Source organism: Mesoplodon mirus (genome assembly GCF_964341445.2).
Source record: "Mesoplodon mirus genome assembly, chromosome: 8".
In the NCBI taxonomy this organism is placed as follows: Eukaryota; Metazoa; Chordata; class Mammalia; order Artiodactyla; family Ziphiidae; genus Mesoplodon; species Mesoplodon mirus.
The window spans coordinates 99,866,682-99,938,770 of NC_138984.1; the positions used below are offsets into that span (position 1 = coordinate 99,866,682).

A 72,089-nucleotide genomic window follows, 5' to 3' on the forward strand; every position below is an offset into this window, starting at 1 on the left:
CACTAAAGGTCATGTTAAAGGAAGTCCTTTGAGGAAAGGAATATAATGCTAGTTAGAAATTTGTATCTACACAAAGGATTGAAGACTACTACAAACTACCTTGATAAATATAAACGATTTCTATTATTTACATTTTTTTTAAAGGAGAACTGATCGCTAACTTCTGGAGATGGATAGTGGTCATAGTTGCACAACACTGAATGAACTTAATGCCACTAAACTGTGCACTTAAAAGTGGTTAAAATTGTAAATTTTATGTATATTTTACCACAATAAAAAATAAAGATAACTGTTTAGAACAAAGGAAATGTATTGTGGAGTTTATAACATGTAAAAGTAAAATGTATAACAACAATGGTACAAAAGCCAAGAGGGTAGAAGTGGATGCGTACTGTTGTGAGGTTCTTGTGTTACACATAAAGTGGTATAACATTACTTGAAAGTCGCCTGTGGTACGGAAGCAACCACTAAAATAACAAAGAATTATGGTTAATAAACCAATATAGGAGATAAAATGAAGTCATGAAAAATACTCAATTCTAAAGAAGTCAGAAAAAGAGGAAGAAGGAAATAAGGAGCAGATGGGATAAGTAGAGAATAAATAGGAAATGGTCTAAACGCCCTCAAGTAAAAATCAGAGATTGTCAGATTTTTAAAAGAAGGACAAAATTATGCTGCCTACAAGATTTAATATTAGGATGCAAATAGGTTTAGAGAATGGAACAATATATACTATGCTAACATGAAGCAAACGAAAGCTGGAGTAGCTATATTAATATTGGGCCAAGTAGATTTCAGAGCAAAGAATATTACCAGGGTCATTTTATAAAGAGGAGCTAATAATTCTAAACATTTATGTTCCTAATTACAGCTTTAAAATACTTGAAGCAAAAACTGATACACCTGAAAGAAGAAATAGAAAAATACACATTTCAGAGATTTTAATACCTTTTTTTCAATAATTGAGAGAATAAATAGACCAAAAATCAGTAAAGATACAGAAGACTTAAACAACACTATTGACCAACTTCACCTGACTAACATTTATAAAACACCACCCAGTAACTGCAGAATACACATTCCTTTCAAGTTCGTACAGATCATTTACTAAGATTTAATTCTGGACCATACAACCAGTCCCAATAAATTTAAAAGGATTCAAGTCACACAAGCAATGTTCCTTGACCACAGTGGAAGTAAATTAAAAATTGGTAAAAGATCTGTGGGAAACCCCCAAATATTTGAAAACTAAGTAACACAATTCTAAATTTAAAAAAGAAAAATTACTATTTTTGAATTGAGTGAAAATGAAAACTACATTTTAAAAAAATATATAAATTACTTATTTCTGGCTGTGTTGGATCTTCGTTGCTGCACATGGGCCTTCTCTAGTTGCTGTGAGCAGGGGCTACTCTTCGTTGTGGTGTGTGTGCTTCTCATTGCAGTGGCTTCTCTTGCTGCGGAGCACAGGCTCTAGGCACACAGGCTTCAGTAGTTGTAGCACACGGGCTCCATAGTTGTGGCTTGTGGGCTCTAGAGTGCAAACTCAGTAGTTGTGGCACATGGGCTTAGTTGCTCTATGGCATGTGGGATCTTCCCGGACCAGGGATCAAACCCGTGACCCCTGCATTGGCAGGTGGATTCTTAACCTCTGTGCCACCAGGGAAGTCTGAAAACTATTAATTTTGTTTATAATTTTCTGTATGTTTTGACATCTTAAAAACTGTTCTGGTTGGGGAGAGATACCCCTTGCTGAGACTAGCCTATTCTTTTTTTTGTTTTTTGTTTTTTTTTAATTGAAGGATAGCTAATTTACAATGCTCTGTTTCTGGTATACAACAAAGTGATTCAGTTACATATACATTTTTCCATATTCTTTTCCATTATGGTTTATTACAGAATGTTGAATATAGTTCCCTGTGCTATATAATAGGACCTGTGTTTATCTATTCTGTATATAATAGTTTGCATCTGCTAACCCCAAACTCCCAATCCATCCCTCCCCTTTCCCCGTTGGTAACCACAAGTCTGTTTTCTATGTCTGTGAGTGTTTCTGTTTCATAGGCAAGTTCATTTGTGTCATAGTTTAGATTCCACATATAACTGATGTCATATGGTATTTGTCTTTCTCTTTCTGACGTACTTCACTTAGTATGATAATCTCTAGGTCCATCCATGTGGCATTATTTCATTCTTTTTTGTGGCTGAGTAGTATTCCACTGTGTGTGTGTGTGTGTGTGTGTGTGTGTGTGTGTGTGTGTGTGTACCACATCTTCCTTATCCATTCATCTGTTGATGGACATTTAGGTTGCTTCCATGTCTTGGCTATTGTAAATAGACTAGCCAATTCTTGAGACAGCAAAGGGCACAGCCAGGAGCATGTCTTTGATTTACAGACTAAACAGTCCAGAGCCATATCTCCTCTATCTGGCCCATACACCCCAGGAGGCAATATACTCTGTCTTAATCATCCCAGGGCCAGGTACCAGGCAACTAGGGACCACCATTACAGTGTAGAGCCAGCTGAAATTATTCAAACTAGGGAGTTCTAAACTGTTCATTCTGCCCTGCCTTGCCTGTCCCACGGAAACTCCAATAAAGATTCTAGCTTCGGCTTTCCCCTTGCTCCTGCTTTCTGCGTGCTGACCACTCTGAGGCTTTCCCATGTGGCCCTACATGGAACGGTATGCTGTGCATCCAATTTTAGGACCTGGGAGCATAATAAATTTGTTTTCCTGAGCCTCTCGTGTGTCGCCTCTTGTGGCTAAACCTGTCAATCACATAAAAGAACACAGAACAAAAACCAATATACCGGAGGGGGACCTTCAAGATGGCGGAGGAGTAAGACGCGGAGATCACCTTCCTCCCCACAAATACATCAGAAATGCATCTACACGTGGAACAACCCCTACAGAACACCTACCGAAAGCTGGCAGAAGACCTCAGACTTCCCAAAAGGCAAGAAACTCCCCACATGCCTGGGTAGGGCAAAAGAAAAAAAGAAAAAAGAGACAAAAGAATAGGGACGGGACCTGCACCTCTGGGAGGGAGCTGTGAAGGAGGAAAGGTTTCCACACACTAGGAAGCCCCTTCGCGGGTGGAGACTGCAGGTGGCGGAGGGGGGAAGCTTTGGAGCCACGGAGGAGAGTGCAGCAACAGGGGTGCTGAGGGCAAAGCGGAGAGGCTCCCAGCACAGAGGATTGGTGCCGACCAGCACTCACCAGCCCGAGGTTTGTCTGCTCACCCGCCGGGGTGAGTGGGTGCTGGGAGCTGAGGCTCTGGCTTCAGGGTTCAGAACCCAGGGAGAGGACTGGGGTTGGCTGTGTGAACACAACCTGAAGGGGCTAGTGCACCACAGCTAGCCGGGAGGGAGTCTGGGGAAAAGTCTGGACCTGCCGAAGAGACGAGACCATCGTTTCATGGTGCGCGAGGAGAGGGGATTCAGAGCACCATCTAAATGAGCTCCAGAGATGGGCACGAGCCACGGCTATCAGCTTGGACCCAAGACGGGCATGAAACGCTAAGGCTGCTGCTGCAGCCACCAAGAAGCCTGTGAACAAGCACAGGTCACATCCACACCTCCCCTCCTGGGAGCCCGTGCAGACTGCCACTGCCAGGGTCCCACGATCCAGGGACAACTTCCCTGGGAGAACACATGGCGCTCCTCAGACTGTTGCAACGTCATGCTGGCTTCTGCCATTGCAAGCTTGCCCCGCATTCTAATTATGACTACCGTACCCCTCCCTTCCCCCAGCCTGAGTGAGTGAGAGCCCCCTAATCAGCCACTGCTTTCACTCCTATCTGGGTGGGAACAGATGCCTGGGGGTGACCTACACACAGAGGTGGGTCCAAATCCAAAGCTGAACCCTGGGAGCTGTGCGAACAAAGAAGAGAAGGAAATTTCTCCATGCAGCCACAGGAGCAGCGGATTAAATCCCCACAATCAACTTGATGTACCCTGCATCTGTGGAATACCTGAATAGACAACAAATCATCCCAAAATTGGGGCGGTGGACTTTAGGAGCAACTGTAGACTTGGGGTTTGCTGTCTGTAACTGATTTGTTTCTGATATATATGTTTACCTTAGTTTAGTTTTTAGCACTTGTTATCCTTGGTGGATTTGTTTATTTGGTTACTCTCTTCATTTTTTAAAAAAATTATTATTTTATGTTAATAATTTTTTTTATTATTTCTTTTCTTTCTTTTTTTCCTCCCTTTTCTTCTGAGCCATGTGGCTGACAGGGTCTTGGTGTTCCCGCCAGGTGTCAGGCCTGAGCCTCTTAGGTGGGAAAGCCGAGTTCAGGACATTGGACCACCAGAGACCTCCCAGCCCCACATAATAACAATTGGTGAGAGTTCTCCCAGAGATCTCTGTCTCAATGCTAAGACCCAGCTCCACCCAATGGCCAGCAAGCTCCAGTGCTGGATGCCCCATGCCAAAAAACTAGTGAGACTGGAAGACAGCCCCACCCATTAGCAGAGGCTGCCTAAAATCATACTAAGTTCACAGACACCCCAAAACACACGACAGGACATGACCCTGCCCACCAGAAAGACAACATCCTGCCCCACCCACCAGAACAGAGGCACCAGTCCCCTCCACTAGGAAGCCTACACAAGCCACTGAACCAACATCACCCACTGGGGGCAGACACCCAAAACAATGGGAACTACGAACCTGCAGCCTGCAAAAAGGAGACCCCCAAAACAGTAAGTTAAAGAAAATGAGAAGACAGAAAAATATGCTGCAGACGAAGGAGCAAGGTAAAAACCTACCAGACCAAACAAATGAAGAGGAAATAGGCAGTATGCCTGAAAAAGAATTCAGAGTAATGATAGTAAAGATGATCCAAAATCTTGGAAATAATGGAGAAAATAAACATTTAACAAGGACCTAGAAGAACTAAAGAGCAAACAAACAATGAACAACAAAATAAATTAAAAATTCTCTAGAAGGAATCAATAGTAGAATAACTGAGGCAGAAGAACGGAGAAGTGACCTGGAAGATAAAATAGTGGAAATAACTATCACAGAGCAGAATAAAGAAAAAAGAATGAAAAGAATTTAGGCCAGTCTCACAGACCTCTGGGACAACATTAAATGCAACAACATTCTAATTATAGGGGTCCCAGAAGAAGAAGAGATAAAGAAAGGGACTGAGAAAATATTTGAAGAGATTATAGTTATAGTTATAGTTATAGTTCCCTAACCTGGGAAAGGAAATAGTCAAGTCCAGGAAGTGCAGAGAGTCCCACTCAGGATAAATCCAAGGAGAAGCACACCAAGACACATATTAATCAAACTATCAAAAATTAAATACAAAGAAAAAATATTAAAAGCAGCAAGGGAAAAACAAAAGATAACATAGAAGGGAATCCCCATAAGGTTTACATCTGATCTTTCAGCAGAAACTCTGCAAGCCAGAAGGGAGTGGCAGGACATATTTAAAGTGATGAAAGGGAAAAACCTACAACTAAGATTACTCTACCCAGCAAGGATCTCATTCAGATTTGAAGGAGAAATTAAAACCTTTACAGACAAGCAAAAGTTAAGAGAATTCAGCACCACCAAACCAGCTTTACAAAAAATGCTAAAGGAACTTATCTAGGCAGGAAACACAAGAGAAGGAAAAGACCTACATAAACAACCCCAAAACATTTAAGAAAATGGTAATAGTAACATACATATCAATAATTACCTTAAATGTAAATGGATTAAATGCTCCCACCAAAAAGATATAGACTGGCTGAATGGATACAAAAACAAGACCCATGTATATGCTGTCTACAAGAGACCCACTTGAGACCTAGGGACACATACAGATTGAAAGTGAGTGTATGGAAAAAGATATTCCATTCAAATGGAAATCAAAAGAAAGCTGGAGTAGCAATTCTCATATCAGACAAAACAGACTTTAAAATAAAGACTATTACAAGGGACAAAGGAGGACACTACATAATGACTAAAGGATCAATCCAAGAAGAAGATATAACAATTGTAAATATTTATGCACCCAACATAAAGCAACTCAATACATAAGGCAAATGGTAACAGCCATAAAAGGGGAAATCAACAGTAACACAATCATAGTAGGGGACTTTAACACCCCACTTTCACCAATGGACAGATCATCCAAAATGAAAATAAATAAGGAAACACAAACTTTAAATGACAAACAAGACGAACTTAATATTTATAGGACATTCCATCCAAAAACAACAGAATACACTTTCTTCTCAAGTGCTCATGGAACATTCTTCAGAATAGATCATATCTTGGGTCAAAAATCAAGCCTTGGTAAATTAAAAAAACTTGAAATCATATCAGTTATCTTTTCCGACCACAATGCTATGAGACTAGATATCAATTACAGGAAAAAAAAACTGTAAAAAATACAAACACATGGAAACTAAACAATATGCTACTAAATAACCAAGAGATCCCTGAAGAAATCAAGGAGGAAAGCAAAAAATACCTAGAAACAAATGACAATGAAAACACGATGACCCAAAAGCTATGGGATGCAGCAAAAGCAGTTCTAAGAGGGAAGTTTATATCAATACTATCCTACCTCAAGAAACAAAAAAAATCTCAAACAACCTAACCTTACACCTAAAGCAATTAGAGAAAAAAGAACAAGAAAGCCCCCCAAAGTTAGCAGAAGGAAATAAATCATAAAGATCAGATCAGAAATAAATGAAAAACAAATGAAGGAAACAATAGCAAAGATCAGTAAAAGTAAAATCTGGTTCTTTAAGAAGATAAACAAAATTGATAAACCATTAGCCAGACTCATCAAGGAAAAAAGGGAGAAGACTCAACAGAATTAGAAATGAAAAAGAAGTAAAAACTTACACTGCAGAAATACGAAGGATCATGAGAGACTACAACAAGCAACTATATGCCAGTAAGATGGACGACCTGGAAGACATGGACAAATGCTTAGAAAAGCACAACCTTCCGAGACTGAACCAGTAAGAAATAGAAAATATAAACAGACCAATCACAAGCATTGAAATTGAAACTGTGATTAAAAGTCTTCCAACAAACAAAAGCCCAGGACCAGATGGCTTCACAGGCTAATTCTATCAAACATTTAGAGAAGAGTTAACACCTATCCTTCTCAAACTCTTCCAAAATATAGCAGAGGGAGTAACACTCCAAGATGCATTCAACAAGACTACCATCACCCTGATACCAAAACCAGACAAAGATGTCACAAAAAAAGAAAACTACAGGCCAATATAACTGATGAACATAGATGCAAAAATCCTCAACAAAATACTAGCAAACAGAATCCAACAGAACAATAAAAGGATCATACACCATGATCAAGTGGGATTTATCCCAGGAATGCAAGGATTCTTCAATATACTCAAATCAATCAATGTGATACACCGTATTAAACTGAAGGATTAAAACTTTTTAATAATCTCAATAGATGCAGAGAAATATTTCAACAAAATTCAACACCCATTTATGATAAAAACTCTCCAGAAAGTAAGCATAGAGGGAACCTCCCTCAACATAATAAAGGCCATATATGACAAACCCACAGCCAATATCGTTCTCAATGGTGAAAAACTGAAACCATTTCCTCTAAGATCAGGAGGAAGACAAGGTTGCCCAATCTCACCTCTATTATTCAACATAGTTTTGGAAGTTTTAGCCACAACCATCAGAGAAGAAAAAGAAATGAAAAGAATCCAAATTGGAAAAGAAGAAGTAAAACTGTCACTGTTTGCAGATGACATGATACTATACATAGAGAATCCTAAAGATACTACCAGAAAACTACGAGAGCTAATCAATGAATTTGGTAAAGTAGCAGGATACAAAATTAATACACAGAAATCTTTCATTCCTATACACTAAAGATGAAAAATCTGAAAGAAATTAAGGAAACACTCCCATTTACCATTGCAACAAAAAGAATAAAGTACCTAGGAATAAACCTACCTAAGGAGACAAAAGACCTGTATGCAGAAAACTGTAAGACAATGATGAAAGAAATTAAAGATGATACAAACAGATGGAGGGATATACCATGTTCTTGGATTGGAAGAATCAACATTGTGAAAATGACTATACTACCCAAAGCAATCTAAAGATTCAATACAATCCCTATCAAACTACCAATGGCACTTTTTCACAGCACTAGAACAAAAAATTGCACAATTTGTATGGAAACACAAAGGACCCCGAATAGCCAAAGCAATCTTGAGAAAGAAAAACGGAGCTGGAGGAATCAGGCTCCCTGACTTCAGACTATACTACAAAGCTACAGTAATCTAGACAGTATGGTACTGGCACAAAAACTGAAATATAGATAAATGGAACAGGATAGAAAGCCCAGAGATAAACCCAGGCACATATGGTCACCTTATCTTTGATAAAGGAGGCAAGAGTATACAATGGAGAGAAGACAGCCTCTTCAATAAATGGTGCTGGGAAAACTGGACAGCTACATGTAAAAGAATGAAATTAGAACACTTCCTAATACCATATACAAAAATAAACTCAAAATGGATTCGAAAGCTCAGTGTAAGGCCAGAGACTATCAAACTCTTAGAGGAAAACATAGGAAGAACACTCTATGACATAAATCACAGCAAGATCCTTTTTGACCCACCTCCTAGAGAAATGGAAATAAAAACAAAAATAAACAAATAGGATCTAATTAAACTTAAAAGATTTTGCACAACAAAGGAAGCCATAAGCAAATGAAAAGACAACCCTCAGAATGGGAGAAAATATTCTCAAACGAAGCAATTCACAAAGGTTTAACCTCCAAAATATATAAGCAGCTCATGCAGCTTAATATTCAAAAAAACAAACAACCCAATCCAAAAATGGGCAGAAGACCTAAATAGACATTTCTTCAAAGAAGATATACAGATTGGCAACAAACACATGAAAGGATGCTCAACATCACTAATCATTAGAGAAATGCAAATCACAACTACAATGAGGTACTACCTCACACTGGTCACAATGGTCATCATCAAAAAATCTACAAACAATAGATGCTGGAGAGAGTGTGGAGAAAGGGAACTCTCTTGCACTATTGGTGGGAATGTAAATTGATACAGTCACTGTGGAGAACAGTATGGAAGTTCCTTAAAAAACTAAAAATAGAGCTACCATATGACCCAGCAATCCCACTACTGGGCATATACCCTGAGAATACCATAATTCAAGAAGAGTCATGTATCCCAATGTTCATTGCAGCACTGTTTACAATATACAGGGCATGGAAGTAACCTAAGTGTCCATCAACAGATGAATGGATAAAGAAGATGTGACACATATGTACGATGGAATATTACTCAGCCATAAAAAGAAACGAAATTGTTATTTGAAGTGAGGTGGATGGACCTAGAGTCTGTCATCCAGAGTGAAGTAAGTCAGAAGAAGAACAAATACCATATGCTAACACATATATATGGAATCTTAAAAAAAATAAAAAACTGTTCTGATGAACCTAGGGGCAGGACAGGAATAAAGACGCAGATGTAGAGAATGGACTTGAGGAGACGGGGGGGAGGGTAAGCTGGGACAAAATGAAGGAGTGTCATTAACATGTATACTCTACCAAATGTAAAATAGATAGTTAGTGGGAAGCAGCTGCATAGCACAGGGAGATCAGCTCGGTGCTTTGTGACCACCTAGAGGGGTGGGTTAGGGAGGGTGGGAGGGAGATGCAAGAGGGAGGGGATATGGGAATATATGTATACATATAGCTGATTCATTTTGTTATACAGCAGAAACTAACACAACACTGTACTGTAAAGCAACTATACTCCAATAAAGATGTTAAAAAAGGAAAAACCAACATACCAAATTTGGGGAATGCAAGCAGTGGTACTTAGAGAGAAATATATAGCATTAAATTATATTAGTAAATAAGAAAGGTCTGGGACTTCCCTGGTGGTTCAGTGGTAAAAAGTCCACCTTCCAATGTAGGGCATGTGGGTTTGATCCCTGGTCAGGGAACTAAGATCCCACATGCCGTGGGGCAACTAAGCCTACGTGACACAACTAGAGCGCCGGTGTGCCACAAACTACAGAGCCCACACACTATGAAGCCCACGCACCACAACTACAGAGCCCATGCGTCCTGGAGCCTGCACGCCACAAGTAGAGTGAGAAATCCCGCACACCACAACTAGAGAGAAGTCCATGCACCGCAACTAGAGAGAAGCCTGTGTGCCACAACTAGAAAGAAGCACACATGCCACAGTGAAGAGCCTGGGTGCCGTAACACAAGATGCCACATGCTGCAATGAAGATTCTGTGTGCCGCAAGTAAGACCCGATTCAGCCAAAAAAAAAAAAGTAATAAATATTTTTTAAAAGAAGGAAGATCTGAAATCATTGACCTCAGCTTCCAGTTTAAGAAACTACAAAAAGAAGAGCAAATAAAATACAAAGCAAGCAAAAGGAGATAAAATCAAAACAGAAAGTCAATGGATAGAAACAAAACAATATAGAAAACCAACAAAAACTGAAAACTGGTTCTTTGAAAAGTAAAATTGATAAACTTTTAGCCAGACTGATCAGAAAATGACACAAAATACCAATATCGGGAATGAAAGAGATGACATTGCTACAAATCCCACAGATATTAAAAGGATAGCAAGTGAATATTATGAAAAACTGTACGTATTCCTTCCCCCTAAAAATACTTCTATGAAGAGAGCATTACTCTGATAATGAAAGCAGACAAAGACAGTTCAGGAAAAGAAAACTATTTATCCCTCATAAATATAGATGTAAAATTTTCTTAAAATTTTAACAAATTGAATCTGAAAATCTGTAATAAGAATAATACATGATGGTTAAGTGGATTTTACCTGAAGATTGCAGGTTGTTTTAACATTTGAAAATCAATCAATATCATTCCTCATGTTGAAAAACCATCTGATCATCTCAATAAATAAAAAGAAAACATTTGACAAAATCCAATCTCCTTTCATGATAAAACCCAGGAAACCAAGAATAGATGAAAACTTTCTCAAACTGATACAGGACAGCTACAAAAAACCTACAGTTAACAGCATACTTAATGTTGAAAGACAATGCTTTCCCACTAAGGTCAGGGACAAAGCAAGTATGTCCACTCTCACTACTTTTATTTGACACTGTACTGGAGACTAGCCAGTATAATAAGGTAAGAAGAAAAAAGTCATACAGGCTAGAAAGGAAGGGATAAACCTATCTTTATTTGCAGGTGACTTGATTATCTGTGTAAAAATCTCATGGAATCTACAGAAAAATTTTCTGTAGTACAAATGAGTGAGTTTAGCATGGTTGCAGTATATTTCAACATATAAAAACTCAATTACATTTTTATGAACTAGCAATCAGTTGGAAATTGAAGCAAAAGTACTGTTTATAATAGCATAAGAAATTAGAAATGCTTAGGGTTAGTTTGCTGAAAGATATCAATTCTGCCTATATTAATTTGTAAATTAAGTCTGTTTTAAATCAAATTCTTTACCAGGTTTTTCAAGGGAATTTACAAACTAATTGTAAAATAACTATAAAAAATAACACAAAACAGCTCATACAGCTCAATATGAAAAAAAAGACTGAATCAAAAAATGGGCAGAAGACCTAAATAGACATTTCTCCAAAGAAGATATACAGATTGCCAACAAACGTATGAAAGGATGCTCGATATTGCTGATTATTAGAGAAATGCAACTCAAAACTACAATGAGGTATGACCATACACCCATCAGAATGGCTGTCATCAAAATGTCTACAAATAATAAATGCTGGAGAGGGTGTGGAGAAAAGGGAACCCTCCTACCCTTTTGGTGGGAATGTAGATTGATACAGCCACTATGGAAAACAGTATGGAGGTTCCTCAAAAAACTAAAAATAGAGTTGCCATATGACCCAGCAATTCCACTCCTAGGCATATACCTGAACAAACTATAATTTGAAAAGATATATGCACCCCTATGTTCATAGCAGCACTCTTTACAGTAGCCAGGACATGGAAACAACCTAAATGTCCATCGACAGATTAATAGATAAAGAAGATGTGGTATATATACACACTGGAATACTGGAATCAGCCATAAAAAAGAATGAAATAATGCCATTGGCAGCAACATGGATGCAACTAGAGATTATCATACCAAGTGAAGTAAGTAAGAGAAGGATAAATACATACATTACTTATATGTGGGATCTTTAAAAAATGATACAAATGAACTTATTTACAAAACAGAAACGGATTCACAGACATTGAAAACAAATTTATGGTTACCAAAGGGGAAAGACGGGGAAGGAATAAATTAGTATCTTGGAATTAACAGATACACACTACTATGTATAAAATAGATAAACAGGGACTTCCCTGATTGTCCAGTGGTTAAGACTATGCCTTCCAATGCAGGGGTTGTGGGTTTGATCCCTGGTTGGGGAGCTAAGATCCCACATGTCTTGTGGCCACAAAACCAAAACATAAAACAGAAGCAATATTGTAACAAATTCAATAAAGGCTTTAAAAATGGTCCACATCAAAAAAATCTAAAAAAAAGGAAAAATAGATAAACAACAAGGTTCCCTACTGTATAGCACAGGGAACTATATTCAATATCTTATAATAACCTATAATGGAAAAGAAGCTGAAAAAAAATATATGTATATGTTTGTGTGTGTGTATGCATATATATATATATATATATATATATAACTGAGTCACTTTGCTGTACACCAGAAACTAACAACACTGTAAATCAAATATACTTCAATTAAAAAATAAACAAAAACATTAATGTGATAATTTACAAGAAGAGTGCTGTAGGCACAGGAACAGGAAAATACACCAGTTAGAATGAAATAGAGAGCCTGGAAAAGGCATTATTGAGAACTAGATCTGTGCTAGAAGTAGCATTATATGAGTATATATATACACCTTCATACAGCTATATCCATTTTAATATTCATCTAATATCTCCCTTCCTTCCTCCATTCCTCCCTCCCTCCCTTCTCTCCTATCTATGTATCTATGTATCTATGTATCTATGTATCTATCTACCTATCTAATCTATCTGTCATCTATCTCCCCATGAGTTCACATTGACATCTGTAATTTCAGTTCAAGGCACAGGGTTTATTTGATCTTTCCTTTCATACTTACAGCTCCCTTCTCTGACAGAAAGCTGGCTCCCATTTACACAATATATTTTTTATTTACTCAGTCCTAGAATGTACATAAAGTAGTTTTAGAGGTGTTAATTTTTGCCTCTGTGAAAAATAAGCCTACTAATTAGAGTTCAGTGCTTGTTTAGGGATGTTTTGGGGTTTTAGCCTGAGGACATGTAGTCCTAATACTGTGTTCAAATGTTACCTGGGTTCTTTTCCCGATCTCCCTTCAGTGTGTTTATGTTATTCATTTGATATGCAGTTTGGTTCATTTGGGGGGAGGGACTGGGTTAAATTTTAGTTTTATTAAATTTTCCCCTTACTTGATTATTTTACTTATTTTCCTTTTTTGAGTATGTGAAACACTAACATGGTTCCAAAAGCCTGGATTGTACGATAAATTATATTCAGATAAGTGTCTTTCTCCCACCCATATTTCCTCTGTCTTTTCCATCCATTTCCTGACATGCTCCATAGGTATCCAGTCTTAGCTTATAGTTTATCTTGTCTGTGTTTCTTTATGCTCAAGTGAGTAGACACATGTATATTCTTATTTTTTCCTTCTTTATTTTTATTTCTTCTTTCTTACACAATAGGTAGTATACTGTAGATAACCATTTTTAAAAAGTTTATTTATTTATTTATTGGCTTAGTTGTGGCATGCAGGATCTTTCGTTGTAGTGCGTGGGCTTCTCTGTAGTTGTGGCACATGGGCTCCAGAGCACATGGGCTCTGTAGTTGTGGTGTGTGGACTCCACAGCGCATGGGCTCTGTAGTTGCAGCATGTAGGCTATCTAGTTGTAATGTGCAGGCTTAGTTGCCCCATGGCATGTGGAATCTTAGTTCCCTGACCAGGGATCGAACCAGTGTCCCCTGCATTGCAAGACAGATTCTTAACCACTGGACCACCAGGGAAGTCCCTCTAGATAACTTTTTGCACTTTGCTTTTTTTGTCTTTGTTAAACTTAACAGTAAATTCTGGAAATCATATCAATTCATAGAGATTTTCCTCTTTCAAAAAAATTTTAAAATTTTATTTTTTATTGAGGTAACATTGGTTTATAATGCTAAGTTTCAGGTATGCAACATATTTCTACTTCTCTGCTCACCACCAGAAATTTAGTTTCCATCTGTCACCACACAGTTGATCCCCTTTACCCATTTCACCTTCCTCCACACCCCTTTTCCTCAGCTAACCAGCACCAGAAAGAAAAATACCAAATCATTTCACTCATATGTGGAATATAAAAAACAAACAAGCAGAAACAAAAGAATGAACCAAATCCTCTGTCCTGTTTTTTTTTTTTTTAAACAACTTCCATTGTGGGAATGTACCATTGTTTATGTAGCTGCTGTTATTATGGACTGAATGTTTGTGTCCTCTCAAAATTCCTGTGTTGAAGTCCTAACCCCCATTAGGGTTAGGGGGTTGGGGTTAGGGGATGTGCCTTGGGAGATGATTAGATTTGGATGAGGGTAGAACCCCTTTCATGGGATTAGTGCTCTTATAAGAAGAGGAAGAGACACAAGAGCTCTCTCTCCATGAGTTTGTACAGGGGAAAAGATAGGTGAGCCAGAGAGAAGGCAGCTGTCTGAAAGCCAGGAAGGGACCTTCACTAGACATCAAATCTGCTGGCACCATGATCATGGACCTCCCAACCTTCAAAACTGTGAGAAATAAATTTCTGTTGTTTAAGCCACCCAGTTTATGGTATTTTGTTATGGTAGCCAGAGCAGACTAAAACAAAGTGTGGCATTTGGATTGTTGAAAATATTCTGCAACTGCAAACAATGCTTTGATAATAAACATCACGCAATGTATTTTCTTATTGTCCGGTATATCTTCAGGGTAAATTCCTAGAAATGGGATTGCTAATTCAAAAAGTAAGTGCATGGGTAGTTTTGTTAGATACTGCCAAATTACCCTTTACAAAGGTTGTACTAGTTTACATTTCCTCCAACAATTTATGAGATGCTTGTTTATCCACTTCCTCACCATCAGAGTGGGTTGTCATTTTAAAACTTGATAATGTGATAGGTGAGAAATGGTATTTTAGTGTAGTTTTAATTTGCTTTTCTCTTATGAGTGAGGTTGAAAAATTTCTTATTTTCATATATAATTTTTTGAATTACCTTTTATCTTTTGCCAGTTTTTCTTTGTTTTTATGTTTGTTTTTTCCCTCTTTCCCTCTCAATTTTTTTTTTTTTTTCGGTATGTGGGCCTCTCACTGTTGTTGCCTCTCCCGTTGTGGAGCACAGGCTCTGGATGTGCAGGCTCAGCGGCCATGGCTCATGGGCCCAGCCGCTCTACGGCATGTGGGATCTTCCCGGACTGGGGCACAAACCCGTGTCCCCTGCATCAGCAGGCAGACTCTCAACCACTGCGCCACCAGGGAAGCCCTCCCCCTCAATTTTTAAGTTACTTATATACTGGCATATTGGTCTTTTATCTGTAATGTATGTTGCAAATATTTTCTTCCAGTCTGTCGATTGTCTTATGACTTTGTTTATGGTGATATTTGCCATGAAAAATCATTATTTTTTATTTTAATCAAATTTATCAGGGGACTTCCCTGGTGGTGCAGTGGTTAAGACTCTGCGTTCCCAAAGCAGGGAGCCCAGGTTTGATCCCTGGTCAGGGAACTAGATCCCACATGAATGCCACAACTAAGAGTTCCCATGCCACGACTAAAGAGCCAGCAAGCCACAACTAAGGAGCCTGCCTGCCGCAACTAAGACCCAGCACAACCAAATAAGTAAATATTTTTTAAAAATTAGCAATCTTTTTTCTTTTAGTGCACTTAGTGAATCTGGATTTGAGTCATAGTTAGCAAGCCTTCCTCTATATGCAGATTAAAGAGAAATTCACCTAGTTTTCTTCTAATACTTATATGGATTCAGTTTACATTTAGATAATTGATCTAAATGAATATGGTGTGAGGTATAGCTGAATCTTATCCTTTCCCCAAATGGCTAACCAATTGTTCCAGCATCATTTATGAAAAAGTCAATTTTTTGCCCTAGTGATTTGAGTTGCTCCCTTTATCATATACTAAAGTTCCATATGTACTTGACTTAATTTCTGATTTTTCTATGATAGACTTGACAAACTGTGACAATGGGCTTGTTTGTTCAAGTGCTAGCAGCATACTGCTCTAATTATAGATGTTTTATAGTATGTTTTGACGTCTTGTAGGGCTAGTCACCTTATATCTTTTCCTTTTAGAGTTTTCCTTGCTATTCTTGGATTGCATGTTTATTTTTCCATATGAAATCTAGCACCAACTTGTTCCATTAAAATGTCTTATTGTGGGGCTTCCCTGGTGGCACAGTGGTTGAGAGTCCACCTGCCGATGCAGGGGATACGGGTTCGTGCCCCGGTCCGGGAAGATCCCACATGCCGCGGAGCGGCTGGGCCCATGAGCCATGGCCGCTGAGCCTGCGCGTCCGGAGCCTGTGCTCCGCAACGGGAGAGGCCACAACAGTGAGAGGCCCGCGGACCGCAAAAAAAAAAAAAAAAAAAAAAGAGTCAATTTGAAATTATAGCTCAATGGATAAAGCACGTGGGAACTGGTGTCCAGGTGGGTGAGCGCACATTTTAGTCAACTTTTCCTGGTATTTGCCACAGCTCCTAGCCTAGTGATCTTCACACAGGAGGAGCCCAACAATCACAGATCACAACAAGTTCATTGTAGCCTCATCAAATTCTGTGGTGGATGGAATACATCGTAAGATATTTCCAGACCTAACTAATTGCTATCAGTGCATGTAAGGAAAGAGGTAGGGCGAGAAGGTGGAGAGAGCATGGGGCTGGGAGTCAAAACCAGGAATATCCTGGGCCCTTGCCTGCCAGATGACTTTGGGCAAACCCCTCTAGTAATCTCTAGGAATCAATCACTGATCTGCCTAGCCAAAGGGTTGTTGAACGGGTCCACTGGAAATAACATATGTTGCAAACTATAAAGTATTGTACACACATCAGATATTCGTATTGTTATTGCTATTGTACTTTCAAACAGGGAACATGAGTGTCAGGATTTAAGTGACCTGTCCAAGAAAAGAATCCTAAAGTGAAACCCCATCCTTGGCCACATTCTCTGCCCTTCTGAAGTTAAGGGAAAAGTTGATGCTCTTAAAACACAGTAGAAAGCAAGCCTTGAACGAGCTATTCTAGGCAATTTAGAAGCCAATAATATGAAGCTTGCAAGCTACTTAACTTATGTGAGCCTTTGTCCCCTATTTGTCGTAGGGAATCCATTTGTTGGACAACAAAATGTTAATATACAAAGTACCTGCGTCCTGTGTGCCGTGGCTCATGTGAGGCATCGGGACCCATGCAGAGCAGAGAGAAACAAGTCTGCAGAGACTTCAGGACTGAGGCAATGGCATGGCCATCCTAGAGGATGACAGAAGGAAGCCCCGAGGCCTTGGTGGTCTCTACCACAGTCTTGTTCAGTGGACAGCAGGGTCACGGATTCCTCTAACTGCTGGGAAGTAGTCTGGCTAATGTCAAAGCCATGTTTTACCATTGCAGGAACTGTTTCCATTTGATAAATAGGTGGTGTAGAAGTGGTGATGGGATTTCTTTATTTTGCTGACTGAAACAGAAATTTGTTTGGACATTTTTGAGTGTCACCATACGGACGAGCTCTGTCTTAGGCTTGGGGGAATCCAACCACGAGTGAGACACAATCCCAGCCCTCAAGAGGTTTATAGTCCTAGACTCAGGCTAGGGAGCTGTTATGTAAACAAGCAAGCCCTGTCGAGGGGTAGAGGGTTACAGATCCATGAGGGACACCAGGCAACCTGCTGATAATTTCATTTCCGATGTCTACAGGGAGAAAACAGGCTGGTAACGTCAATTTAAATGTTTGATACATTGAGAGTTCGCTCTCTTATTGTAAATTCATCATTTAAGTTACTCAGAGTTTAATCATATTGAAAGTTCCCATCCCTATCAATCAGGTATTCTCCTTCATGAGGCTCTGATGGAATGGAATCTCTGAATCTGTGAGACTGAGGACCTCACCCTGAGCCATGATTAATTCACCAGGTAAATGCCACTTTGTAAAGGGGGAAAAAGTGCCTACTCACCTACCTGAGAAGTTAGGGAGGGGATGATAGGTCCCTTCTGGGAAGCTGGGCTCCATTGTCTCAAATGAGGGTGTCAGGGCTCTCCCGCCTTTGTCTGCAAAGCCCCAGTTGGGTGCCTCTGTGTGTGACAGCTGGCTCACAGGGGGTGACAGATTGCAGTCCCCAAAGAAGACAGTGTCTGCACCGATTGCTCTAGCAAAGTCCCTGGAGGACTCTGGCCACCCTGGAGTCAGGGACTCCCCCTGCGGTCAGCCCCATCCAAACTGAGGTAGGAGATAGATGGGCCCCTGGGCTGAGCAGCTGGGGAGCTTGTCAAACAGAGTAAATTGGAGCTCTGTTTTCCCTAAACACGCCAAGGACAAAGTTAATAGCAGGAGCTGAGCTCTGCTGGAGTAAAGAGCTAGGGGGACCACATCTATCACTCCTGAGGTCAAGGAGACCTCCCCGACTGCACATGTGCAGGGAGGCTCCTCTGGGGTCAAAAGGGGAGGGAGCGCCATCCCACAGTAGGTGTTGTCAACCTCCCTGTAAGCCTCCACGCTGGAATCCATCTTGGCAAAAAGATGTGCACGCATATTGTGGGGAGGGCCCTAAAGACAGGTCAGATGTGGGAAAAGAAGCGGGCTAATTGGCCAGAGGAGAACAAAGACCAGGAAGAACTGCCCCATATTAGTGATTTAAATCACCTCTCTGGCAGGCTTCTCATTCAGGACACACACCCTCTTCTCTGGGTGTGTATTTCTGCCTTGCTTTTGTCTTAAATAAACAAACCGTTTCCCACATGTTGTGCTGTGTCTCTAATAATACACTTTGTGCCCATTTTTGCAGTTATTGCTTCCTTGAAAGAGGATTCCTGCTTTTCATCCGGGCTACTTAGGTTCAGTCTCTGGGTAGGGAGATAAGATCCTGCTTCAAGACTGCTCCCTGCTCTCTCCAAGAATAAAACCACTTGGACCAACCACTTTCAAGCAGGGCAGCTTTGACACGGGGAGGGGTGGCTCTACAAAGGAAAGGAGAGCGAGTGAACACCACTCACCTCCTCCTGAGGCCTTCTGGAGACAAGCAAGGAGCCTCCTGCCTTCCTTTCAGGATGTACTACAAAGTCTCATTCTGTGTTATCTATCTACAGCATTAGTATGTGAGAAATGGCGAAAGCCGCGAAACATGTGCCCTACTAACACTGGCCTACTCCCATGTCTCTTACACACAAAGCAGGTGCAGTGGAAGGAAACTCCAAAGCCGATTTGGATTCCAGTGGTAACTCTGGTCCTACTAAGTCAACGCTTTTGAGCAAGTCTCTGAAGCCTGTTTCCTCATATGAAATGAGGCTAACGTGCCCATGTCACAGGGTAGTTGTGAGAATGAGGTGGATGAAGGGGTGCAGAAGTGCCTAGGATAGCGTCTGATGCTCGATACATGTCCACTAAATATGTATTTGGCCTGTATTAAACACTTGTATTTAATGCATGTACTTACATGTAAACACATGTATTCAATAATACTACTACACATATTACCCACATGTTTGGCAGCTTAACAACTGCTTCTAAGGCTTTGCTGGTTGATGAACCCCACTGGAGAATTCCCACATAGCTTTCTCTGTTTTTTGTTTTTTTTTTGTTTTTTGGCCGAAGCGCACGGCTTGCAGGATCTCAGTTCCCCGACCAGGGATTGAACCCGGACCATGGCCATGAAAGCCCCAAGTCCTAACCACTGGACCACCAGGGAAGTCCTCCCACATACCTTTGTAAGAAGAGGCAGTTTTTCCTCTTTGCCTGAACTAACAGGGATTGTTGTCGCCGGGTGTCAGCAGTGGCTTAAATAGCACCTTCTTATTCACAGGAAGGAGGATTTGAGAACTCTCTCAGTTCAGGAATAACTTTGTCTTATTTTCTTGCTGTTGTGTCTTTTTACGATGGGTCTGGGGAAGAAACAAGATCACACCATTAGTTCTTTTTTAAAAAACATCGTTGATTCTTCAAATGAAAAATGAAACCAGACAGTGGGCAAGGAATCCGAGCACAGGAAGCGAGCATGGGTGAGACATATTTCACCCAGATGGGAGCAAGCTTTGTAAATTATTCCTACCCCACCATGACCAGCAAGTTTGGGTTTTGGAATTCAGAACCTTGTTTTCTAGAATGTCTTGTACGGTGGTTATCTTTTCAGAGATCCAGTTTGATCATCCCTGTTCTATTCCAAGAATACTTCATTGAACTTTGCTTACCTAACAGAGCCCATATTCCAGTTCTGCATCCTGAGATGTATCTGAGGTCGCCTTGATTAGAGTTTTGAGAGATGTTAAATACTATCTCTTGGTTTTACTTCCACAGATGACTAATAATTTGTGTGTTTATTTGTCTAGCTTTCAGAGGGCAATCTTATTTTCCTTTTTTGTTGGGTAAAGACTCATTGTTTCCCTGTGTACTGCCAACAGACTGGTTTTCTTGAGGGAAAACATCTGTACAAAGTCTGGTTTCAGGTCAGACTTGGACAGATGGTGCTGTTCTGTGTACTTGAAGTTGGAGTCTCATTTCTGTTTCTCTTGCTCACTGGGGCTAGGTGGGGGGGAAGGAACAAACACATGGATGGTATTTTCCTATTCTGGAAAATAATTTTTTCAGTTATTTTTTTACTTATGTTTAAGATTGTCATAACATTCCATCCTTTATATCCACCCCACTGGAGTTCCCCACAGCTATGAGGCTCATTTGTTTTAAATAACCTTTAAAAATATATATATATATATAAAGCAATATTCATTAGAAGAAAGCTGGATAGACCAAAGTAACAGTTACTTTTACAATCATTTTTGATTAGCACACAAAAAATTCTCCCAATCTGAATGATTTAGTCTATCTCTGGATTCATGTATGTTTTCCACTAATAATAGTTAGCCACAAAACAGTATCTTGTTCTATTGCAGAATTTCTGATTGATAATTTATACAAATGTACTGAGACTCTAAAACAGCCTCTTGCTTACTTTCACTGAGCTTGAGGCAAATATCAAGAATGGATAACTTTATTTGTATCCACAATTTTGAAACTAGCTTTAGGAGATGTGAGAGCATGGGTGCTCCGTGAAAACCTGTGTCTGTGTACCGTGAAATCGTTCTTCCTCCTTATCTTTCTTTATATCCTTTTCCCTAATAGAGAACTAGCTGTGTTTTAAACCATTATATACGTAAATCTATCTTGAACAGTTCCTTGTCTAGAATGGACTGAATTGCCTATTAAATATATGGTTCTTTAATGATTTCTTTGTTCCCGAGGAGCAGTAACCCTCAGAAATACTTCAAAAAATCTCTAGGAACAAAGTGATTGTGCCATTCTTCATACTCTGCCTCTTGAATCTGAGCCCTCTCTTCAAACCTTGCCTAAAAGTCTCCTTCTTTCAGGAGGTCTCTCTCCTGCACCACCCCTTCCTACCCTATAAGTGGATGTGATCGCCCTGCCCACAAATTCCAATCAGATTCTGTACCCGTTTTATGGCACTTATGCTAATATGGTGTGTATTTGTGTACTGTTTTATTCTTCTTGTGGGTTATGAGCTCCTTAAAGGCAGGTTTAATATCTTATTCTTTGAGTCCCTTGCAGCTATAGTGCCTTATAAATAAGAGTTTAGCAACTCTTTTTATTAATTTATTTATTAATAAATATTAATCAATAGAGACAGCATATTTTTCATTATGGAAACTTGGGCTAAAATAATAATGTGGTCATTTTACAATACTGTAAAGGTCATCTAACATTTTTGTTAGATTTTTGTTAGATTTTTGTTCTCATTTTGTGATTGAACTATAATTGTATAACTTGAAATCACAAAGAAGTGTTTTTAAAATACAAAAAGGGCAAATTAGCGTTCTTCCGTAAGCTCTCTATAGTAATTTTTAAGGAGGGAAATAATTTTAAAAATCCCAGTAGGCTTTTCTTTTTTTGGGGGGGGGCATGCTTGGAAGTGGGGTTGACCTTAAAACTTTTTGGTCTCAAAGAACGCTTAATTAATCTGATGTGAAGAAAAAATAATAATCGCTTTATTTCTCTGGCAGTCTAATCACAGACCACCCCCTTTTCCCCAGACTTAGGGGAGGGAGCGTTTAATAACGGTCTGTGTAAACTGATGCCCAGGCCGTTAAGAGTTCGCAGGAGCTCTGCTCGAACAAGTTAAAACCAAGCAAAGAGCAAAGGGCGGCCCTCGAAACAAAAAACTGCTCAAACCAGCCAACGCAGAGGATCGCAATGGCTCTGCTGGCGCGGATCCTCAAAGTCCGTCTGAGCCCGGCGCCCGAGCGGGGCCCTTGGCAGCCTCGGCCCAGGGACGCCAGGCTCCCGGCGAGGGCGCGGGCCGAGGACAAAGGAGCCGGGCGGCCGGGGGCGCCGCGGGCCGGGGGCCGGACGGAGGGACCACGGAGCCTCGCCGCCATGCCGGGGCCGCGGACCCTCGCCAACCTGGTGGAGCTCTTCTGGAAGGACGGCTTCAGCCGCATCCACGAGATCCAGGTAGCTGCGCGCGGGAGACCGGGAGCGCGAGGGGGCTCGCTCCGGCGGGAAGGCGCCGGGGACGAGGCCTGGGGAGGGAGCGCCGGGAAGGGGACCCGGGGAGAGGATCCCGGGAAGGACGCCAGCGAGGGAACCCCGGGAGGGAGCTCCGGGGAGGGGATACGGGGAGAGGAAACCGGGGAGGGAGCGCCGGGGAGGGGATCCGGGACAGGATCCTGGGGAGGGAGCTCCGGGGAGGGGACCCGGGACAGGATCCTGGGGAGGGAGCGCTGGGGAGGGGACCCGGGAGAGGAAACCAGGGAGGGAACGCCGGGGAGGGGGTCCGGGGAGAGGATCCCGGGGAGGGAGCGCCGGGGCGGGGACCCAGGAGAGGATCCCGGGGAGGGAGAGCCAGAGAGGGGACCCGGGAGAGGATCCCTGGGAGGGAGAGCCAGAGAGGGGACTTGGGAGAGGATCCTGGGGAGGCAGCGCAGGGAAGGGGATCCGGGGAGAGAATCCCGGGGGGGAGCGCCGGGGCGGGGACCCGGGGAGGGCACCGGGGAGGGGCGCTGGAGGAGGGGGTCACGGGCAGGGACCGCCCTGGAGCCGCTGCGCCCCCACGCGCCGTACGCTCCGGCGGGCAGGCCTGCGGAGTCGGGGCGCGGGGAGCCGCCCCCCGGCCTCCCGGGACCGTCCCGAGGGAGGCCCGTGAGGAGCGCCTCTCCCGCGGTGGGTGACGAGCCCTGCGGGTCTTTACACGGCCGAGGACAGGTTGCGTATGTTCCTAGTCCTTTTTGTTTGTGTTTTATAATTGAAAAAAAAACCAACCTAAAAATAACAGTGAGGGGTTCGGAGGCTCCGAGTTATGTAATCTCTAAATGATGGGAAGACAAACGAAAGTTCGTGAACCTCGGCGTCAAGCCAGGTCTGGGCAGGGACTTAGGAAGAACCCAACCGGTCCAGCAACCCCGTCGGAGTGTTGGGAGCCCGCTCGTTGTACGGTGGCTCATCTTGACCCTGAGTTTTGCCCTTCCTGTGCTCACCTCAAATCGCGTCTTTCACTGCAAGGTGAGCCCCACCTTTCAGCGTCGTCAAATTCATTCGCTCCCATTTCCTGTGGCAGCTGCTCGCTGCTTGCCTCCGTCATTTTCTCAGGGCTCCCACCCCAGCACCCGCTGTGATTTCTGGGACCTGGGCCTTTTGACCTCCTCCTTCCCCACTACTCACTTCTTTTTGTTCAGAGCTTACCCTTCAACCTTCAGAAACTTCTCAGAGGAAGCTTTTTGTAACCACCCACCTGGGTTCTGGTCATTCGTTCATACATTCATTCCCTCAACCCTTAACCTACATGATGGTGCAGAAGCCACAGCTACAGCTGGAGAAGCAGAAACTTACTTCATTGATAGAAAAACAAAACCAAACACAGTGGGGGCAAGAGCAACAATCTTAATTTGACTGAAATTCCAGTGGGCCCCTCCTCTCTGTGCCCCACATGAACTCTACACGATTTCTTCCCAAACATGTTTCTAGGGGTCAAAAATGATTTTTTTCTGTTCCATGTGGAATCTGAACATAAGGTATCAAGATGATAGTTTTCAAATACGGTAAAAAAAAATTGTTATTTATTTATTGACAAGTTCAATACAGGTTGCTCTAGACTGGAGCACTGGTTGTTTACTAGAGCTGGTTGTTCTAGTAAAACCCTCTCTCTGTGCTCTCCAGGTCACCCCTAAGGCATTTCTAAGGAGGAAGAGAATTACTCTGTTACCTCAAGTCCAGTTTCCTTTCACTCAACTTGTAATCACAGAATGCTGTCTCACGAGGGATTCATCTATAGGGTCCAGGTCTTTCACCTTACATGCGGAAAAGGCCCAAAGTGTCAGCGGAGTGACTTGCCCACAGTCACATAGCTGGTTAGTGGCAAAGCAGACACAGTGATCAAGGTCGCCAGGTATGACAGAGCAGGAGGGTCCTGCGTTACATAGCAGCCCTTTACAAGCACCTGTGGAATCTTGGCCAATCAGTTCTTCTCTCTGGACCACAGTTTCCTCCTCTGTGCAGGAGTCTAACAATCCTCATCCATCTCACGGGTTATTGTGAGGTCGTGTGATCAGGGCTGTGGAAGGGCTTTGTAAACTGTATTAATAACCAATACATAAGAAGAATGAACAGTTCTGGAACTCTTTTCATGTGCCAGGCACAGTTTTAAGTCCTCCATGTGAGGTAATCTCTATTATTTCTCCATTTTGCAGGTGAGGAAACTGAGACACAGTGGAACCTAACTTCCCAAGGTCACCCCGCTAGTAAACTGTGAGCCGAGATTCCAACTCCAGAGTCTGTGCTCCAGCTGGCTACACAAACTGAGTCTGTGGCTGACTCTATCATTCCTTGGCCCTCCACCAAAAAGGGCTGTAAACTACCTGTGTCCTTCATCTCGTTCTTTTTGCCCCTTGGTCAGTGGCTCCCTTGTCTGATTGTGCCCATTCAGTAGCTGGATATGCCCGAGGAGTGGCCCATCTCCCAGTGGTTCTGGTAACATTCATCCTATCAGAGACCTGGAGAAATACCCTTTTGGGGTCACCTGTTTGTTAGGCAGAGTGATCCCTTGGCACCTGACACATCCCAGTTGAGTCTGAGTGTCTTCATCTCCAGGCAGCGGGACTTCAACCAGGTCCACAAAGAAGCAAACAGCTTCTACCTGAGAGCAGAAGAGTGGAGAGAGGAGAGAACCTCTGGCCCGCCATTTCCGTGGTTGAGAGTTGGGGTGATAAGAAATGTTGGCAGATGCCAAAGAGGGACGTGGTCATTTTCCCCATGCTTAGCCCTGCCTATGTCATGCTTTTTTTTTTTTTTTTTTTGGCCACATCACACAACATGAGGGATATTAGTTCCCTGACCAGGGATCTAACCCATGCCCCCTGCATTGGAAGCATGGATTCTTAACCACTGGACCACCAGGGAAGTCCCTATACCTATGTCATGCTGAGCCATGCTGGAGGGTACTTTCTCTCCTTCCTTCTTTAATTATTTAACTGGACTGTTTAACCCATTTACATTTATTGTGATTTCTTTTTTTGGTAACAACTTCATTGAGATATAATTCACATGTCATACAGTTCTCCAACTTAAAGTATACAACCATCACCACAATCAATTATAGAACATTTTCATAACCTTAAAAAGAAACCCCATATTGTATTCTTTAGCTATCACTCCCCAACCCTCTCATTCCCCCAGCCTTAAGCAACCACTAATAATTTACTTTCTGTCTTTATAGATTGGCCTATTCTGGACATTTCCTATAAATGGAATCATATAACATGTGGTCTTTTTTGTCTGGCTTCTTTCACTGAGCATAATGTTTTCAAGTTCACCCATGTTGTAACATGTATTAGTACCTCATTCCTGTTTATGGACAAATAATATTCCAGTGTGTGGATAGACCACATTTTGTTTACTTATTCATCAGTTGATAGACATTTAGATTGTTTCGACCTTTTGGCTGTTATGTTTTCATTTCTTTTGGGTATATAGCTAGGCGTGAAATTGCTATGTCAAATAGTAACTCTGTATTTAACTTTTTGAGGAATTGCTAGACTGTTCTAAAGTGGCTGCATTATTTTATATTCCAGCAACAGTGCAAGAGGGTTTTCATTTCTCCACATCCTTGCCAATACTTGTTATTACCTGTCCTTTTGATTATAAGCACCCTAGTATGTGGGAAGTGATATCTCATTGTGGTTTTGATTTGCATTTCCCTAATGACTAATGACGTTGAGCTTCTTTTCATGTGCTTATTAAATATTTCGATATCTTCTTTGGAGAAATGTCCATTCAAATAATTGCCCAGTTTTTAATTGGGTTATTTGTTGTTGTTGTTTTTTACTGTTGGGTTGTAATAGTTTTTTAATATATTCTAGACATAAATCTCTTATCCAATATGTACTTTGCAAATATTTTCTCTATTCTAGGGATTGTCTTTCACTTTCTTTGTAATGTCCTTTGACATTACGCACATTTTAAAATTTTGATGATGTCCAATCATCTGTTTTTTCTTTTGTTGCTTGTTCTTTCGGTATCATATCTTAAGACACCATTGCCAAATCCAAGGTCATGAATATTTATCCCTTTGTTTTCGTCCAGGTGTTTTGTGGTTTTAGCTCTTGCATTTAGTCTTTGGTCCACTTTGAGGTAGTTTTTGTATGTGGTGTGAAATAAGGGTACAAATTATTTTTTGTTTGTGGCTATCCAATTTCCCAGCATCTTTTGTTAAAGAGGCTATTCTTTCCCATTTAATTGTCTTGGCACCCTTTTCGAAAATTCATTGACCTTAGAAGTATGGGTTTATTTCTGGGTTCTCAATTCTATTCCAATGATTTAGATATCCATCCTTATGCCAGTAGCACACTGTCTTCATTACTTTTATAGTAACCTTTGAAATAGGGAACTGTGAGTCCTTCAACTTTGTTCTTCTTTTTTAGGATTGTTTTTACGGTTCTAAATCACTGGAATTCTGATAGGGATTATGTTGAATTTATGGATCAGTTTGAGAAGTATTGCCATCTTAATAATATTAGGTCTTCCATTCCATCGACATGGAATAAATAAATTCCATTTATGTAGGTCTTTAATTTCTTTCAATGATCTTTTGCAGTTTTCAGAGTGTAAGTTTTACACTTCTTTTATTAAATGTATTCCCAAGTATTTTATTCTTTATGATGCTATTGTAAATGGAATTGCTTTCTTAATTTTATTTTTGGATTATTCATTGCTAGTGTGTGGAAATACAATTGAATTTTGTATATTGATCTTATATCCGGCAAGCTTACTGAACATGTTTTTTAGCAGATATTTTAGAATTTTCTACACGCCAGATCACGTCATATGTGAATAGAGAGAGCTTTACTTCTCTCTTTCCAATCTAGGCGCCTTTTCTTTCATTTTTTTTCTGGGGGCATTTTTACAGGTTTATTACAGATTTCCCGCAGGGAGCTTTCTTCACAGGGCAGGCTGGGTGGCTGCTGAGTGTCTGAATGTAAGGGGCAGGCAGACCCTGTTTGACTCAGGACAGTTAAGACCCTGCAGTTCATCTACAGCCACATTCCTCTCCATTGCTTCACACAGCTAAGGTTTTTTTAAACACACATCTTTAAAGAACTAAGAAAACTTCTGTGAATAAGATTAATGATGTGAAAATATGTTTACCTCAGGAATACTTAAAGCAGCCACTCTTTTTTTGTTTTAATTAATATTTATTGGAGTAGGGTTGATTTACAATGTTGGGTTAGTTTCTGCTGAACAGCGGAGTGAATCAGTTATACATATATACACATCCACTCTTTTTTAGATTCTATTCCCATGTAGGGCATTACAGAGTACTGAGTAGAGTTCCCTGTGCTAGACAGTAGGTCCTTATTAGTTACCTAGTGTGTATATGTCAATCCCAATTTCGCAATTTATCCCTGCCCCCTCCTTTCCCCCTTGGTAACCATAAGTAAAGTGGCCACTCTGATTCAGTTCTGCATGATGTAGAGCTTCCCTCTGCCCCAGTTTTCTGCTCCCCTAACATCCAGGAATATCCGTGTCAAAGGTATATCATATCTATGTATTTTTTTCCTTTTTTGATTTCTCCATGGTTTTGCAGCAGAAACACACACGGGAATATGGAAAAATCTTCAAGTCTCACTTTGGTCCTCAGTTTGTAGTATCTGTTGCAGACCGAGACCTGGTGGCTCAGGTGCTCCGGGCAGAGGGGGCCGCGCCCCAGAGAGCCAACATGGGGTCCTGGCAGGAGTACCGAGACTTACGGGGCAGATCCACCGGGCTCATCTCCGCGTGAGTATGTGAGGCCAGGCTGAGACACGAGCAGGAGCGGGGAGCCCAGGGACGCCCCCTCCACCCCGCCCCGAACGCTGGGCTCCTAAAACCAGCTATTAATAAAGCACAGAACTCCCAGTGGAATAGTTTCAAAAGAGCCTCAGGTGTGATCTCCCCAAATCTCCTAAAACCCTCTGGGAAGAGATTTGGTGGCAGGGACAAGGTGGGGACCCCACTAGCCGAGTGATGGAGAGGAGCCATTTTTCAAGGAACGCTTTGTGGCTTTTGGTGTCCACTCGGTGCCCACTGATGGGGGCTGAAGCTCACAGAGCCCATCTGTGGACAGGGGTGAGGGTGGTGAGCTGTTTTAGGAGACCTCCAGGAGGGGCTACGAACTTCAGCATTGATCGCCATGTGATGACGTTCCTGCCTTATAACAGACTATGGTTATTATACACCTTTGTGTTTTCCAAGAGTGAATCGGTACAGCCTCAGGTAGGGAGGAGAAAACAGAGCATCTGCAGATCCCCTGGTCCAAATCCCTTTGGTTTAGAAATTCTCTTTTTGGCTCTTTTGATATACATGTCCTTACACACGAACTGGGGAGTAATACCATCACTCCCCTCTCTTTGCAGTGCCTGTCCTCTCTTCATCACATTTGGACTGGCAGATCTTGTTGACTCTTTATTGCTGGGAAATTTTTGCAGAGATACTCTGAATTCCTTCCTAGACTATCACTATAAGTAAGATTATTTGGAATTCACTTTATTCTAGGGAGGGTGAACAGTGGCTCAAGATGAGAAGTGTGTTGAGACAAAGAATTCTGAAACCGAAAGATGTGGCCATTTTTGCAGGAGAAATCAACCAAGTTATTGCTGATTTAATTAAAAGAATCTACTTCCTCAAGAGCCAGGCAGAAGATGGGGAGACTGTGACCAACATCAATGACCTTTTCTTCAAATATTCAATGGAAGGTAGGTGAACTCAGGAGGTGGGGAAGATGGAAGAATGGACATTTTACCAAAATATGGTTGTTATCACTCATTGAGCATCTCCTGTGTCCCAGACAATGTGCTAAGCCCCATACATACGTACATGTAATTGTCACAGTGCTAATGGAACCAGGTTGACTGACACTGTTTTACAAATGGGGGAACTGAAAAACTAACACCCATTTTTAGTGGCAGAAACTTGAGTTTCAAATTGAGGTCTCTCTAACTCAAGAACCATGCTCCTAATTACTACACATTTTGTTTTAGCATAGTTTAAAAAAGCAACAGAAGTCTAGAGGGCATGTACTACAATCATTCCAGCTTTTAAAATCCATGTTAGATGGGTAGCACATTCCCATGGTTCAAAAATCAAACCCAAAAAGTACTCATGGAAAAGTCTCCCTCTCTCCTGACCCAGCTAGGTCACCAGCTTCTTCAAGGGATATTTTATGTACATACAAAGAAATATGAGTATGAGTGTGAGTATTCTTTTTACTTAAACAAATATCGGTAGCATACCAAACATTTCTTCTGTACCTGGGTTTTTGGAGAATTCTATTAGCTTTCCCATTTTTATTTTTATTTATTTATTTATGGCTACATTGCGCGTGGCATGCGGAACTTCCCTGACCAGGGATGGAACCCACACCCCCTGCAGTGGAAGTGCGGAGTCTTAACCACTGGACCACCAGGGAAGTCCAGATTTCCCATTTAAAAAAAAAAAAGTTTCTTCAAGTTTAAGTTTTAAGTTAACTTTTCAAAGTTCTGGTATTAATGCTCTCTAAAAATAGTAACAAAATCAACAGAGAAGTGAGTTGTAAACACACTGAAAAATCCTGCCCTTCCCTGGTTCACAGAGGCCCTTTCCTCTGCCCCCTTAGCTCGTCCTGGGGCTGCCCGATGTGCGGCCAGGAGGAGCCACCTTTCAACTCCCCAAAGTTGGGCAACTGGCTGAAAGGTTGGGAGTTTTGCCTTGTGGGTGTTGAACAGACCATTGAGCTGAGGGCGCACTGAAGCAGAGGGTTCGTCAGCATTGAACCCACAGCGCCCTGGGGGTCAGGACCTGGTAGAGAAAACCTCAGGGGTAGGCACCTGGATCACTTTTTTTTTTAATTTTTATTTTTTTTGGCTGCACTGCGAGGCTTGTGGGATCTTATTTCCCTGACCAGGGATGGGACCCAGGCCCCCTGCAGTGGAAGCGAGGAGTCCTAACCACTGGACCTCCAGGGAAGTCCCTGGACCACTTTTGAAAGTTACATTTATGGCCAGGTATTGTATGTTGATGCTGTGAATAATCTAGAAGAAGAAGAAGAAGAAGGGTTGTAACCTCTCTCCCGCGCAGGAGTGGCCACCATTCTTTACGAGAGTCGTCTGGGCTGCCTGGAGAACAGTGTCCCGCAGGCGACGATGGAGTACATCGAGGCCCTAGGGCTCATGTTCTGCACATTCAAGACGTCCATGTACGCCGGTGCCATCCCTAGGTGGCTCCGCCCACTCATCCCCAAACCCTGGCGGGAATTCTGCAGGTCCTGGGATGGACTCTTCAAATTCAGTAAGAGAAGAGTCAGGGCACCTTTTGTAGAAGCAGATGGACCTGACTTTCCTCCTAGTTGTGTATCTAACACTCACACAGACAGTGGGTATTACTGCAGGGAATACCCCAATGGAGTTACGTGCTGTTTGGACTCAAGAACTTTTAGATTGGTTTCTCAAATGAGCAAAAAGCACGTGGGTTGTGACCACAAGTAATGTGACAGATTTCTCACTCTTTAAAAAAATAAATTTATTTATTTAATTTATTTATTATTTCTGGCTGCATTGGGTCTTTGTTGCTGTGCGCGGGCTTTCTCTAGTTGTGGCGAATGGGGGCTACTCTTTGTTGCAGTGCACAGGCTTCTCCTTGTGGTGGCTTCTCTTGTTGCAGAGCATGGGCTCTAGGCGTGTGGGCTCAGTAGTTGTGGCACGTGGGCTCAGTAGTTGTGGCACGCAGGCTCAGTAGTTGTGGCACATAGGCTCAATAGTTGTGGCTCACGGGCTCTAGAGTGCAGGCTCAGTAATTATGGTGCACAGGCTTAGTTGCTCTGCGGCATGTGGGATCTTCCCGGACCAGGGCTTGAACCCGTGTCCTCTGCATTGTCGGGTGGATTCTTAACCACTGCACCACCAGGGAAGCCCTGAAGAGGCGATTCTTAACCAAAACTTCTTTTAAAAGAAACACTGTTTTCAAACAGGCCAAATTCACGTTGACAACAAGTTGAGGGAAATACAGTGCCAAATGGACCGAGGGGAGAGAGCGAGAGGGGGCCTGCTCACGTACCTCTTCCTCAGCCAGGAGCTGACACGGGAGGAAATCTACGCCAACATGACTGAGATGCTGCTGGCCGGCGTGGACACGGTGAGCTCTCAGCTTTCCTTTCTTCTCAGCAGAGCACAGTTAAAGCTGGGGCCTTTCCGAGGAATCCGACAGATGGCAGATACTTTAAGAGGACCATGCTTGTTTATACTAGCTGAACGTCTGCTTCACTGCTGAGGGTCTCCAGGAGAAAACTCGACCTTTTTTCTTTTCTTTAATATAAACTAAGGTGCACGATGAATTCTGTAAATAACATAACCCAATTCTATTACCACACACACAAAGTAGCAATATGTTTTAAAGTTTAAAATCATTCCTGATTTGCAAACATTTCTCCATTGTTTCATAATATCAGAAATGAAGGGACTTCCCTGGCTGTCCAGTGGTTAAGACTTCGCCTTTCAGTGCAGCGGGTGTGGGCTCGATCCCTGGTCGGGGAGCTAAGATCCCCCATGCCTTGCGGCCAAAAATCCAAAACATAAAACAGAACAGGAGTGTAACAAATTCAATAAAGACTTTAATAATAGTCCACATCAAAAACATCTTAAAAAACAAAAAAGAAATGAAGAGGGCACAGACATTAAAAACCCTCTTACTTATCATTTAAAATATTCTGGGCTATGGAGAACTTCCCAGTTCATTTGATAAAGTCAGCATAACTTCAAAACCTGCTAAAGAAAGCATAAAGAAAGAAAAGTTTAATAAGCAGTTTGACTTATTAATATGTACATATATCAATTTTAAATCCCAGTGAATAGATTCAGTTAGTGTAGCAGATGAATAATACACTATGACCAACGAGGGCTCAATATCAGAATGAAACAAAGCATTGCCCATCGATTTGGAGGGAATTCCATACCCTATTACTAAGTGAGAAATGAAGATGCAGAAAAGTGTGTTCCCGTTAGTAAAACAGTGGCCCCCGTCCCATCTGTCCATGTACACGTGTATATCGCTAAGTGATTGCTGGACGTGGAGGAGAGTATAGAGCCTGCACCCTGGACGGTTAACATGGGTTCCTGGGCTGGGGTGGGGCTGGTACAGGGGTGTGGAAGCCAAGTTCCTTCCAAAAACTTACGTATAATCTGATACATTTACTCAAGTATAAAAAAGGATATACTTGTGGGTATATGTACAGAAAAAGTTTAAAATTTGCTAAAAGAAAGTGGTGAAATAAGAAAAAGGAGGGCCAGGCTTTTGGTAATTGGTGGAAGAAAAGTCAGTTGAGTGAAATAATGAAGATTAAGACAGTAAACTTGGTGATTTACTGTGCCTCCAACGCACATCTGTAAGCGCCCTTCTGTTCACACGGAATCCTCTGAGGTAGGTGTTATTGTCTTCATTTAACAGGTGGGAAAATGAAACAGCTAAGCTTGCCTCAAGGTTTTTCCTTCACAGGAGTGCTTCCCGGACTTGAGGAAAGCAAAAATCTCCTTTTTAGAGGTAGACAAAAACCCCACGGTTGACATTTTTATTATGAAGTCACTTAAACCTGTAAAAGCAAAAAAACTTCACATAAATTCATTATTCTTATGAATCATCTTCAACAATAAAGCAAAAAGTATATAAATTAAATACAAACTAATCAATGCGGTCAATGCAAGCGATGAAAGTTCTGATTAACCGTGTGAATGTGACAGTGTGGGTTTCCTTGAGTGGAGAAGCAATGATGGAATGAACGGCCTTGTATCTAAGCTGATTCAGATGCGTGCTACTCCTGCCCCCTGGTGGTAGCTAAGAGCATCACCATGAGATAGACGGCAGAGAGGACTCCTTCCTACGTGAAGGGAACATCAGGAGAAAAACTCTGGAAACTTCATGCTCATTTTTTAAAATGTTATTTTAAAAAGCCAACTTCATTGCAGCATAATTTATGCACAATAAACTGCATCCATTTAAACGGTACAATTCGATACAGATTGTTGACTGATACAGGATAAGCACAGATGCATCATTTTTGAAACCAGCACTGCAGTTAAGATCGTGGACATTGCTACCACCTCTGCAAGTTCCTCACCCCCATTTCAGTCCATCCCTCCCATAACCCCTGCCCCCCCCGCAACCGCCTTCTGACACTGTGTCATAACAGTTTGCATTTTTCTAGAAATCAGTTTGCATTTTTCTAGAAATTTATATAAATGGAATTGTACGGTATGTATTTTGTGTCTGGATTCCTTCACTCAGCAAAATCATCTTGAAATTCATAGATGTTGTTGCCTGTAAAAGTAGTTTATTCTTTTTTATTACTGGATAGTATTCCATTGTATGGCTATACCACATTTGGTTTTTCCATGAATATGTGATTTTAATAGAAATTTTCTGTTCTCTTCATAGGAAGCATCTAAATTATTTCCTTATCATTTATAAGGAAGAACTTGCACGTTACATTGTATATTACAGGAGAGCTTGCCCTCTAAAAATACATAATATCTGTTAGAGGGAAATAACATCAATATGGCCTACTTAAGTTAGATTTTTTTTAGATGAAAGAAAGGGCACTTATACTGTGGAATTTCCTTGTTTACAAGAGAGTGAACTACAGTCACATAGGTAATAGTATTGATTTTAGTGAAAATCTTGGAATCTAGGGTATAAAAGAGAATTATTTATTCTCAATAACCAGAAATGTAATTCTTCAGTTTAGGAAGTGGTATAAACAATGATACTGCTTTGTGCAAATGTCATTCAATTCTTGTATGCTGCTTTGCTTGGTAAGTGCACGGGAACAATGATGGACCAGTAATAGTCCTGTGACCACCACCTCCCGTCCCCGACTCCCCCATCTCTTCTAGATTAGGGCAAACAGAGCAGCCCTTGCCCAGCCATGGGCCTGCAGGATGCAGTTCTCAGGCTGATGGGCAGCCTCAGGTCCTTTCCAGCAAAACTCAGGTGACCCTTGTAGAGAAGGTCGAAGAAAGTTCTAGGCACAACTTCCAGGCTTGACCAGCATTCCTACGTGCTCTCAAACTCCATGTAAGAAGAGGCAGATTGCTCTTCAATGATCTTAAAAAGTTCCAAAATATTTTTTCCTGCGGCTCTTCACTGAAAGAGCACTTGAATCCCATCGTTGATGTTACTTTCCAAAAATCTCTGTTAGTTTTTTTTCCAGGAGGAGTTAAGGTAGATCATCTTTTGTTTCAGTAAGACATAAAATGCTCCGATGGACTTATATGGGCATGGCTTTGCACCCGTGCTTATTCTCCCATGACTTCACGTCCGATGTTGCCTGCACCTGAAATCCTCGATTTTACTCACCCATGTGCCTGTGTCTGCTGGTTTCTTTATTAGACATCGTTCACGTTGTCCTGGGCGGTGTATCTCCTCGCGAGGCACCCGGAAGTGCAGCAGACCGTGTACCGGGAGATAGTGAGGAATCTGGGAGAAAGGCATGTTCCCACGGCTGCAGACGTCCCCAAAGTCCCACTGGTCCGAGCTCTGCTTAAGGAAACCTTGAGGTAAAAGGCTCACCAAAATTCATGTCAAAAACCGTGTCCGTTAAGTCTCTGATTCTTTATCACAATGAATGTGCTTTTGACTTAAAAACTGGGTCCTAAACCAATACTCCAGCGACCCGCGGTGGCAGAAATGTTTAGGAAGGAGAGACTCATGACCATTTTATTTCCTCTCTGCCCTCGACAGAGCAGCAGAAAGGCTATTCTGTTTTACAGTTGGAAATAGTCATTTCTTCATAAAGATCTTTAGAGCCATCCTCGAACTTTGTACTCACTCTAGACATTTGTTTCATCAACTGTTTCCCAGTGTGCTCCTCTGAGGATAAAGCAGAACAGGACTGACCGTCAGGAGAATGTTCTGGGCTGAGTGGCCAGTTATTAGACGTGCTTACTGTGCTCCTTGTGTGAATATCTAGTCAAGGTGGAGACACCAAGTAGTGAGGCTTGTTTACTTCCGGACAGGACTATACTGACCCTGGGAAACACCGGAGCGTGAGGGATATGGGTGGTCTTGGGCAGGCTTGGGTGGGAGGTGGGATTAGGTGACTAGTGAAGGTTCTTCCTCCTGTGAGGCTCAGGATCGTGACCACAGCATTCCTCTGTGGAGGAAATGCTGTGACAAGGAGCAAAGGTTATTCACAGAGTACACACTAAAATAATGCTTTTAAACCTGACTTGATAATGATATTTCAAGTTGGATTGCATCTTCCATCTTCAGCATGCTGTTTAATCTCAAAAAAAAAAAAAAAGAAGAGAGAGAGAAAGAAAAAGCCAGCTGTGTGTTAACTGGTATTTGTCAATTAAAGTTTATTCAGAGTTTTCGTAGGATCACTTCCCAGAGAATTCAAAAACTGATGTAGCGTTTCTCAGAATCTATTTCTTGGAGCCCTGAGTCCTATGAACTATTTCTTGATAAAGGGATCCCACGCTTGCATAGATTTCAGAAATTCAGCATTATTCCTCTTGGGACTTCCCCGGTGATGCAGTGGTTAAGAATCCGTCTGCCAATGCAGGGGACACGGGTTCGATCCCTGGTCGGGGAAGATCCCACATGCCGCGGAGCAACTGAGCCTGTGCGCCACAACTACTGAAGCCCGCATGCCTAGAGCCCATGCTCTGCAACAAGAGAAGCCACCACAATGAGAAGCCCTCGCACTGCAACAAAGACCCAACACAGCCAATAAATAAGTAAATAAATTTATTTTTTAAAAAAAGAATTATTCCTCTTGGGAGCACAGTAGCATTTTAAAGGCTTTGCTTTGTGTTCTATAAATTTTTTTGACTGTGAGGCCCCAGAATACTTGCTGGGCAAAGCTAGGGAGCCCATGAAGATCCTTGCAAGATTTCCTGGTTGAAACTGTACCATGTGTTACTTTTTTTTTTTTTCATTACGCGGGCCTCTCACTGCTGTGGCCTCTCCCATTGCGGAGCACAGGCTCCGGACGTGCAGGCCCAGCGGCCATGGCTCACGGGCCCAGCCACTCCATGGCATGTGGGATCCTCCCGGGCCGGGGCACGAACCCGTGTCCCCTGCATCGGCAGGCGGACTCTCAACCACTGCGCCACCAGGGAAGCCCCATGTGTTACTTTTTAGAAAATGAAAATGGCAATATATCCAGACTTTTAAATGTTTAGTAACATATTTTGAAAGTCACCACTCCCTTCCCGTCCCCGTTGGCTCTTTCTAGGCTGTTTCCAGTGCTGCCGGGGAATGGCCGGGTCACCCAGGAAGACCTGGTTGTTGGCGGGTATCTGATTCCCAGAGGCGTGAGTTTGGCGGACATGGCGGGTCTGGGCTGAGCAGGGGCGGTTGGATTGGAAATTTGCTTCCATGTTTTGGATGTCCCTGTACCTAAGCAAATATCTGTAGATGTCCTTTTCTTCTGCATATATTTTTATGATGAAGATGGGGCTTTAGGAGCAAGGAGATGTGGATTGTGTGATACTGCTCTTGCAAAAACAAAGGCAGATATCTCTGTAGCCCACAAGCCTATTCAACCCTCCCTCCCCCCGGAGGCCCCACGGAAGCAGCAGTTCCCTCCAGGGAGAGTTTCTGAAGGACTTGAATTGCCTTCTCTCTGTGGCTGCATTGATGTTCATTCCGGGTAGGGTGTGAATTGAAGGAGGACCTGCCATCCTGGGTCTGCATGGCCTCTTGGGCCCTTACATGACTCCTCCTGGCCCGAAGCATCTCTGGAGGGTCGGTCTAGCTGGGGCTGTGGCCTCTTCTCTGCTTTCCCTTGATTAAGTTCTTTATTACTTTTCTGGTGAAAACGGTTTGCTCAGACCCAGCTGGCCCTCTGCCACTATGCCACCTCCTACGAGGATGAGAACTTCCCTCGGGCCAAGGAGTTCCGGCCTGAGCGCTGGCTGCGGCCAGGAAACCTGCGCAGGGTTGACAATTTCGGGTCCATCCCCTTCGGCTACGGGGCTCGAAGCTGCATCGGGCGGAGGATTGCAGAACTGGAGATCCACCTCCTTGTGATTCAGGTAGGGCCTGTGGGCTTCATCCAGGTGGGCTTCATCCAGGTGACTGGGCTCCGTTGTTGGATCAAGACTTAGGTGAAAACAAGGAAACAGGATTTTGAAAACTTTCAGAGCTTCCTGTTAAATCTCTTTTGTGTGTTAAAATGCCTCCCCTCCCCCTGGAGTAGCCACCTCTAGCCCCATGGCCACCTGCCTTGTTCCTTTCTTCCTTGGAGTCACATGAGCAGAACTGGGATGTGTGTGTGTGTCCGTGTGTGTGTGTGTGTGTGTGTAGCAGGGGTGGGTGGTTACAGGAGCCCAAGCACTCCCATGGGGGTTCTGCAGAGAGGCCAGTGGAAGGTGTCCAGCAAGCGGCCCTCAAACATTATGGACCATCCCATCACCAGGAGCCCCTCGAAATCAGGTTCCTGGACTCTGGCCACAGAGAGAGTCACTTGGTGGGTCTGGGATGGGGCTCCGGGTGATTCTGATGTCAGTGGTCTGTGGGCTGCACTCGGTCTAAGGAAGTGCACATGGTGGGGCACGGGGGCATCTCTACTCCTGCTGGTGGCTGCGTCTGCTGTTCAAGCCCCGGCCTCCCAGGCTTCCTCCCTTCAGAGCTTGTCACTGTCACCGTCACCATGGAGGAAGTCAGGCTCACTCCCTGACACCCCCTCAGCACCTTGTTTTCTGTGAATCAGCCTTTTAAACAGGGAGGTGGCTTTCAAGCTTGTTTGGGTTTCGAAACATCAGGAAGGCTTGGTTTTGGTGAAAGAATACCTTACATGCAAATCTCTAAATGCTCAAGTGTTTACTTTTGTGCTTGTCCAGTATCTGAGTTCAGGCTGCAGCAGGACCTAAATAATGTCTGAAGGAAATTTTATGCAAGAAAAGCCTGCAGTAGAGAAAATTCTATCCATTAGCCTTTCCTGCAGATGTGGGGAGCCTGCCATGGAAAACCTAGGCCCAAGGTTCGGGGGCTTCTGTCACTGACGCCAGGCTGTGGAAGCACGAGGGGATGACCTGGGGACCCATCTCCCCATGTCACTGATGAGGACGCTGAGGCTCAGGGGGCTGGAGCCACTTGCCACGGTTGCCGTGTGGCAGGTGCAGGGCACGAGGCACGTGTCCTGTCTCCTGCCTGCATTTCCCCTCATGTCACCCAGGTGTTGCCTGCAGGCCGGCAGAGCCCAGGGCAGAGCATTCAGGGGTTGGGACCTTTACGGATGATGGCATCAGAGGGCGTAAGGGATGGGGAAGCCTGGCCGGCCTGTGCGGGATGGTGGGCAAGGGAGGCAGGCTCGGAGGGCGGGAGGAGGTGAAGGACCACGGCCAGGGAGGTGGACGTGGAAGGGGGCGGGGAGGACACCAGCTGGGCCCACCTGGCTCTGGTGGGAAAGCTCCGGGGACCTGGTGAGACCAGCAGAAGTGGGCACCGGCCTGTCCCTCGGTCGTCCCACCTCTGTGGGCACACGGGTGGCTACAGTCCTCCAAGGCGAGAGGTGTCCCTTCCAGGGCAGCTGTCCCGGGCAGCGGTGGGCCCCATGAACACTGGCCAGGCCCAGTCATGCCCAAGGTGAGAGGCATCTCCGTGTGGAGGATGGACTCCAACGCCAGCTCTGCCAGTTTGTGGTTCCGACACCATGGGCAGGCCTCCTAGCCACTCTGAGCATGTTTCCTCATCCACAAAATGGGCCAAATATCTGCCTTTTGAGTGTGTGAGGAATAAAACTAGTCTAAGCAGAGTCTGTGCTGTCTGCACACCTGCTCTCAGTGTCTGCTCATGGGGACTGTGTTTGGGAAGGTCCTGGCTCCATCAGTGCTCCTGTGTGTTCCACAGCCATGTCTCCGATGGGCAGAGGCCACTTCCAGGCAGCTTTTCGGGGGAGCTGACTGCTTCCTGGCTGCTTCCCTCTTCTGATGGCCTGGACAACCATAGCGGATGCTGAGGGCAAGAGGGCCAGCTGAGGGCACAGATGGTGGAGTGGGAAAAGGGTCAGAAACTGGGTGTTTGGTGGTGGTGATGGGGGTTTTATTTGTTTGCTACTATAACATACACGGGTACCTGCTACAGTTCTTGCTTCAAGAGCCCTCATTTCTACTTGCGCAAGTATAGAGAGGGAACATCATTATTTGTAATTGCCAAGAGAAAAAAAAAAACAGAAGGCACAAATAAACAGTACTAGGAACGAGAAAGGAGACATAGCTACAAATGCAGTTGATTTTCTTTTTTTAAATCAAGAAAATACTGCAAACAGCTTTTTTACCAATACATCTGAAGACTTAGATAAAATGTACAATTTACTAGAAAAGGTGTAAATTACCCAAATTGACTCAAAAGAAAGAGGACAGACCTTGAATACACTGAGTCAGTAGTAAAAATATCTACCACCAAATGTTCCAGACCTAGACAGTTTTATTGGCAAGTTTTATCAAACCTCCAATGAACGGGTGATCATCATCTTAAACAAATAGAAAATAGAAAACAAATAGAAAATAGAAAAAGGAAGTCTTGTTTTTATGAGACTTGTATAACCTTGAGAGTCACAACCTGGAGTGGGTAAAATAGGAAAGAAAAACTACAGGCCAATCTGATTTATGAACAAAGATGAAAAATACCTTAAATGAAAAATTAGCGAGCCAAATTAGCAATGTATGGACCAGAAATGCACCGTCACCAAATCAGGTTTGTTCAGGAATGCAAGGATGGCCCACCTCAAGACAGAATTCACCACAATGACAAATTAAGGGAGAAAAACTTTATGACCCTCTCCCAAAATAATTGATAAAATTCAACACCCATTCATGAAGAAACTCTCTTAGCACACCTGTAATGGAAGGGCTTTCCTTAAGCAAATAAAGAGTGTCTATCCCAAAAAAACAGCGAGTTATGCCTGTGGCCTCTGGGAAGGGAAGGTTTGGTTTTAATGCTGCAATATGAATGTGTTTCCTTGAAATCAGGAACAAGACGTTCATATTGCATGGAGAATGGTTAGAAGATACACCCTTGCTCCTTGGGAACTGGAGACTTGAGGTGGAAGGGGGGCCTTGTTTTTTTGGCTTTTACATCTCCTGTGTAGTTTTCATTTTTCAATGAGCACGTACTGCTACTCAGAAAGGAAAAAGGCCCTGTGGGATGTTGGCCATGGAGTGAGGAGACCTGTGTGTGATTCTTTCCTCTGCCACATGGGAATGCGCGAGCAGTCCTGTGAGGTCAGAACAAAGGGTCAGAGATTAGATGTTGAGGTGAAGGTATCTCGATGCCAGAATGTTCTAGAGCTGCCTAAATACAGGTCGTTCAGCTTGGCTCTCTAACAATGACAAAGTAATGATTTTAGCCTGTGTCTTCAGTGCAGCCCTGCTCCCTGCCTGACCTCCACCCCCAGAGCCCCAGCTCACCCAGAGGACCCATCAGTGGGTCTTGCTGCTTTACCTGGGAGACCAGGCTGGAGAGTCAGGGTGGGCTGGGGCATTTGCATCCCATGGGACAATATAGGTTCTCCAGCACTGATGCTCTCTTAGGAGGTTGGAGCAGGGGAGGGATGAATGGCTGGTCTGCTACCCTGCACTGTCCCCACCGGCTCTTGAGCAAGGCCTTGCCTCCCCTCCAGGAACCAATGTAGTTTTGACAGAGGTCCTTAGAGCAGGTTGCCTTTTGTTCTCTAAGCCTAGAGGTGACTTTGAAAATCAAGCCTTGGCCATTTGGTGGGGAGATTGGCTGACAGATTGGCTGACAGATACTTAAGTGATCTTTAAAACTTCCCAGTTTCACCCTGAGAGATAGGGCTGCTTCTCCTTTTGAACTGCAGAAGTGAGAAATGGAATCAAAGGTGCAAATGAAGAATATTTAAATTAAAGACGGTAATGGATAAAGTCTGACAGCTGTGCCCCTGCTGTGTCCGTACCACCACTGAAGTGGCTGCAGATTCCAAACCAGCAGGAACCCTGGAATTTCAGTTTGTTCCTCTTTCCTCCTTGCTCCTTTGATTCCTTCTTTTTCTAGACCTACAGCGGAAGCAATACAGCTAGAACTTTGAACTAGCTAATAAAGTGTAAGTCATTTGAACATTCTGTTACTGAACAAAGCTCATGTGCCCGATGCTCAGTGAGGCCAAACAAACCAAAATGTCAGAGTTTCAAGCAGAGAAAGGTTTATTGCAGGGCCAAGCAAGGACATGGGTGGCTTATGCCCCCCAAACCCTGAACTCCTTGATGGTTTGTGGGGAGAAGCTTTTATAGGCAAAATTTGGGGTAAGGGCTGCAGGGCTGATTGGTTGGTGGTGAGGTAACAGAGCGGGGCTCCAGGAATCTTGTGCTCATCCTGAAGTTACCATCCTCCACCTGAGGGGGGACCTTAGTTCTGCAGAAGTGCTCAAAGATACTGTAACGTACATTTCTTGAGAAGGAACCAGAACCCAGCCCCAAGCCTGCACTATTGTTTCTTGACTGCTCCTCCCTTGTTTCTGCATCCCCTCCCTTCCCTAATTAGTAACTGCTCGAGTCCCCTCTTTGGAACTCAGGGAAGGTCAAGGAAGTTGTATGAAGCCTATTTCCTCCCAGCAAGAAATGGGGGACATGGAAAGGTTTTTGTGCCCAGGAGCCCCACAGGGTCCTGCTCAGTTTAAATTCCGATTGCGTATCTTTGTCCCATGGGCCTTGTTGCTCAGTGGACATGCTGGGCTCCTGTATAGGACCTGACACCCTTTCCCACATCTCTGGTTCCCTCGGCTCCCTGCAGTTGCGGCTGTCACAGGAGTATGGGCATTCCAGCAGTACTGTGAATTTTCTGCTTCCCAATTTTGAAGTCCTTCTCTCTCTTTCTCTTCTTAGTTGCTTCAACGTTTTGAGATCAAAATATCTCCTTGGACTAAAACTGTTCATGCAAAAACGCATGGGCTTCTGATGCCAGGGGAGCCCATCCACGTGCGTTTTGTTAACAGAAAGTGAGCCTGGCGTTTTCACCCAGCTGCCAGACCGACACACACCAGGTGTTCGTGGGCCACGGATGATGGTGGGGGAGAAAAGGATCCCTTCTGGGGGCTGTCTTGGTTATAAATTGGCCTCCTGGTTTCTGGGAGACTTTGAAATCTTTATGCAAAGTAATGTGAGAAGATTGCTTTACTTTTGCATACCAGAGTTGCCTTTTTTTTTTTTTTTTTTTTGGAGAAACAGCTGTTGCAAAGCCATTGGCACTGAATTCTCATGCCTCATATGGTGTCTTACCCTTGGACTCACTATTCACTTACCCATAGTCTCCTCTGCATTTGGGCCAGGAAATGTTGGCGTACATATAGATTCAGTGCTTGAATATACCTTCTCTAATACTGCATCCGGGACTGCCTTTTAGGATACAATTCCAGCTTCTTGTTTTTAATTTGAAGAGGAAACATTAAGAGACCTCTGTAGAACAGACCTGTGGTTGCCAGGGGGGAGGGGAGGTGAGGGAGGGAAGGATTAGGAGTTCGGAATTAGCTCTATAGCACAGGGAACTATATTCAATATCCTGTGATAAACCATAATGGAAAAGAATATGAAAAAGAATGTATATATGTATAACTGAATCACTTTGTTACATAGCAGAAATTATCACAACACTGTAAATGAACGACAATAAAATAAATTAGAAAAAAAAAGGAATGCCTCTCTAATACCATAATTACGGGAAGAAAACACCCAGGCGACACCAAGCCCCAGATTTAGATCCTGCAGCAGGGCTCCAAATTAAAAGGACCATATTCTTATTTTTTTCTCCAAACTAATATTTCTTTTTCTAGTCATAGCTTCTAAAGAAGTTGAATATTCGTTTTTTAGTTTGAAAGAAATAATCAATAAGAAATAAAACTCCTGGGGAAGTCAAGAATAATCAGTTTTTCTAACCTAATCTAAGTACTCAGCAGATGTATAAGAACTGAAAATATGAGCATGTGAAATTTCATTGCCTACATTGAGAAAAAGGAATTAAACAAACACTGTGGAAAACAGTGTAACTTTAGAACATTTTTATTTCAAGGAAAAATAAATATGTAAATGGACATTCTATAGACAAAATCATATTTTTATCTTCTTAGTCTTATTTTAAATATCCAAACTGGAAATGTGATCCAGCTGTTGGTGCTGACATAAGGCTCTGACTGAATGCCTCAGGTGCCTAGGAGCCTTCGAATGTTCTGTTGCTGCTCATGCCACCTGTTGGTCGCTAGTAAAAACCATAATTTTATAACATTCTCTCTGTGCCTTCATGCTTGCGACCTCTTAGTCTCAATTCCATAAGTCTCTTTACATAATCCTTACCCTCAAATCACGTTCCTACGAATATATACCATAAATCTTTCTTCCCCTCTTTAGCTGGTCATTCTGCAAAGTAATCATTACATAAAATAGAAATAGTATCGATTTCACATACCATTTTTGTTTGAGTATATAAGGCGTGATGATGGAAAAACTTTAGTGTGAGGGCTGTAAAAATATGTAGAGTTAAATATGAAATTATGTCATGAACTGAAAAAATGTTAGATTCCTTTGAGTTAGCAGTATATATATTAAATTTTATAAACTAGATACAATTTTATTCTGTTTGAGACTGAAATTTAAAAATATTGAGACACCAGGAAACTTGAGGTGAACTCTTATTCTACAAGGTGACCCTCTAGTGATGTGTGGCCCTGCCCAGGGATGGGCACAGCCAGGTGGGTCACACCTGAGCCCAATTCTTGGTCCCCACAGACAGAGAGAGAGGCAGCCAGACCTTAGGAGCCTCCTGGTGTGACCAGCGGGATGTGCATGGCACCAACTGTGAAGCATTCTTGCCAAAGAAAGTGAAAGCGAATCAGTTAAGTCTCTAGATCCACCAGTTTATAGGAAATACAGGGTATAGAGAGGCATGTTAAAATTCCATGCGAATGCAATCGGCAAAATCCAGCCCATAGCAAAGTCTACAGGACAAATAACTTTTTTTTTTTCCCTAACAAATAAGTGACAAGAAAAAAGAAAAAGAAGAAGGGGGAACTGTTATAGATTAAGAGATTTAAAGGATAATTAGGGAAATTTGAACAATGTGTATTTGATGATATTAAGGAATTATTGTTACATATTGTTGTTACATTAACAAGAGAGATCTTATCTCTTGGAGGTGTTCCTTAAAGATATAAATATGTAATGTTTATGGATGGAATGTTATGATATCTTGGATTTGCTTTAAAATAACCCAGCTTGCTGTGGAGGGTGGGTAACGTGTGTGTGTGTTGGGGGGTGGTGGACTGGGGGAGGAAAAGATGAACCAAGATTGGACTGATGTTGATAAGTGTAGAAGCTGGTGATGGGTACCTGGAGGACTCATGCCTCCATTCTCTGCTTTGTGTCCATGTGAATGTTTCCATAATAAAAAGTGTCTTCAAAAACCAAAGACTTGGGCTTCCCTGGTGGCGCAGTGGTTGAGAGTCTGCCTGCCGATGCAGGGGACACGGGTTCGTGCCCCGGTCCGGGAAGATCCCACTTGCTGTGGAGCGACTGTGCCCGTGAGCCATGGCCGCTGGGCCTGCGCGTCCGGAGCCTGTGCTCTGCAACGGGAGAGGCCACAACAGTGAGAGGCCCGCGTAACGCAAAAAAAAACAAAACAAAACAAAAAAACCAAAGATTTGATTGACTAATAATCTCATAGTTCATTTCTTTTTCAAACTGTTTACAAACCAGCAAAACTGCCTGTAAATTAGGTTCTTCAGGGAGCTATAGCTTCTCTTTCAATAATTGTTAGAAACCATCGATTTAACTGCCTAAAGTACAATTGTGGTGCTCAGATTTGAGTGACCTGCCAGACAGGGGTCAGCTAGCCCTCGTAGCTGAGAAGCCAAGGCAGGGCACAATTCCAGGGGTATTAGTAAGGAAAGGGGAGCAGGGCTAGGTGCTGCCCCCAAGGAGGGGTGAAGTTGGTAAAAACTGTTAGGTAGCTAGTCAGACATGAGCAGGTGCTGCCCCATCCTGGAGGGGGTCATCTCTCCCGGCCCCCCACTGGTAATCAGAGCATGCCCAGAGATCCTCCCGCTTCCAGTCAAGGACCACCGCTGAATTTCCAGGCTTATCAGGACTAAACAGGATAAAATCGCCAACACAGGTTGGTGCAGGGGCACCAAGACCTAAAAAGTGACTCAAAGTAACTCAGGGCCCATTATGCCGTATTTATAATAAATTAGCATTGCGTTTTTTGCCTCTCCTCCTCCCCCCTCCGTGCTTTTCGCTTGGGTGCTTCTCAGTGGTAAGCACCTGTGCAGTAAGAGAAAGGTCATATAATCTAAAACTGTCAATCAACTTGTCAGTCAAATGACGTAGGGTGTGGGGAGGGACTGCCACCACTGTAATAAACCCAGCCCCGCCCTGACGGCAGCGCTGCTTCTGGAGAGCGTACTTATGCTTTGCTTAATAAAACTTGCTGCCTAAACCTGCTCTCTGTCTCTTGACTGAATTCTTTCCCTTGAGAGGACAAGAACCTAGGAATCGCCCTTCTGCCAGTAATAAAACCACTGGTTGTGGGACAGTAGGGGGTGGTGAGGCCTGCGGAGTATGCTCCCTGCAGGAAGGTTTTCAAACTCCATTTCTAAAAATGTGCTGGTCAAACTAAAGGGGTCAGCAACTGGCCAGGCTGAGAGATGGCCAAGGCAAGGGGTTCCCCCGGAGGCCCAGGAGCCGTGCCCATGGGGACTGTGGTGGGCACAAGTGACAGGTCGACCAGGGGTGGGGGGGAGCTGGGGCCAGTCACCAAACTGAAGGAAGTGCTGACCAGTCAGGAACCAGGAAGCACTGTCCAAGGGCCTTGGCTGCAGGATCTCTGAGTGACCGGCATCCCAGCTGGAGGGTCCCCTTCCCCAAGGCATTTGACTGGCTTGCCTTGTGATCCATAGGTGCCCTGACCAAAGGAGGAGGGGGGCGGTGGGAATGCCCAGCTGGCAAAACCAGAGCTGCCAGCAGACCGGCATCCCCAGCTCCTGGCTGGGCAGAATTCTCAGGGTGAGACTGAAAACAACATCCCCTCTCTCACGGCCGTCCCTTCGAACCAGTGCTGTGGTCACTTCTAGCCTCAGATGAAATCTTGGGCAGTTGGAGGAAGGAGGGCGGGAAGCTTGCCCCCGTCTGATGCAGGAGACCTGGCATCAGGCTCTCCGGCCTGAGCAGGTGTCCCTCCGCTCCTCTGGGGCTTCTTAAATGAAAACCTGCAGCTGCGGGGCCTCTCCTCCAGGCGGCTTCGTGACTGTTCCCTCAGCCCTGGGCATCCAGCCTGGGTCCCGTGGCCCCTCCCAACTCTCCTCCTGGCCAGAATCTAACCCCCTGCCTGACTCCCTGTTGTCCCCACCCTAGTGGGTGTCATTTCCTCCTCATGTGTCCAGTGCTGCGTGGGCTCACTTTCAGGTGGTGGGAACTGGCCTCAAGTCTCGGGAGCCCACAGACTCCAGGCAAGGGGGATCAGGCTCCCTCTGGGTGCCTCTGGAAGCCCCCCTCACTCAGCTGGGGAGGGGAATGTGGGATCCCTGCCACCCGCTGCTCTATTTGCAGCTGTTGCAGCTTACCTGAAAAGAGACATTCTCGGGGGGGAGCGGGGAAGGTCCTGGTCCCTTGGTCACTGCTCCTGTCAACAGAGCTGGGGCCTGGCTTTGAGCTGACGCTGGGGATAAGACCGGCCCCCACTGGATGCCAGCCGCCAACACGGAGGTATGCACCTGGGCTTTCTGGCTCTTGCAGACCAGGGGCAGTGCCGGTGTAGAATGGACCCTGAACCCTGCCTGGAGTGGAGTAGGGTTGGGGTGGGTGGCCTTTCCTGACAGCTACTTAGAGCCCCATGTCTTCTAGTTCTGCAAGCTTTTCATTTAAAGTGCTAATTTAATTGTACTGGGATCTGCATGATGTGGACACTTGCTCTGTGGCCTCATACAGGGTGAATTTATGAAAATGTTCCATGATGCTTGCTGGGTGCAGGCTCCACATCTGTCTTATTATGCCAGGCTTGCTGTTGTGCTGTTGAAAACATCTGTATACTTCTTAATGTTTGCCTATCCATCACTGAAAATGGTGTATTAAAAATTCCCACTCTAATTGTGGAGTTGTCAGTTTTTGCTTAATATAGCTTGATTTCATGTTATTAGATGCGTCCGAGTCCGAGTGTTGTTTTATCTTCCTGGTGAACAGTTCCATTTATCGTTATGTGGTAATGCTCTTGGTCCCTCCAGGTACTTTGGCCTTAAAGTCTATTTTTATCTGACAGTGATTTAGCCATTCCAACCTTATTTTATAATATTTACGTGACATTTCTATTCCTATTATTTCCCATCTCCACAGTCTTTTACTTTCAATCATATAGTTTTCTTTTGTTTTAGATGTGTCTCTTGTAAACAGAGTGTAGCTGGATTTTTAAAAAATCCTACTTGGTGATCTCTGTCATTTAACTCTTTTTAAAAAAAATTTATTTTATTCAAGTATAGTTGATTTACAATGTTGTGTTAATTTCTACTGTACAGCAAAGTGATTCAGTTATACACATGTATACACTCTTTTTCATATTCTTTTCCATTATGGTTTATCGCAGGATATCAAATATAGTTCCCTGTGCTCTACAGTAGGACCTTGTTGTTTATCCATTCTCTATGTAATAGTTTGCATCTGCTAACCCCAAACTCCCAATCCATGCCTCCCCCACCCCCTGTCATTTAACTCTTAACCTTTGTTGTGGTCACTGATACATTTGAAATTATTTTTAACTTTTTATTTTGTGCTTTCTCTTTATCTCCTCCTCCTCTTTGACTCTCTTTTCCTGACTTTTTGTTTTTTTTATAAATTTATTTATTTATTTCTGGCTGCGTTGGGTCTTTGTTGCTGCACGCGCGCTTTCTCTAGTTGTGGCGAGCGGGGGCTACTCTTTGTTGTGGTGCACGGGCTTCTCATTGCAGTGGTTTCTCTTGTTGCAGAGCACAGGCTCTAGGCATGCGGGCTTCAGTAGTTGTGGCATGCGGGCTCAGTAGTTGTGGCGCACAGGCTTAGTTGCTCTGTGGCATGTGGGATCTTCCCGGACCAGGGCTCGAACCCATGTCCCCTGCATTGGCAGGCGGACGCTTGACCACTGCACCACCAGGGAAGCCCTGACTTCTTTTTGACTGATTGAATTGTCTTTCCTTTTCCCCTCCCTACTGACTTGGAAATTATGCATTCTATTTCTACTCTTTAATGATTACGCCTAAAATTTTAACACACATTCTTAACAAAGTCTAAAATGACTCTGTATCTCTGCTTCTTCTTGAAGGTCACCCCCTTCTGTCTTATGTTTTTGTCGTCCAGTATTTGAGTTTCACCTTTCCTATCCTCTATAGTACTCATTATTGTAATTATGGTTTTATATAGTAAATACTCATTTATTTCCTGCATCTCAGATCTTCCTTCTGGTTTTAATTTCTTTCTTCCTGAAGTGCATCACTTAGAAGTTCTAGCCATAAAAATCTGTTAGTAGTAAGCTCAAATTTTTCCTGGAAGTCTCTTTATTTTGTGCTCATTTTTGTCATGTTTTCAAATTTTATATAAATAATGCATACTGTATCACTCTGCAACCTGCTTTTTTCTCCTCTCAGCATTGTTTTTTTTTTTTTTTTTTTTTTTTTCTTTTTGCGGTATGCGGGCCTCTCACTGTTGTGGTCTCTCCCGTTGCGGAGCACAGGCTCCGGACGCGCAGGCCCAGCGGCCATGGCTCACGGGCTCAGCCGCTCCGCGGCATATGGGATCCTCCCAGACTGGGGCACGAACCCGTATCCCCTGCATCGGCAGGCGGACTCTCAACCACCGCGCCACCAGGGAGGCCCTCAGCATTGTTTTAAGTGAGTTATTCATGTTGTTACATGTAGCTCTGTTTCTTTCATTTTAACTCTTTATAATATTTCATTATATTAATACAGCACAATTTATCTATCTGTTCTCTTGGAAGAAGACTTTTTAAAAAATATCTTTAGAATTTTACCTTTTTCTTCTGGTACAGTGCAGAAGTTTACAATCGCAGCAAGTATGTATTTATTCCCAGTTTTATAACTATCAATCATCATAGCTTGAAATTAAATTCATGCATAATCATTCATCACAAACAAATGAAGTACAATCATCCACAATCCAACGAGTTGCATCCACTTTAAACTTCATCTAAAATTGATTTATCCTTCATCAATTAAAAATGTTTTATAAATGCAATAGAAAAAAAATTTCCAGATTTGTGACACTAAATGGGGACCAACACTTAGTAGAAGTAATTAACAGAGAGGATCATAAATTTTTAAAATCTCAGGAACAAAATGTGTAATAGCAATTTAGAAACTAGTTTACTTTTGTCAGCCAAATACAACATTATAAACAACAGCTGCATCTGATCCAGAAATTTCCTGTTACTTGGACTCCTACCAACAGAAGAATGCAGAATTATTCTATTATAACTGGTTGGATCATGAACTATTAGCAGTTCCAACTGGTTCATTTAGATGTTTCTTTTTGGTTATGCTCTTACAATTTCTAGTTAATATGGTATATCTAATTATAATAATTTAACTACTTGGAAAGTTAAAGTACATACCATGAAAGAACATGCCTACAGAAATACAAACACAATTAAGAAACATACTGTTTTCAACTTGGAAGAAGACTTTCAAGAGAATTTATTTTATAATTATATTTATTTTATAATAGAAAATATTTATTTTATAGTAGAAAATAATTCTATTTGTTTTATTTTTTGGCCACACCGTGCAGCATGTGGGGTCTTAGTTCCCTAACCAGGGATCGAACCTGTGCTCCCTGCATTGGAAGCATGGAGTTTTAACCACCGGACTGCCAGGGAAGTCCCTCTATTTATTTTATAATTTATTTTATGATAACTGTTATTATTGTATCTTTATTGTGAAAAATTTCAAACAACAATCATAAATAGAATAATGAACCCTGATGTATCCAACCTCAACAAAAGTCAACTCATAATCAATCTGGCTTTATGCATATTTCCACTCACTAGATTATTTTGAAGCAAACCTACACATAGTATCATTACATCTGTTAATAAACCATAAGGATTATTAAAAGAAAAACCTCATAATACCATAATAACACATAAAAATTTAATGATTCATTATTATTATTAAATATCCAGTCTGTGTTCAAACTTGTAGTTGTTTCATGACTATAATTTAAAAAAATAGTTTGAATCAATTCAAATGAGACCCAATCACTGAGACTGACTGATATGTCTCTTAAGTGTCTTTTAGGGTTCTCTTTTTCTTCCTCTTTTTTCTTTCTTTTTCAAGATTTCCTTGCAATTTATTTGTTGAGGAAACCAAGGTGTTTGTCCTGTGTAATTCCCCACAGTCTGAGCATTGTTGATCTCATCCTGCAGTCTCACTTAGCATGTTCTTCTATCCTCTGTTTGTCCTGTACATTTGTAGCTAGAGCTAGAGGTCACCTCCTTCTTGAGTCATTTATTTGAGTATAAAACTCTCTATTAATTGTTATTTTTTCTCAGCATTTTGAAGATATTATTCTGCTGTCTTTAGGCTTTGCTTATTGCTATTGAGAGGTCTGAGGTCAGTCTATCTGTACTTTGTAGCAATTTATCTTTTCTCTCTTGCTGTCCTTGTCCTTAAAGTTCTCCAATTTCATTATTTTTATTTCTCTTACTTACAGCTCATTTTACTCCCTAAATTAGAAGATTCATGTCCTTCATCAATTATGGAAAATTCTCAGCCATTATCTTTTTGAAAAACTGTTCTTTCTCCTCTTCTTTCCATACATTCCTTCAGGAACTTCTATTAAGCAGAAGTTGGACCTCTCATTCTGTCTTCCATGTCTCTTATCTTTTCTCGCAAAATTTCCATCTCCATCTCTCCCGAGTGGCACTCTCAGGAATTTCTTCAGACTTATTTTCCAGTTCACTATTGCCCTCTTCAGCTGACTTGTCCATTGAGTTTTCCATTTCAATACCATTATTTTCCATCCTATAAACACTATTTGGTTATTTTTAAGCAAGCCTAGTAATATATTTTAATAGCATCTTGCTCCTATATCACGCTCTGACTCCTTCCTTTATTCTTTGATGATCTTCAATGTAATTACTTTACAATCTGTATCTACCTGTTCTGTTATCTCCAGTTCTTGGGAGTCTGCTTCAGTGGCTCCTCATCTCTGTTGGCTTTTGCTCACAATGTCTTGTTCCTTGCTTGCTCTGTGGGTCTAGACTGCACATCCCCATGGGTGGGGCCTTAACTGTAGAACACATGCAGCCCATACTGAGGGTGGGTTCCCTAAAGGAGCTCTACAGTTGCTTTTGCCAGATACCCCAGTGATGTTCACAGCACAGAGCTGCTGTTTACTTGTTTCTCAGCAGTGGGTTCCTGGAAGGTCAATGCATGAGGGCAGGCCTGTGGCTGTGTATCCCCATGGGCACATTTTAAGACAATTTGAGACAAATTCTTTTGTAGCCTCCCCCTTTTATTTGCCACTGGACAGATTTTTATGTATTCTTTGAAAGTGAAAAACTTTAAGGCTCCTACCTTTTTATGAGGGCGGATGCTCAGTTCTAATCCCCCTCTGCTGTGCTCCGGCTTCTCTTGCCTTCATGGTCATTGAAATGCAAACCCTTTGAAAACTGCTAACCTCCCCCATCCAAGGCAGCCGAAGTGTTAGCACCCCTCCACCCTTTTTTTTTGGACTTTGGTTTTCTTGCTGTAGTAGAATAATGTCCCTCACCCCAAAGATTTCTGCATCTTAATCTCCAGAACCTGGGAATATGCTAGAGGACATGGCAAAGAGGGAATTGAGGGTGCTGATTATCTGGGTGGGTCTCATAGAAGGAATCACAGGATCCATATAAGTGGGGGAAGGAGGCAGAAGAGGGTCAGAGGGTGGAGTGACTACAGAAAAATGGTCAGAGGAAGGCAACGCTGGCTGTGAAGGTGAGGTCGGACCATGAGCCAAGGAATGCAGGTGGGCTCCAGAAGTTGCAAAAGCTACAGAAGTGGATTCTCCCATAGAATGCAGCCCAGTGAGACCAGTGTTGGACTTCTCACCCTCAAAACTGTAAGTACATAAATCTTATGTTGTCTTCAGCCACTAAGTTTGTTGTCATTTGTTATGGCAGTGACAGAAAATGAACACACTCTCCAAAATGTTTGGCTCTAGGTCTTTTTACTTTTCTGTGGACCCATCCATGTATTTTAAAAGGACATTTATTATATTTCTTGCAGCATTTCTGGGTATTTCATAGCAGGGTATTTTTGCTCTGCAGTCTATCACATTGTTGGAAGCAGAAGCCCCTGCCTTCACTATGGAAAGATTCATTATATCTTTATTCCCAGGCCTGTTTTGTTTGGGTCCCTGCATTGTATTCTCAATCCACAAATGTATCCTGTCATGGGAGCATAAGGCCGAGGAGGAGGATTAGTCCACACTTCTGCATGGGACGCCTTTAGGAAAAGACACAGATATGAGCAGAGAGGCTGTGAACTAGAATGATCTTGACGTGTCCCAAGGTCAGTGTCACACATGACTGCTCTGGTTAAAGGCCCATCCCTGGTAAAGGGATGACTGTAGAGGGGAAGAAGATTGTAGTCACTACTGGATGCTTTGTGTTATATCAAGGCTCTAATTTAGCTCTTGGATAATAAAAACCTTCTCTAGAACTCTCTGGTTTGTTTCATCCTTGGACTCTGCAAAGGAGCTGGTTCTGCTCTGGCCATCGGGTGGGTGGAAAGCGAGAGCAGAGGCCTCTGCAGAGAGAGGGAGTGAGCGCTGGTCCTCAGGGCAGGTCGTGTTGTGAGTGTAGTAAAACCACCCAGCGTGGGTTTTAAAATGTCAGGCATGTGGTAGGTGGTTCTGTTAATATTACCACACATGGATTCTAAATTACAGCCTCAGTGAGAACCTAGGATTACAGCAATCCTTGCAGAACTGCCCCCTGCCCAGTTCCCCAGGGCCTGAGTGGGACCAGAGAGGAAATGTCAAGGAGACCCCTGCTGGGATGTGATGTCAAGACAGCCCCCAGGGATCTCCAGGGGTTCGAAATTGCCTTCTGTGTGAAAGAAGTTAGGGCCAGAAGATTTTTCATTAAAAATTCTTTTTTTAAAAAGGAAACAAAACAGTGTTTCGGCTTTTGGTAGAGATGGAGAGAAGTAGCACCCTCCTCCAGGGTGTGGAAGCAATTTCCATAAATAGATGATTCCCGAGGACCAGCATGGGGGTCCCTGAGCATAGAATCTTGCCTCAGGGAGGGAGGCCATGCGGAGCACCGTGAGGGTGACCCATCTTAGGGAGCAGGTGGCATCGTATGTTCTTTTTTTAAATTAATTTATTTTAATTAATTTATTTTTGGCTGCGTTGGGTCTTTGTTGCTGCGTGTGGGCTTTCTCTAGTTGTGGCAAGTGGGAGCTACTCTTCATTGTGGTGCGTGGGCTTCTCATTGTGGTGGCTTCTCTTGTTGCGGAGCACGGGCTCTAGGTGCGCAGGCTTCAGTAGTTGTGGCTCATGGGCTCGGTAGTTATGGCTCATGGGCTCTGGAGCGCAAGTTCAGTAGTTGTGGCGCATGGGCTTAGCTGCTCTGCGACGTGTGGGATCTTCCCGGACCAGGGCTCGAACCCGTGTCCCCTGCATTGGCAGGCGGTTTCTTAACCACCGCGCCACCAGGGAAGCCCTGATCATATGTTCTAAGCTAACTTTAGAACCACCGCAGGAGTATTTACACAAAGGAAACTAGCAAATTCTACGGCAATGGCTTCCGATGCCAACTCCCTGGAGTTGGGCCAAACTTCCCAGGTTAAAGGTACCGTCTCCACAAGACGGCTCTCACTTCAGTCCCAGATGCAAGTTCTAGAGTCCCCAGGCCAGGCTCCCTTCTAATCAGCTGGCTACAAATGTGGAGGTTCTCACCACCCCCTCAGGTCCGGTCGTTTGCTAGAACTATTCATAGAACTCAGGAAAGTGCTATACTTAGGGTTACAGTGTTTTTATGACACAGGGACCCAAATCAGAACAAAGGGAGAGATGTATTAAGGTGTCGTCCCCAGGGACATGCTATCTTCCTGGCACGTCCCTGTGTGACGATACGCAGAGTACTGCCAACCAGGGAAGCTCACCTGAGCTTTGGTGTCGGACGTTTTATTGGGGTTCCATGAAGTCAGCAAGAATGATTGAATCGTTGCCCATGTGATTCCATCTCCATCCCCCCTCCCCTACGCACACTCCCCATCCCCCATCATCACTCGAGGTCCCAACCCTGTAATCACTTTGTTGGATTTTCCTGAGTCACCTTGTTAACATAAACCAGCAGGTGTGGTCCAAGGGATCCATCACCAGGAACGGGTAACGCTTGGGAAATTCCAAAGGTTTCTAAACCCTGGCTGCCCCCAGAAACTAGGGAAAAAGGCCAGTCAAATTCTCTATTACTCAGCTCCAAATCAGTGCCCACTCCCCATGGCATACTTCTTGGCGCCCCACTCCTGTTTCCTAGCGCGAGCACTGGGCAGGCCAGACTCACCTTCTGCCTCCAGTCAAGGTCAAAGGTTGGTAGCAAGCCTCTGGTCAGGGGTCACCGGTCCAACCAGCGGGGCAGGGTGGGATGGGTCATAGGACGTGAACCATGAGCCCCTAATCTTCGTCTTTAGCTGCAGCTACGTACAGGCCTTCACTGGGGCTCCCGGAAGCGTGGGCACCCGGATTGGAGGGTCTGCTGCGACAGGGAAGGGATGTCAGCTAAGGGACCAGGTGGGGAGGTTTTCCTTGTGGCTCCATTAAGCCCTTAACACGACACTTTCCTCCCAGGGAGGCTGTTCTTGTCTTTCCTTTTGTAAATTGCTTCCCGATGTTCTCAGGCTCGCACACAGCAGCATAGCCTGGCCCATGTGGTCTCCTTCCCTCCTGTGACTCCCTGAGACCGAAGAGCCTGGATCTGTGTATTTTCAGAAATCAAGACATCGATCAACATTTGTCTCAAAAGCGATAACTATGATGAAGTACCTACTACGTGCTAGCTCATGAGTAGGGAGAGGTGTAGAAAGCTTCAGGATAGCGCTGTTGGGTAGAAAGAAACCGTGAACCACGTAGGCAATTTAAATGTTTCTAACCGCCACACTAAAAAAGTGAAAAGAAACAGGCCAAATGAATTTAAATAATGTATTTTATTTAACTCAATATACCCAAACTATTACCATTTCGACGTGTAACCAAGGTGAAAATTATTAATGAGATATTTCACAGTTTTTCAAAATGTTCAAAATCTAGTGACTATTTTATGCTTATAGCATGTGTCAACGAGGACCAGCCCCAATTCAAGGGCTCAGTAACCTCCTGTAGCCTGTGACTGCGTATTAGACAGCACAGCTACAAGTTTATTATATGTATAGTTTATATATTTTAAAATTATATATATTACATATTTATTTCTTTTCTTATACTCAGTATTCTGTAATGACTGTAAGGGAAAAGAATCTGAAAAAGAATATATATGTATCTATATATATATATATATACATATATATAACTGAATCATTTTATTGTGCACCTAAAATTAACAGAACATTGTAAATCAACTATACTTCAATAAAAAATAAAATTATATAGATTACATACTTACCTCTTTGGTATTATATATATGTATAAATATGATATATTTTCTTCTCTGGAGGAAAGATGCTGGGGAAAACCGTCTTCAGGAGGCCTGGTGCTTATTTCCTGGCTCCACTGTTTGCTGGCAAGTTACCAGCCCTCCTGAGCCACTGTTTCCTCATCTGTGGAATGCAGCTAATAACACCGGCACAGAATTGTTGGGACGGTTAAACGAGTTACTCTGTGGAATACGGTACAGAACAGGTGACTGGTTAATACATAGCTTGTTCTCTGTTCTCAAGGACTTCAAGTCATGACACAGATCCAGATATTAAGTTGGCTTCTGACCCACCTTGACCAGAATTCTAATGAAGAAATCCCAAGTTATGTTATGTATCCAGCCAACAAAGATCAGGTTTGTTGTGTAGCAGGTAGAATGCTAGTTCTGTGGGCTGTCAGTGAGGCCCTATCAATGTATCAAAGTTATCCATGGTCAAGCACGTCAGGACTTCGCAGAGCCTTAATGTATTGACAGGATGTATTGTGAATCTCTGAAAGTGGGATGTGTCCAGATTCCTTGGACCATGTAACTTTTTCTATAGAACCTCTCAAGGAGAGACGGGGAACACCTTGGTGGGCTCCCTGCAATTTTTATCAATTATAAGAATCAACCACATGGAGCACGCCTTAAACTCACTTTATTCCCTTGACTGCACTGGTTTGGGTTTAACACATTCAGAGCAATTTATGCTGGAATGGAAGGGTTGCCTAAGAGTATGGGCTTTTCAGACAGGTTAGCTGGAGCATCCAAGATTCACAGAGTGATGCAGTGTTACAGCTGGAAGACTCAAGCCTGCCTCCTCCCACCGCCGCCCCGCCCGGCCCCCTCCAAGCACATGGCTTGGCCGCCTCTGTCCCATCGTGCTTCTGTGAACATTGGGGTGCATGGATCTTTTTGAATTAGAGTTTTAGTCTTCTCTGGATATATGCCCAGGAGTGGGATTGCTGGATCATACGGCAACTCTAGTTTTAGTTTCTTAAGGAACCTCCATACTGTTCTCCATAGTGGCTGCACAAATTTACATTCCCACCAACGATGTAGGAGGGTTCCCTTTTCTCCACACCTCTCCAGCATTTGTTATTTGTGGACATTTTTTTTTGGCTGTACCACGTGGCTTGCGGGATCTTAGTTCCCTGGCCAGGGATTGAACTCGTGCCCCCTGCAATGGAAGCATGGAGTCTTAACCACAGGACCGCCAGGGCAGTGCTTATATGTGGGCTTTTTAGTGATTGCTATCGCCAGGGTGGAGTGGCTCTGCTGGCATTGTGTGCTTCACAACTTTGGCAACCACAGACCTTAGGTGTGTGCGACGCACTGGCAAAAACATACGTGGACTGCTGCAGGCTCCGCGCCCCGGTGGGAACAGGTCCTTCCACGTGGGGTCCCCCCTGAACTGCTCAGAGCCCCCGACTGGGCTTCGGCCCCTCCTCCCAGACTCCCAGGCGGCCTCACTCGCGCCTGTAGACGGTTGTCAGGGTTGCCGCTCTCCTAAACTGTCTGGGTCGCTGGCTGCTCACAAGGCGGGGCTGTTGCTGCCGCATCCCTGCCCTGGACTCCGCCTCTTTGGGGGCTGCTGAACTTGGGGGCCCGCTCGCCAACTGCCCCGCCGCGTGGAGCTCGCCCAGGTTTGGTTTAGAAATGGGGAGAAGGCCCCTCCCCCACTCTGAGCCCTATCTGGGGGCTCACCTTGAGCCTCTGAAAATAGGGGCCTCCCGCCTTCCTGTCCCTCCTGCCTCGGCCCCCAGCGACCCTGACAGCTGTCTCCTTAAATGCCTGCGGCGTCTCTGGCTGCATCTCCTTGAGGACAAGCACTTGGGATTTCCCAGGACCTTCGCAGTCCTTGGCTGTCTCAGTCCTCACCACAGCCCCCGGGTGCTCGTTACCCCTCTCCTCGTAGGGGAAAACCGAGGCTCAGAGATCCGGCAGTGCTCGTTCAAAAGTCATAATGATGGCGAGTCCCAGGTCTGGGTTTGAATCCACCTAGTCCATGCAGTCCACAGGGATTTATTGAGCACCTACTGTGTGCTGTCTGCATCCAAAGCCCACGCGCTCTTCCTACACTGCCCACTGCCTCTCAAAGTGCTGCCCAGGAGCGGGTCAGAGCAGGAGGCTTGGGGTGGGGATGGGGGGAGGTGGGTGCCAGGCCCGAGGGGAGGTGCTTGTGCCCTGTGTCACCACTAGATGGCGCTGCTGGCCCGGCCGCCCAGCCTCTGCTGGGGGAGCAGCGTCCAGCCCGACAGCTGCTATCGACCCAGTTGTTCATGAAAGCAGGACAGCCCTGGCCATGCTGGGAGAGCACTTTAAAGAGGCCAGCAAGCCACCCCCGAGAAGTTCTCGTTCGTGGAAAGCTGGAGCCTGAGGGGACTCTGAGACTCCCCCGCTCCTTCCTGCATTTTGGTTTCTCAGAAGTTCCAGCTGTGGAAGGTTCCGAAGGCCCAAGAAGGTGCTGGAGGATAGACCCTAAGCCCAGCTTCTGGCAGGAAGTCGATGGGGATAGTCCTGGAAGCCTGGGGTTAATTTGGGGGGCTTCCCCCCCACACCGCGTAAACTTAATTTAAAAATGTTTCAAGCCTACAAAAGAGTTGAAAAAATAGTACAATGGGGACTTCCCTGGTGGTCCAGTGGTTAGGACTCTGTGTTTCCACTGCAGGGGGCATGGGTTTGATCCCTGGTGTGGGCACTAAGATCCCGCATGCTGCATGGCAGGGCCAAAAAAAAAAAAAAAAAAGGTACAGTGAACACCCATTTCTACCTCACCTAGATCACTGCTTAACATGTGGACACACCAGATTGGTCTCTTTCTCACTAGTGCGTGTGTGTGAACCACGTGAAGGTCAGTTGTAGACAGGACACTCCTCACCCTCCCCTCATCACTTCACCTCAGCTTGCCTTTCCTAAAAGCAAGGCCATTCCCTCACTTAACCATGTTGCTGTTCTTTGTGGTTTTACTTTTTAAGAAAAGAAAGGAAGGGAAAATGTATCTGGCTTAAGAACTTGAAAAATCTCCAGTGAGATATTGTTGCCAAGAGTGAAAACATTAAGACACCTAATGTTTAAAAAATTCATCCCTGGGAGTTCCCTGGTGGTCTAGCGGTTAGGATTCTGCGTGTTCACTCTGTGCCCCGGGTTAAATCACTTTGCTGTACAGCAGAAATTTAAAAAAATATTTCTTTTAAATTGAAGTATAGTTGATTTACAATGTTGTGTTAATTTCTGCTGTACAGCAAAGTGACTCAGTTATACATATATATATACATTCTTTTTAATATTTTTTTCATTATGGTTTATCCCAGGGTATTGAATATAGTTCCCTGTGCTCTACAGTAGGACCTTGTTGTTTATCCATCTTAAACCACAAGTCTGTTCTCTATGTCTGTGAGTCTGTTTCTGTTTCATAGATAGGTTCATTTGTGTCATAGTTTAGATTCCACATATAAGTGATATCACATGATATTTGTCTTTCTCTGTCTGACTTACTTCACTTAGTATGATAATCTCTAGGTCCATCCATGTTGCTGCCAATGGCATTACTTTATTCCTTTTTATGGCTGAGTAGTATCCCATTGTGTATATACAGCAGAAATGAACACAACATTGTAAATCAACTATATTTCAATAAAAAAAAAGATTCACCCCTCTTTCACTTGCTTTGAGAGAAGTTTTCAGCTTGACGGTGGACTAGGCTTGGTGTTCCTGAGGACAGGTCTGTGTCTGACCCACCAGCAGAGGGTGAATTCACAGAAGACAGTCCCTGGGGCCCTGGCTGGGCGGGAGCTTTGTGCTGGCTCAGCGCCAGGCCAGAGCCCAGGACATTCTTTTTTTTTTTTTTTTTTTTTTTCTTTTTTTTTGCGGTACGCGGGCCTCTCACTGTTGCGGCCTCTCCTGTTGCGGAGCACAGGCTCCGGACATGCAGGCTCAGCGGCCATGGCTCACGGGCCCAGCCGCTCCGCGGCATGTGGGATCTTCCCGGACCGGGGCACGAACCCGTGTCCCCCGCATCGGCAGGCAGACTCTCAACTACTGCGCCACCAGGGAAGCCCCCCCAGGACATTCTTAATGCAGGCCCTGCCCACGGCAGCTTCCAGGAGCAGGAAGGGGCTCAGCTGCCCCCAGGATTCCAGCAAAGGGCCTGGGAGGGTGATTCTCAGAATGAATGGTGGCTAAGTGTCCTTTTCTGTATCCGAGAGCTGGGCTGGGGGTTAAATTCTGCCCCTGCTTAAAGAGAGCAGGGAGCAGGAACTCTGGACAGGGGGGTTTGGAGCCAGATTTTCTTTGTGGAGAAGATGGGGAGAGGGCGGGGCACAGAGCTGGGCTGAGGCCTACTGTTCCGGACCCCAGGCTCCAGCTGGCTGCACATGGCAGTGGGGGTGGGCGGGGCTGAGGAGCTGCTGTTTGCTGGGAGTAAAAAGTAGCCTCTAGCACATGTGGACCCCAGCTTGAGTGGAATCTTCTAGGCGCAACTACCCTAAGCATTTCCCCGGCCATGGGGCTGTCTGTTACAACATCTGGGGCCTTGATGGAGGACAGGCAGGCCTTTGGGAAGCCAGGGACCCCCTCTGTGTGGCTGCTTACACGTTCAGTGACCTCCGAAAGGAGTCTCTGAGTTTCTGTCCCTCCAATCTGTCCTGGTCAATCCGTCTCAATCACACACAAGGCCAAGCCTGGTTTCCTGACCTTATGACGTCTGAGTGACACACACACACACACACACACACACACACACACAGAGTTCTAAAAAAAAAAAAAAATGAACGCACAGCTACATCCAGGAATGCACCCAGGCATTACAAAACTTCCAGGAATTCATTCACATGAACTGGGCATTGATCTGGCACTGATTGGGACGGGGTCTTGCTGGCGTCTGGTCCCATCTTGGGTGCAGGGGCTGGAGGGGCTTCTGGTCCATGTGCTCTACCCCACAGCCTTCCGGGTGTCCCGACGGACCTTTCTTTGGTGGTCTCCTCTCCAGAGTGAGGGGAGAAGGGGCCACCTTTGCATCCTCCTGGACCATGCTGTTAGGATGCAAGCCCGTGCCTCCTCGTGTGCCCTTTTTCAGCTCTGTGCTCTGAGGCAGGGTTATTTCTGGGGAAATAAACAGCCAGGGACATGGAGCAGCTGGTTGCCTTCCCTTCCTTTGCAGCCCAGTCCTAATTTCTCAGCAAACACACTGCCATCCACTTTTGCCCACCATGTGTGAGGCAAGACCAGGAGGCAATTCAGCAACACCCTTTCCTTGGGTCCATGTCTTGGTGGACCTGGCCAGGATGGACTCCTGGGGTAGACAGATGACTCACTGCTGGACCCTGGGAATGTCAGCCCTCCCTTACACGCTCGAGGTGAAGCTGATGAGTAATCGGTGCCAAAGTGACACCTAAGGGTGCCTAGCTACTGCCACAGAGGACTGATTCTCTAACTTTTGCGTCTCAGGAGCTCATTAAACTCTTAAAATTATATGAGACCTGGAAGAGCTTTAGAGGATGTGAATTATATCTATAGATATTTAGCATCTTAAAAATGAAAACAGAAATTTAAAAACCATTCATTCCTTTCACTGAGTGCTCAGCAACCTAAAACAATCATGTATATATATGGGCCGCTATACCAAAACCTCATGGTAATGACAAAGCAAAAATCTATAATAGATATACACACGAAAAAGAAAAAGGAATCCAAACACAGCACTAAAGAGTCATCAAATCACAAGAGAGGAGAACAAAAGAGGAAAGGGAAAAAAAGACCTACAAAAACAAATCCAAAACAATTAACAAAAATGGCGATAAGAACATACTGTACGTATCAATAATTATCTTAAATGTAAATGGCTTAAATACTCTAACCAAAAGACATAGACTGACTAAATGGATACAAAAACAAGACCCACATTTATGCTGTCTACAAGAGACCCACTTCAGACCTTTCACCGAGTGCTTTTATTCTCTGACCCTCAGAATCCTCAGCTGCTTTTAAGTGCATCCACTGCCGTTGGTCACTTTTGTTCTCCTCCCAAAAGCTGCAGGCTTTAAGACCCTCCACCCCTCCAATACACACGCACATGCAGCAAAAGTCTCGCTCCTATGGTGCAGCTGTCTTAGTGAGAAAAAGCTATGATGAGGTCACCTAAGTGTTTCTCGCTAAAGCGTGAATGACTGCCAGCCCCAGAGCTGCCAGGAAAAACCTGACTGGAAGAGGAGGCACGCTCAGACAAATACTTCTCTCCCTCTCTGGCTTTTCTAGCCATGTGACAATAGAAAGAACATTCTACCCACCTGTGGGAGTTACTGTGGAGTTTTTGACTCCAATTTCCTGGACTCTTTCTGCCCTTCAGATCTGCTTCTCCTCTTCCACTTCTAGGCCTTTAAAAAGACTCTCCCAGCCCCACTAGTGTGGTGGGAGGTCCCAGAAGTGGGGCTTGAGTACTGTCTCCAGAACCTCAAATTTTAGTACCACTGTTTCCTGTCTGTGGAATCTGAAACCTTTCATCCTCAGCTTACCTTTAAACCACTGCTCTAAACTGTACTTTGAATGGCTCTTTGACTCATGCATGTAATGTCACTCAGATTCACTGAGTTACGCAGCTTTCCCCAAGGTTGATGCTCTTCATCAGACAATATATATAAAAAAAAAAATCACATTCGAGAACACTGCCACCTATCTCAAAAGAAACATCCTCAAATATTTGGAGGCTGTCAAGCTCAGGATGGCAGATACGAGTTTTGCAAATTTCTAATTTTTACTTGAATGCTCGGATTTTTTCATTGGTGGCAAATACTGTCATTGTTTCCCTTGAAATGACAAGCTCACTTTGTTCCTTTTTGAAGAAATGTCTGTCAAATACCCAAGCCTGAATAACCATTGTGTGTTTGTCATTCTTTTAATTCAAATGAGATTTCATTCTTTCAAGTTATTGAAAATGTTAATTTCAAAATGTTACTTTCAAAAAATGTTATTGCATGAAAAAAAGTATCCAGATAGGCTCACACCACAAACAGCCCCGTAGGTGCTTCTCTCCAAACGATGGTGGTCTTGGGGTGCCCCGTAGAAGAGCTCTAGGCCACCTTGAATTCCATACACTTAATATTTTTTACTGCTTCATCAGGGAGAATCTTCTTTTAAAAAATTCTTTTTCATATTCTTTCCTATTATGGTTTATCACAGGATATTGAATATAGTTCCCTGTGCGACACAGTAGGACCTTGTTGTTTACCCATTCCCTATATAATAGTTTGCATCTGCTAACCCCAAACTCCCAATCCATCCCTTCACCAGCTCCCTCCCCCTTGGCAACCACAAGTCTGTTCTCTATGTCTGTGGGTCTGTTTCTGTTTCATAAATTCATTTGTGTCATATTTTAGATTCCACATATAAGCGATATCATATGATGTTTGTCTTCCTCTGTCTGACTTACTTCACTTAGTATGATCATCTCTAAGTCTGTCCATGTTGCTGCAAATGGCATTATTTCATTCTTTCTTATGGCTGAGTAATATTCCACTGTGTATATGCACCACATCTTCTTTATCCGTTCATCTGTTGATGGACATTTAGGTTGTTTCCATGTCTTGGCTATTGTGAATAGTGCTGTTGTGAACATAGGGGTGCATGTAGCTTTTCAAATTATAGTTTTGTCTGAATATATACCCAGGAGTGGGATTGCTGGGTCATATGGCAGTTCTATTTTTAGTTTTTTAAGAACCTCCATACTGTTCTCCATAGTGGCTGCACCAATTTACATTCCCACCGACAGTGTAGGAGGGTTCCCTCAGGTAGAATCTTAAGGGGAACTGGCACATGTGATGGAGAATCACATGACCACTGCTGCCCGAGCAGTGCAAAGGCCCTCAGCTTTACCCACTGCTGTTTGTGCTCCCGCAATGCAAACACCAGCAAAACTCAAGTGACGTTTCAGTGGGACCACGAAAATAATTTTGACCTCATGCACTCCCTTAAGGGTCTCTTGGGAGTCCAGCTTGCCTGGACTGTGCTTTGAAACCCTGTGGGCAGGAGCATCTGATATGTTCGTTCCCTCAGTGTTTTCTTAGCACGGCTCCCAAGGCCCCATGGGCTGGGCTCCGGGCAGAAGCTCCATAAATGCCCACTGGCTGAAGGCTTGGCATCTCTGTGAGGCAAGTTTAGGGAACAGAGTCTGGATAAAGGAGAAGTTAATGCTCAGAGCCAGGGGACTGCTCTCTGGAGACTAATAGGTTTGGGGCAGCACCCAGGCATAGGTATTTTCTAAATATTTAAATGATTTTAAAATCCTACCACAAGAAAACTAACTGCAGGGCTGTGAAGCCAAGAGCAGAGAGGCAGCCCAACTGCAGGGGCAAAGCCACAGTCTTCTCTCTGCTTCCCTGGCTTCTCCTTAGAACAGTCTAGACGGGGCACCTTGACCTTCAACCACAGGCCCTGGGCTGTGTTGCTGTGTGGCTTCCAGGGCCCTCCTGAGGAATGTGTCCTCAGGGGCCCAGGTGGGGCTGAGGGCACTGGCACCACTCGGTGCCACTGGAATCACAGAGGAACAGCTCCTGACTCTGGAAGGGATGTGGCCACAGAGCTTTGGAGCTGCACTGGTCAAAGTTAGGAGGCCAGGGAGCTGTGAGTGCCCGGCCCTCCAGGCCTCCATCAGGGGTCTCCCTGCAGTTCTCATCCTGAGAAAGATCTGCAACCCCCCAGGACCCTCTCTTTGGCCCTGCTTCACCCCAGGGGACCCTTAGTAAGTCACCACTGTTTCCCAGAGTGGCCGTGATTTTAATTCTGTGCCCACGTCACACCCCGAGACAGGCTGACCAGCTCCAGCCTCTGTGCCCCCGGCCCCGAGCACTCTGTCCAGGCACAGGCAAGGCCCAGAGCCCCATGGGCTCCATCATCATACATGAGCCTCCCTCCTTGGGCCGTATCTGTGGCTTTGAGAAGGTGGCTGGTGCCGGTGAGGACAAGGCTCTTCTGGTTCTGGGAGATATTTTTTATTTCTTTTTTGTAAGTGTCCTCTGACCTCCAGAGAACAACCCCTGGGCTACTTGTCTGCAAAGCTTCCCTAGTGATTCTACTGCATGGCCTGGAGAGAACTTGGTTTGTTTATTTATTCCTTAAAATTGACTCTTCGGCAGGAAACCAGGGAAGATATTTTTGAGATCTAGGTGGAAAGCAGAGCTATGTAACCCCACCTGAGGTTATGCAATTAAAAAAAAATAGCAGTATGCGCCTACGTAGCTTACATATATAGATTATTCAGCCAGAACTGTATTTGAAATTTGGTTAACACTTTCATTGATTACGTTTATCTTCCTGTAATCAATTTCAAAGAGGTATTTGAAATCTCGAAGACCAAGTTTCTCAACAGCGTTACAAGCTTGTAAGAAAAGTAGCATTACTTCATAATGACATGAAGGGTAGAGAAACCATTTTTGTGTTTCCACAGGCTTATGATCAAATTTTCCTGAAACTTGGAATCCTGGGTGTCTTAGTCTGCTCAGGCTGCCATAGCAAAATACCATAGGCTGGGTGATTTAAACAACAGAAATTTATATCTCACAGTTCTGGAGTCTGGAAGTCCAAGATCAAGTGCTGGCTGATTCAGCTCCTGGTGAGAGTTCTCTTCCTAGTTTGTAGTTGGCCACCTTCTTGCTGCGTCCTCACCTGACAGAGAGAAGGAATAAGCTCTCTGGGTGTCTCTTATTATAAGGGCACTATTCCCATCATAAGCTCCCTCACCCCATTATCTCATCTAACCCTAGTCACCTCCCAAAGGCCCCGTCTCAAAATACCATTATATCGTGGGGTTAGGACTTCAACATATGGGTTTTGGGAGGACACAAATATTCAGTCCATAAAACTGGGCTAAAAGCAAGCCTTAAACGTTAATTTATGGTAAACATAGTGACAGAACTCTAGAGAAGTTTACCTAACTCTGGAGTATGTAGTTACATACATTACAGGGAGTGTGAGGCCTAGAAACTTGGAGGCAGCCATCTCTAGGTTGTCTGGCCCCTGGAGAGGGGTACTGATACTGCAGAAAGTAAGTGTGAGAATCCAAGATCCAAGGAGCAAGTGTGTCCTCTCTCCTCTCAGGAACTGCTCTGTGCCCTGGCTCAGGAGTGCGCTGCTTGCTGGAGATTTTCCATCCACTCCCGTCATATCACCCAGGTAAAGACCAGATTGAAGAAAGCCACATGCTTATTATTTACTACAAGGTCGTTAGTGAGAAATCTGTCACAGATCCAGAACACCTCATACATGCATTTGGGATAAAATTAATAAAGATGAACATCAAAAGCCAAAAATGTTAAGTAAAAAAAAAAAAAAAAAAAAAAAACCAGGAGGTGCTTATATACAATGGAATATTACTCAGCCATAAAAAAGAATAAAATAATGCCATTTGCAGCAACATGGATGGACCTAGAGATTATTATACTAAGTGAAGTAAGTCAGAGACAAATATCATTTGATATTGCTTATATGTGAAATCTAAAAAAATGATAAAAATGAACTTAGTTACAAAACAGAAATAGAGTCACAGATGTAGAAACAAACTTATGGTTATCAGAGGCAAAGGGAGGGAGGGATAAACTGGGAGATTGGGATTGACATACATGCACACTCTACTATATATAAAATAGATGACTAATAAGGACCTACTTCCTTATTAGTTATTAGTAGAGTTCCCTGTGCTATACCTACTGTAGAGCACAGGGCACTCTACTCAATATGCTGTAATGACCTATATGGGAAAAGAGACTAAAAAAGAGTGGATATATGTATATGTATAATTGATTCAAGTTGCTGTACAGCAGAAACTAACAGAGCATCGTAAATCAACTCTACGCCAATAAAAATATAAAAAAACTGGTGAAAAGTTATGTATGCTGAATGATTATAACTAGGCAAAAGACCCTCTAGAGAGAAGAAAAAATAAAAAAGAAATGGCTGAAATGATTAACATGCTGGCAGCTGCAAGGTGACACATTTGGTGGTTTTAATCTGTCTTTCCTCCTAAAGTTTTCTTAAAGAGTGTATATTAGTTTGACAATTGAAAAAATTAAAAAGAAATCCTTTGCCTGAAGGTCACAATGAGTCCAACGGTGGAATGGCTGGAAGCAGGACCTCAGTCCTTGTCTTCTTTGAAGAAAGAATTCAGCACAGAGACCAAGATTGTGAAATAGAGACTGCGTTTATTAGAAACAAAGTATGTGTGGAAGAGCACACACACAGGCGAACTTGGAGTGACTTGCACGCAGTAGCGTGGGCTTAGGTTGCTCATATGGGGGGAAGTCTTCCAGGTTGTCTCTGGCCAGTCATCTCGAAGTGTCAGCAGGGGACTGCTTGCTGCTGCTCACCTGGGGCCTATCTCCTGCCTCAACAATAGAGAATCTGTGTTAGTTATCAATTGCTTCATTACAGGTTACGCCAAAACACACAGCTTCAAACAACACCCTCGTTATCTTTCAGTTTCTGTGGTCAGGAGTCCAGGCCTAGCTGAGCTGGGTCCCCTGGTAGCCCTGGGCCAGACGTGCCACCAAGAGCCCGGGGTCTGGGGAAGTAAAATATTACAAATTGAACTTGTAAGTTATATTAAGCTCATGGAATATATTTGAGTGTCTTATTTCTCTTTCTGTTTTTCTTTTTGGGGTTTCATACATGATTTCTAAAGTTTTTCTTTGTGACCATGCTCTCCTTGTGCTTGTGTGAATCCAGATCTCACAAGCCCTGGAGGTTTGCATTGCAGACCTTGGTCTTCTTGGCAGGGTTTATGGTGTGTTTGGAGTTGGTTCCAGCAGTGGCTGGAGAAGGGGTTGCAGAATTTCTTGGCAGTCAGTCTTCCTTGGGGAGATGTACTATCAGGCATGATGGCATGGGGTGGGGGGACCATGGCTTGTACTATTCAGTAAGATGAGAATGAAATAGAAGCCCTGTTATTTTTTATTTTTTTTTGGCAGTACGCGGGCCTCTCACTGTTGTGGCCTCTCCCGTTGTGGAGCACAGGCTCTGGACGCGCAGGCTTAGCGGCCATGGCTCATGGGCCCAGCCGCTCTGCGGCATGTGGGATCTTCCCGGACCAGGGCACGAACCCGTGTCCCCTGCATCGGCAGGCAGACTCTCAACCACTGCGCCACCACGGAAGCCCAGAAGCCCTGTTGTTTGAAAACACAAATGCTAGCCATGCAGGGACATGCACCCTTGACCTGGGGTCTTGGTGACAGCTGGGCCCTCTGGAATCTGCTTCTCACCCCTCTCTCTGGGACCACGGTCTTCCGACCTCCTCCCACAAGTGTAGCCTCTCAGGGAGTGTGTGTGTGTGTGTGTGTGTGGGGGTGGTCCTCCAGGTTCCCAGAAAGGCCTTTAGGGACGCGTGGCTCCTGGCCTCCCTGCCCAGTCATGGCTTGGCTGACCTGCCCCTGGACTGGACCCTGATGGGCAGGGCTGAGCAGGGCCACAGGGAGCTCACATTTCCAACCATCAGCTCCTTTCCTCTTAGGAGAATCCTATGACCAGCCCTCAAGCCCTCAGGGAGTGGCTGCGCCCTGCATCCAGGAAAGCAGCCCTGTTCCAGGCCTCTCCCTGAGGACACCCCGCCCCTGCCGGGGTCCCAGCCCCTTAGCAGCACAAGGACTATCAAGTGGACAGAAGTGGTTATGTATGTGGGGTTTTCTAGGGCAGGACTTCCAGACCTGAGCTGTGGAGGAGGGTTGTGGGGAATAAGCACAAGCACAGACTGGTCATGCCAGCATGTGGGGCTCCTCAGAAAAGCTTTTGGAACTAGAGGATACATGTGTCATTGGAGGCCACGTTCGCCAAAGGCTCGAAAAACTACTGCTTAAACTTCAGGTCACAAATCCTACACCAGTGGGTTCTTGATTCCAGTCATTAAGGAAACATACCAGACTGTTTATAATAAAAATGGGGAATAGCCAAAGGTCCGAGAGGGGGATGCAGTGCAGAAGGCCATGGCTGCTGAAACGCAGCAGGGGTGTGTTTGGAGAGCATCGCAGACTGCAGGGGCGCACTGGGAGGCTGCGAGCAGAGCTGGGCAGGAACAAAGTGTGGCCCAATCTCCACCCAGGCCCTGTCCAGAGCCCATCTGGAGAGGGCACCGCCCCTGGCACCTCTGTCAGTGGACACCCACTGCCACCCTCCCTGGGTCCTCAGTTCCTATGATGGGAAAGATGATCTCACCAGCTTGGTGACTCTGGCAGAAATATGGAGTCAGCCAAGCCTGAACAGAGACTGAGTCGTGTAACTTCCCTTGGCCAGCAGGGAGTGAGGAGGGAGAGGGCTTAGCTTTCTCCTGCCACAGAGTGGGAGGCAAGGCCTGGCTCCCACCAGACAGATAGGGAGCGAGCTCCCTTGGCTGGTAACACCAAATATCGGGTGTCTCCACAGTGGCCAAGAACCTGTGCTATTTTAACTATGCACTTGAAATGCCTGGTAAAAGAATTCTGTATGTTTATGTATATATGTTGTTGATTATTCTATATATATCATATAGAATACATTTAATATACAGGTTACAATTATATACAACGTAGTAGATAACATATATATACTGTTCAACAAAAGCATCAGAGCTGAACATAACAGATCATTCTTGTTCTTTTTCCAATCTTACAAAAACATGTATACAAGCACTGGCTGGATTGTGGTAAGCCACTGGAGCTCACTGTTTATATTGTTCTTTTGAGCTGTTGTTATTTGAGTTCAGAAGAAAGAAGCTGTGGTAGAAATGCCCGTGGAAACAGTCACTCTCTAATCTACTTGGTTTTATTCATTTTGAAAGACATGTATCTTCTGGTGGCATCAGAGGCTTCTGACGTTGGTTTTCAAGATGGTGATTCCCACCAGGAAACCTCTAAGAGCCCATGGCAGAAAACATACAGTTTGGGAATGACCAAGGTTTATGTCAGAGCTTGGAATAAGTACTGAACCCAGTCTGGTAGGGTTATGGTTGGGCTATCCTGTCCAACATTGGGACAGTCAGATAAATAAGAACACAGACCATTCATTTTGCCCCCCACACTTACAATCACTCTATTTTAAGGTCTGTGCCAAGCACAGTTGACAGAAATAGAGGTTACAGTCTGGTGGAAGAGACAACACATAATTAGAATGTTATAATGACCTATACTTCTTAAGAGTATGACTACTGAGCCAGTGAGCCACAACTACTGAAGCCCACGTGCCACAACTAGTGAAGCCCGCGCACCTATAGCCCATGCTCCACAACAAGAGAAGTCACCTCAATGAGAAGCTTGTGCACTGCAATGAAGAGTAACCCCCGCTCGCCACAACTAGAGAAAGCCTGCATGCAGCAACAAAGAACCAACGCAGCCAAAAAAAAAAAAAGAGTATGTTGGTGGCTGTGAAGTCCCAGAATAGACTCAGGGTATCTTTCTGGAGAGTTGATTCCATTCTACAGGAAATAATTTAAAATCAAATAATGTTATAATAACAACAGTTGGGAACAAAACCCACTTGGATATATTGTGGAGTAGAATGTAAAATATGAAGTGGATATTGGTGAAAATTGTGGAGTAAGGACTTCTGAAATTTCTCTCTGAAAGAGCAATGAGAAAGTTGGCAAAAAAGGTCAGAATCAACTTTTTTAGAACTCTGGAAATTAACCACAGGCTTGCAGAAATCTGGGAAATACTTATTCAAGAAAAATGGCAGAATCTTGGTAAAAATGGTGGGCTTTGTGGCATTTTATTCAGTCCTAGTCCTATCCACCATGATAGTTTTGAAAAATAACAGCCCCATTTGCAGTGAACATCAGCAGTCTGGCAGCCACCTAAGGGAGCAGAACTGGTCTGGAGCTCTTTCAAAACCCCATTACCAGAGAACTATCATTGTTTGACCTGCTGGTGGTTCCCTGGAAGACCTCTTTTACAGGGTTGTCTGTGTCTGACCAGACTCTGAACACACACAGTGTGAAAAGCCTTTTCCCAGGAAACATTTGTTGAAAACAATTACAGGCAATTGATAACAGTTGGGTTAAATAATAGACTAATCAAAAAGCTTAATAGGAAAAGTTGGGGAATGAGATGTCCAGACCAGAGTGGTGTTGAAAAGCTCTAAAATATTCCTGGGGATCTAGAAGGCCACCTTCATGTGTAGGGCTGTGAGCATGCTCAGAGCTGTATGAAGACTCAAGAAAGACCTGAGAAAGCTCAAAATTCTCACCTCTGGCTGGTCTTGAGGCTCTGTGAAAGCAGGAAGTGAAGGCTGTAGGAGTTGTAAACTGCCTGGCTGAGTGTGAAGGCACATCCAACACACACACACACACACACACACACACACACACAGCCCCTCAGCACAGACTGGCAGACATACTGGTTCCAGGTGTTTAAGGAAATCTCTATCCAATCATTAACTGATCACTAGGCTAACTGAGAAGAAATTTCAGAGACCACATATAAAAAAGAATACCCTACTATGTAGAATTAGTTCAAAAAAGGCAGTAAATAAACAAAACAAAAACTCAACTACAACAAACAGCAAAAACAGCAAGCCCTGGGGAGAGGGAGAGCTTGTTTTTCAGAATTGCCATAGCGCATTACTTGAAATGTTCAGTTTTTCAAAAAATGTTCTCAAAAAATTATGAGACATGGGAATTTCCTGCT

The 72,089-nt window shown here is 44.0% G+C and overlaps 1 protein-coding gene across 2 annotated transcripts; it reads left to right on the top strand.

The window, feature by feature from the left end:
- Nucleotides 1-22,454: 22,454 nt before the first annotated feature.
- On the top strand, nucleotides 22,455-43,209 carry CYP27C1 (cytochrome P450 family 27 subfamily C member 1). 2 transcript variants are annotated; one of them, XM_082630882.1, is made up of 9 exons: nucleotides 22,455-22,761; nucleotides 28,385-28,575; nucleotides 29,332-29,531; nucleotides 30,892-31,101; nucleotides 31,781-31,944; nucleotides 35,191-35,357; nucleotides 37,043-37,121; nucleotides 37,641-37,844; nucleotides 42,651-43,209. In XM_082630882.1, exons 1-9 carry the CDS (start codon nucleotides 22,501-22,503, stop codon nucleotides 42,765-42,767), a joined length of 1,593 nt encoding a protein of 530 aa, XP_082487008.1. In that variant the 5' UTR covers nucleotides 22,455-22,500; the 3' UTR covers nucleotides 42,768-43,209. The 2 variants fall into 2 exon arrangements, with proteins under 2 accessions (XP_082487008.1, XP_082487009.1); XM_082630883.1 differs by having other exon boundaries at nucleotides 22,719-22,761; nucleotides 28,458-28,575.
- The last annotated feature ends 28,880 nt before the right edge of the window (nucleotides 43,210-72,089 follow it).

Coding starts and splice junctions, on each gene's coding strand:
- CYP27C1 (XM_082630882.1), top strand. CDS start 22,501: ATGGCTCTGCTGGCGCGGATCCTCAAAGTCCGTCTGAGCCCGGCGCCC. Junction 22,762..28,384: donor GCCGCATCCACGAGATCCAG/GTAGCTGCGCGC, acceptor ATGGTTTTGCAG/CAGAAACACACACGGGAATA. Junction 29,532..30,891: donor CTTCAAATATTCAATGGAAG/GTAGGTGAACTC, acceptor TCTCCCGCGCAG/GAGTGGCCACCATTCTTTAC.